General features: G+C 42.5%; 1 protein-coding gene across 1 annotated transcript; it reads left to right on the top strand.

Moving 5' to 3' along the window:
- Positions 1–28764: 28764 nt before the first annotated feature.
- LOC124133380 lies at positions 28765–49750 on the top strand. Its single transcript, XM_046497763.2, has 2 exons — positions 28765–29049; positions 45951–49750. The coding sequence occupies exon 2, from the start codon at positions 46381–46383 to the stop codon at positions 48058–48060; it is 1680 nt and encodes a 559-aa protein (XP_046353719.1). The 5' UTR covers positions 28765–29049; positions 45951–46380; the 3' UTR covers positions 48061–49750.
- Positions 49751–72089: the final 22339 nt, after the last annotated feature.

Below are 72089 nucleotides of genomic sequence, written 5' to 3'. Positions count from 1 at the left end.
ACAAGGATATAACAAGAAGGATATAACAAGATGATATATCAAAACGGAATATAACAAGAAGGATATCCCAAGAAGGGATATAACCAGATGAAAATAATAAGAAGGAAATCCTAGCCATGATATCACAAGAAGGGATTTAACAAGAAGGGATGTCAGAAGAAGGATATAACAAGAAGCGATATTAATAGGATATAACAAGAAGGGATATCACAAGAAAGGCTATGTTATAACTAATGCCGACTTCTTTATTCCTTTTGGAACACGATAGTCGATGAAATCGTTTTTTCAGCCTAAATAAACATGTATTGAGATTACATTGTGGGGTTTGTTTACTTCTGGTTGTAGTTGTTCATATGGGGCGTTGTGTCGTGCTTCTTACAGGGGAGCCTGTATCTGATGTTCTATATTTATCTACGACTTTGTTGAATTGAAAAAAAAATGAGTTAAGAAATACCACTTGTTATATTTTTACAGTATGATAATAACTTCTATTTAGGTTTTTGGTATATTTAATGATCATTAAGTATGAACATTTCCGACTGTAGCGTAAAACAGCATTTTCTCACATATGAACAGATACCATTGCGACTAATAAAGATTTAACGAGAAGTCGATTTCTCAAAATTGTGGTTTTCTTTGGACACGTTCGCAATGTAACGACGACACTATATAAGAGAGCTTCACAACCGGAGCTCTATGTAACAAATGTTATAGTTGGGCTAAAACTTTCTCAGTACAGATTCTAGTACATTTTTGGGTTGAGTCCCATCCGGGATTCGAACCCACATTCTCAGAGTGAGGCACCTAGTCGCCAGCAGCCATTTCCATATTTGCGGAAGCCTCGGTGGCTGAGTATGTTAAACTGCTGACTTTGCTGGCGATAATGTGCTTCACTCTGAGAGTGTGGGTTCGAATCCTGGATGGGACTCGACCCCCAAAAGTACTAGAATTTGTTCTTTAATGAGAATCGTCACGATATGGCTGAAATAGTGCCGATGTGACGTAAAGCACAAACTCACTCACTCTTTACTGAGAAAGTGTTATCCCAAATATAACATTTGTTACATTTAACCACTTTCTAAAAGGCATTGTGTATTTATAACCGTCGCTCTTACGACAATTGAGTGATATACGGTATACACATGATCATTCTACGTCGGCTATTTCCTTAACACAATCCCTCACTCACTCACTCATGAACGAAACCATAATGCTATACTGCGATCATTCAGAGACAACGTCCAAATCACACACAAGATTGAGATCCAAAGTATGCAATTGTGAATTATAATAACTCCCGAAATCTTTTCGATCTTTTAGAAAACCAAATTAGGCATTTATTTTCTAATCACCCCCTGGTAGGTTTTCGGTGAAGACGCCCATGTCATCATCGGTGGCTGTGACACGTGTAAGTAGCATCGCACGTGTTCCTGTGTTGAGAGTATATACGCAACAAGAAACAATGTTAAAACATGTGACGACAGACATTCAACACCATTTGCAGGATCGCGCGAGGATTGGTACTACTTTCCACTCTACTTATCACTAGTCACGACAATTACAACATACCTGTCACGGCCTCTTGAGGATGCCCTTAAATTATTTATGAGTATAGCAGATGGAATTTGATGTTGTTGAAGAGACAGAATTATCTTTCTACTCCATAAACCCGAATAATATTGGCGTATAATTGATGTTGTGGTATGTGAGTGAGGTCGTGTTGATGTTTTATCAATGGTAAGATATTTTATCGTACACATCAGCGTTTTTGTAAGTTGTTTATTTGTTGCATCATGCAGTGCTTGTGTCTTTTTGTCCTTGGGTGCCTTTTGAAGATGAGGGAAAGATTTTAAAAAAATTCTTTACACGCCTGGAACAGGCGGTGCACGTACTGCCCAGTCATCGATGTGCCACAGTTCTATGTGCAGAGTTGCGTCCCTTGGGTATGCAAGGAATCTATGCTTGCGGGTTCGAATCCCGGTTCGTCCCGAATAAGTTTCTAAGTTCGTCATCTCCATACCTGTGCTCGTGGGTTTCACCACAGTAATTAACGTCTGACACCTGATCACTTTCATCTCGCATTAAGCTGAAACGCCGTGATCTAAAACAGACAATTAACTGGAATACTGTTCAAAGCGGCGTTTAATCCAACTCACTCACTCACCAGCAGGTTTACCGTCATATTTAAAACAAAAGAACGGCGCCAGGACTCAATCTCAAGAATGATATGTAGATTATGTTCACATTAATTATAATATTATAAATATATTTGCAAAATGTAGCTTTGCCATATTTCTAATATCATAACATGAATAACGTTATATACGATTAGCGTATAAAGATTCCAAAAACGTACAAACGCACACGTTTCGTCAAATTGTTTGTCTACCGTCAAGGCCACACACACTCATGTATGTTATCAACAACAAAGAGCACAACGAAACTGTCCACCTAAAAACTATTTTCAGCGCAAGGCCAATTGGAGTCAGTGCTCAAACGGACACGACATTGCCCAGGGCGCGACGTAGAAAGGACAACTATAAAACCATAAAATCTTATCACAGGGTCTTACTGTATAAGTCGTGAGGAAAGTGGTAAGGCTCGCGGCGAGGGACAACCTTGAGCGTCCATACCACAATCTTGATACGCGATGCTCACCATTTCGACAGTTCGGCATATAAGTATTACCATACCACAATCTTGATACGCGATGCTCACCATTTCGACAGTTCGGCATATAAGTATTTCCATTCCACAATCTTGATACGCGATGCTCACCATTTCGACAGTTCGGCATATAAGTATTACCATACCACAATCTTGATACGCGATGCTCCCGATTTCGACAGTTCGGCATATAAGTATTTCCATACCACAATCTTGATACGCGATGCTCACCATTTCGACATTTCGGCATATAAGTATTTCCATACCACAATCTTGATACGCGATGCTCCCGATTTCGACAGTTCGCCATATAAGTATTTCCATACCACAATCTTGATACGCGATGCTCACCATTTCGACAGTTCGGCATATAAGTATTTCCATACCACAATCTTGATACGCGATGCTCCCGATTTCGACAGTTCGGCATATAAGTATTACCATACCACAATCTTGATACGCGATGCTCACCATTTTGACAGTTCGGCATATAAGTATTTCCTTACCACAATCTTGATACGCGATGCTCCCGATTTCGACAGTTCGGCATATAAGTATTACCATACCACAATCTTGATACGCGATGCTCACCATTTCGACAGTTCGGCATATAAGTATTTCCATATCACAATCTTGATACGCGATGCTCCCGATTTCGACAGTTCGGCGTATAAGTATTACCATACCACAATCTTGATACGCGATGCTCACCATTTCGACATTTCGGCATATAAGTATTTCCATACCACAATCTTGATACGCGATGCTCACCTTTTCGACAGTTCGGCATATAGGTATTTCCATACCACAATCTTGATACGCGATGCTCACCATTTCGACATTTCGGCATATAAGTATTTCCATACCACAATCTTGATACGCGATGCTCACCATTTCGACAGTTCGGCATATAAGTATTTCCTTACCACAATCTTGATACGCGATGCTCCCGATTTCGACAGTTCGGCATATAAGCCTTTTGTGCATCTCCATTCCATGACAATAAACGCTTATCAACCTGCAATTGTCTTGCAACACCACGTCTTGCAACCGTAACATCTCGTCTTGCAACCATAACACTTCGTCTTTCAACCCTAACACCTACGTCTTGCAAAGGGAACATCTCGTCTTGCAACCGTAACACCTCGTCTTGCAACCGTAACATCTCGTCTTGCAACCGAAACATCACCTCTTGCAACCGTAACACCTCGTCTTGCAACCGTAACATCTCGTCTTGCAACCGTAACATCTCGTCTTGCAACCGTAACACTTCGTCTTGCAACCGTAACACCTCGTCTTTCAACCATAACACCTCGTCTTTCAACCATAACACCTCGTCTTGCAACCGTAACATCTCGTCTTGCAACCGAAACATCACCTATTGCAACCGTAACATCTCGTCTTGCAATGGGAACACCTCGTCTTGCAATGGGAACACCTCGTCTTGCAACCGTAACACCTCGTCTTGCAACCGTAACATCTCCACTTGCAACCGAAACATCACCTATTGCAACCGTAAAATCTCGTCTTTCAACCATAACACCACGTCTTGCAATGGGAACGCCTCGTCTTGCAACCATAACACCCCGTCTTTCAATCCATTGACTATTAACTATATTATCATTCACACTGGTTTTCAGTGAGTACTCAATATATTTTTACTCCCTTGGGTCCATTCCGTTGGGATTTTATAAAACCAATGAGGAGACAAAACAATTCTGCTTATAATTATAACTCGACCAGTAAATACAGATGTGAAAAGATATTCGGGATCGACAGATGAAAAGGCTTCATTGGGTAATTACGCACATTGTTGGTATACTGTTGTGTTTTTTTTAATTTACGGAAGCGTATCTGGAATCAATGTAAACAATGTCACTGGTTAATTTTCGAATAAATTTATGGCATACCAAGAACTAATCTAGAATGTCATCGTAACTTATTATTGAGATATTGATGATAGTGTTAATAGAATATATCATTCAGTGAATTGTTTCTCCCGAGGCAGTAAGGCGTTGCCTGTTTATAGTAGGGAGATTGCTTCGATACATTCCACGATATCAGACAGTTCATAATTGATTCGGCCTTTGGCGAGATTTTCCAGTGTTTGTAAACACACCGTAGAGCCGATTTCAGTCAGCTCGGAAATACTTGTTGGTGTGGATGATAGATTTAGTTTTGTTTATAGTCCCTTGGCGTTATGTAGTCAGGAATTCATCAAGTGATTTGTTCCAGCTCGCAGTGAGGAGGCAGCTTTATAGCCCAACAAACAGATTGAGGGGCCGTGTCAAGATGTTTACAGTCTTATATATTCATTTCCTGAAACAAGATGACAGCACGGAAAGAGTAACTCACATGTGAGTGTGTCTGGTTGATTTGATTGGTGAGCGCGTGAGTAGATGGATGGGTGAGTGAGTGAGTGAGAGTGAAGGAGGGTGGATTTTGGCGAGTTGGTGAGTGAGTGGGAGTGTGGGTGAGTTAGTGAGTGAGTGAGTTGGGGGAGGGAAGGTGGGTGGGGGGATTTTGGTGAGTGGGTGAGTGAGTGAGTGGGAGTGTGGGTGAGTGAGTGAGTGGGAGTGTGGGTGAGTGAGTGAAAGAGTGAGGTACGCTTAACACTGCTGTGAACATTATTTCCGTGATATTACAGCGTCTCAGCTTGATGTGTGAGGAGAAACAGCTCGGCTTATGTCGCAGACGTTGACCACTTTGGTGAAACCCACGAGCGTAGACATGGGACTGCCGCGGATTATAATCGGCGTATCAATCATATTCGAAACCAGGACCAGCGGATCCTGTCAGTTAAGGGAGGCCACTCTGCATGGCGAGTTGCGACTGCTTGATCGACTGACCAACCTACCCCTCTTGCACATTATTGAACCAGATAAATCATTTGTTGTCAAAATTCAAATACTCTAAAAGGCACATTAGCACTATAAAATATACATATTATTTTTACACGTTATATTTTTTGGTTTGGTTTGTTGTTTAACGCCGCACTCAGCAATATTCCAGCTATATGACGGCGGTCTGTAAATAATCGAGTCTGGACCAGACAATCCAGTGATTAATATCATGAGCATCGATCCACGCAATTGGGACCGATGACATGTATCAACCAAGCCAGCGAGTCTGACAACCCGATCCCGTAAGTCGCCTTTTACGACAAGAATATTTACACGTTATAAATATAAAGAACCATTCGTGTTGAATCAATCTTAAATTATTTCTGACTGAATTTGGAACACAACGCCTGTATGCGATGACAAATTGAAATATTTTGGCGGGCAATGATTAATTACAACTCCAACTAATATATAAAAAAACATGGCCGGTTATAATGCTCGGGATAAACTTTGGTTTACGAGCGAGTCAGCTCCGGGGGTGATATCTCACACAACCAGCGACAAAGCAGGGGGCCTTGAACCCTGACCTTGCCGACAACGGTATTTCCCTCGAGGCAAAATAAGGCGGATTTTTAAAAAAAGCCAAAATATGTTAAATGCTCCCTCGATGTTTGGTGGTAAGTGTAATGGCTTATGGCAGCCATATTAAAAATGGTGAACTCAACATGTGGGTACAACCGGTATTCTTGAATAAAGGCAGGATATATTATCGTCTGAATGCACTGTAGGGGATTATTGTTGTTTAAAATAGACATCAGAAGCACGGAGTCGTCACAGGGAAATGTTTGGAGTCGTGTAGCTTTATGAGCTGGGGCAATGTCCTGTGATAGCTCCTGCGTACAATGTACGTACTATTTTCGTAACGACTGTCTCCACTGCCTGATGCTCCGTGTAAGTCTTTGTCTAGCCTGTGTATTTAAAGTAACGGCATGACTGAGTGAGTGAGTTGGGTTTAACGCCGCTTTTAACAGTATTCCAGTCATATTTGCGGCGTGTCAGCTTAAAGTGGGAAGAAAGCCCGAAGTGATGCAGGTCTAAGACGTTTACCACTTCGGTGAAACCCACGAGCATGGGTATGGTGCTGACAAACCTAGAAACATAATCGGGGCGAACCGGGATTCGTACCAACAATCATAGGTTTCTGGCGTGCCCAAGGGACGCAACTCTGCACAGCGAATCGCGGCGCCACCCGTGCCCCCAACGGCATAACTGTGTTTAAAAACGAGAGGGTTTAGTTGTCGTCAGACTGAGCTGGGTTATTAAGTGTTTATGTGAGACATTGTTGTGCGGACAACAGTGTCAAATCAGTCAGCCTGGCCTTTTGATGGAGGTCGTTGTTCTCCCATTTACCAACCCGCGCATCATGCCTTTTCGGGAATGTCAACAAGGGCGGTAACTCTCACATGTCAGAGGTTCAGGACCAATTAGTTTTAAAGTAACGCTTCTGATTCTGGGGGCTATGGGAAACACAAATATACATTGTATGCATGTGTAGACTTCCATCTGGGATAATTCTATGTACTCCCTCGGGGACCAACCATTTGGTATTCGAGGGGGTGGGGGAGGGGTGTATCGGTTCCTTATAGTTTTATAAGTATAATTAGCTTACTCATGTGAATCAAACTGACAGAAGTTTTACAATTCACTTAACATCGTGCGTGAGTGAGTGAGTGAGTGAGTGGGTGGGTGGGTGGGTGAGTGAGTGAGTGGGTGGGTGGGTTGGTGGGTGGGTGAGTGAGTGAGTGAGTGAGTGAGTGAGTGAGAAAATAATCCTTAATACCGCATCAGCAATCTTGAAGCTATTCGAGCGGGCGAGGTAATTCGAAGACCCAGAAAGAATCCTATGCATTGATACTGGGCAAAGCAAAAGGGTCGAGATTACGTCATGATACAATCGTTGCATGATCTAAGTTTGTGAGATTGTGATGTAACAGCTAAATGAGGATACACAACGGAGATGTGCAAGATGGTGTGTTCAGTACTCATGTAACAAAGATACCAAACTATAAAAAAGAAAAGAATCTTTCTCGAAATTGTGACTCGCTGACAGAGATTTTGTCTCGATACCGTATATCCTGTACGAAGGGCTCGAACCTTATTAACCCCTGCATTCTTTTTGACACGGCCCATGTTGGATGGCAAGCCACTATTCCTTTAACGGAAGTGAGGTGGGGTGAGTTGAGGTGAGGTGATCGGGGGTGAGGTGAGGTGATCGGGGGTGAGGTGAGGTGAGGCATCAAATCGGGTTTTCTTCCCACATTAAGCTGACACGCTGTGATATCAATGAATGCTGTTAAAAGCAATTTGAAAAACTCACTCGCTCACTCACTCACTCACTCACTCATCACCATATTTATGTGCTGGTGTCCCGCAGAGTCTATAAACAAAATAGGGTCGAAAAAAGGAGCGTGGCTTAAAACGACGTAAGGGCTTCTGACAGAGTATTACCTCGCTGTGTGATTAAAGTCTACAGCGTATAGTCTTCCTATGAAACTGTCAGCGGGCATCAACATCAGAAATAATCACAGCCGCTGTAACTCATACTGGTATATAACTTGTTGAAAGGGGCCCTTTGTCAACCCTCATCCCCATAACTACATACACGGGAAACATCACGGGGGCCCCGACCTCTGACCCCGACCTCCGACCCCGAGCATTATCATCCCCCACACATGCCACTCCTCAAAGTTGAGGTATTTGTTATGATGACATAAATAGTTGTGGTTTTCTAGGAAGATAGTATGTGGGTCATGTGACGTGAGGCTCTTGGCCTGCCATGTCTTTATCTTTACACTAGGAATGCGCGGCACATGCGACTTACCTGAAAACTTATTACACTTATTAAATGTTTTCTGCATAATACAGCCCATCGTGAACTTGGGACCCACGTGTGCGATTTGACAGAGGTCAGCTTGACGCTGATTGTTTTTTGTCGTATACATTTGTAGACTTGCAACAACGGTGATACAGATTCTTACCCGAGTGTGTTTCGGTAGAGTAAATCTTATGTTAGAAATAGAAATTGTATTATCCGAGCCTAGTATATGATATTTATGAACGAAAACGACAATAATACTCTCGTTATGATATAATGTCATTCTTTAAAATGATCCACGTATAAGACGTTTATTTCATAAACTGGAGTATCTTTGGAGTATGAATATAATACAAGAGTGAACCCCCCCCCCCGGTTCGATTCCCGACATGGGTACAATATGTGGAGCCCATTTCTGGTGTCCCCCGCCGTGATATTGCTGAAATTTTTTTTGATTTTTTTTTTTTGGGGGGGGGGGTTCACCCTTGTATTATATTATATATAATATTCATACTCAAAGATACTCCAGTTTATGAAATAAACGTCTTATACATGGACGTGGGGGGTGCATGTCATCATATCACAAATTGTAGATCGATGCGTTTGAAGTCAATCACTGAATTGTCTGGACAATACTCGAGTATTTACAGCCCGCCAACATATAGCTGGAATATTGGTGAGTGCGGCGTTAAACAACAAACAACAAACAAGCTTATACTCTGTGTAGTGATGTATACTACGTGTATTTCGCGCCTACATAAAACCATCTACCCATCTACTTCGCATTCTATACCCGGGTAGCATGTGCAGTGTTTGAATCTGGCCGATTATTAACATAATATTGGAGTGAAAGTTCATCTTATCTCACAACAAAGGCCAACCATTGATGTACCAGGGACTGGGACATCACAGCCCGCGCGCCACACAAACCACTGCATTAACGCCATTTAGAACACAAAGAGACAGTTCTTCGCAATATCATAAAATATTTCACACATCTACCAGATATTCTTTATAAATAAGATGCAAGTAGGTCACCTGATGAGGAGAAAAGCATCAAAGAGCACCGTCCACTTGATGAAGATACACGATCTCGCAAGATACTTTGAAAGACGGTCGCCTCGGGCTGAGGTGGTTAAGCGAGGAAATGCGTTCCCGAAAATTGAATGCAAATGAAATCATCTGTTTACGAGTTAATAACGTGGTAGCGTAACTCTGGTTTCTTCAGTGGGCGGTTTAGAGCGTACGCACCCGTGAGTCTAGCATCGCGATATTAATGGTACAGAGCGGTCACAGGAGCTCTTTGACATCAAGTTGTGCAAAAGACCGGGCCTTGGTGAAATGTTTGTATTCAGGCTGTTTACTGCTTTTGTTTGTTTGTTTGTTGTTTAACAACACGTTTAGCAATATTCCAGCTATATGACGGCGGTCTGTAAATGAGTCTTGACCTGACAGTCCAGTGATTGATATCATGAGCATCGACCCACTCAAATGGGATACGATGACATGCATCGGCCAAGTCAGCGAGCCTGACCACCCGATCCCGTTAGTCGCCTCTTGGGACAAGCATGGGTTGCTGAAGACCTATTCTAACCAAGATCTTCACGGGTCGGGTGTTTCAAGCAGTGGACTGGCGATGGAGTGACAAGGACTGTTATTTTTCATACACTTAAACTTACTTTGGATATAAAGAACTCATTTAAAGTGAGTGAGTGAGTGAGTAAGTGGTTTTACGCCGCTTGTAGCAATATTCCAGCAATATTTCGGCGGGGGACACCAGAAATGGGCTTCACACATTGTACCCATGTCGGGAATCGAACCCGGGTCTTCGGCGTGACGTGCGAACGCTTTAACCACTTGGCTACCCGACCGCCCCTCTGATTTAAAGACGCCCTTGGAGTTGGACATAGTTGATTGGTTGGTTTCCACTATCACGTGAAATACTTCAACTTTCTGGCTGTTGATTGGTTGAGCGTAAAGCATGTGACGTCACAACAACAACGCAGGAGCAACCAGGTCTTCCATTTATTGCGCGGAATCAGGACAGGATCTTGTTGCCTCCAAAAACATTGAATGGCTATATGTTTGTGTAAGATACACTGACAATTTATTCAAAAGAAGGATCTTTTTCTCATGAATAGCTTTCCATGAATTTCTTACATATTTGTTACATGTTATCTTTCCGCGAATGCGCCCAGCCTTTATTAAGGAGGAAACAGAAAGAAAACATGGTCAGATCGAATGATAAATACACGGCAAGGATTCACATGTACAGAGCCCCCTATATCATAATGAACTAGTCTACATCAGAGACAAGCACGTCCTATTTTGAAATCGGGGGGAGAGTGGTTTAACGTATATTAAGCTAAATACGACAAACGTGAGCTCGTCCTCAACGGGGGTAGGGGTGGGGGTGGGGGTGGGGGTGGGGGAGGGTATTAGTGTGTGTGTGTCGTGGGGGTGGGGGTGGTGGTTGGGGGAGTGTATGTCCCCTTAAAGGCGTCTATGAATATGCAATTTTCTCTCCTTTTGATCACATAAATGTCAAACTTTCTCCGCTTGATGAAACACACATACAGGCCAGAATTGATAGAATCTCACGTAGATGCAACAGGTGTTGCCAATCTCTGTATTTACACGCAAAATAATAATTATGATTTCGACCACTTTAATGTCACGCGCTGTGGTTTAGGATGGTGGGATGTAAGGACTGTTTCTTGAGCCAGGGAACCCCGCTAATCCGTTTCTTGTGTGAGTCTGGATTAACAGGACGCAATTTGTTTGTTTGATGTTTACGCCACAGTCAGCAATATTCCAGTATATTCGACGCATGTTGTAGATAGTCGAGTCTGGACAAGAAAAAAACAGTGATTGGTATTATGACAACGACCAATGCCATCTCGATACAAACACACAAGGATCTATTAGGGCGCCTCTTGCGACAAGCATAGGTAGCATCGGGAACCAATTCTGACCCGGAATTCTCAAGGGTTCGCAACATTTAAACGTTTATTGTAGCGCATGAATAATTCACGTTTTAATTCATATATTTGGGTCAACAGACACTGCACACCACATATTTATTTATTTTTCTATAAACAGTGGACCCCGTGAAGATCCTGGGTAGAACAGGTCTACAGCAACCCATGCTTGCCGTAAAAGGTGACTATACTTGTCGTAAGAGGCGACTAACGGGATCGGGTGGTCAGGCTCACTGACTTGGTTGATGCATGTCATCGTATCCCAATTTGGTGGATCGATGCTCATGATGTCAATCACTGGAATGTCTGGTCTAGACTTGATTATTTACAGACCGTCGTCATATAGCTGGAATATTGCTGAGTGCGGCAACAAACAAACAAACAAACAAACAAACAAACAAAATTATAAACAGTGGAAATTCCTTTATCAACATTCCTTTAAAAGAACAAAGATGAAATATATTTCGTTCGTCATTTTAGTTTTAAGAAACTTGATAAACCCTCTCTATATACTAACTATCAATAGAGGTGTGCGTTTTATTGATAATGAATTATAATCTCACATTTCAATCTCACGCCTTATTGTCATGTGAGATAAAAGCGTGGGAATAGGATTCACAACTCTCGGTATCAGCCGGGCGAATCTCAGCAGGAACTCTCCTTGATCGGAGGTACACATTGTACCGTGCGCCATTAATCACGTGACAGCCGGCAGATGGCGCTGAAACCGGACCGGACCTACCCATATACACCTGTACAATACTGGGGTTAATCTCGCCTGGATGCATCCATTGTCTCCGACACGCGAACCCGGCTGATGTTTTGTCAACTGATATGTTGTAGTTTCTTATCCGAGGCTTGAATCATGATAACGAAACATTCTTTCCGGATTTTATACGTTGAAACATGTTGGTCTAAAACATGGGGGGTTAACAGGTCAGATGAAGGAGATGTGTGTATCCTTGATGGATATGTTTGTGTGCTGGTTTTGGGCCTCGCCGCATTTAGCAATATTCCAGCTACAGCACGGCGGGGACAGCAGAAATGGGCTTCACATTTTTACCCATGTGGGGAATCGAACCCGGGTCTTCGGCGTGACGAGCGAAGGCTTTAACCACTAGGCTACCACCCCTTACTCGATATGTGTTGTCGGCTTAGTCATATGTTATGTGCTGTCACATGATGTGCGGATCCTGGTCGCGCAGCATAAGAGCGCAATTTTGCGACGCTTCAGGGAAATGAATACCACCGCTGATGCAGCATCTAGCATACCTGTGCTTTCAGACGTTGCGAAATCAAAACTCCGCGAAAACAGTCGCGTAAAAGGTGGTAGAGCATGACACGAATGCGAGATCATATCAGTTGTGCGTCCTTACTTTCTAATATATATGAAATATAGTCGCTTAGCTCACAGAATAGTATCGACATGTAATGCTTTTAGCAATAGGTCAGCCTCCGTGGTATAATTGGTCGAGCGTCTGCCCGGAGAGCGGAAGGTCGGTGGTTCGATCCCCGGCCGCATCATAAAAACGCGTCAATAGATGGTACTTGTTGTTACCCTGCCTTGCGCTCGGCATCAAGAGGTTGAAACAAGGACTGTTCGGTTCGGAGGGGGACACGCGTGGGTTGCTGAAGACCAATTCTAATCTTGATCTTCACGGGGAGCAAGCATGTGTTCCTGAAGACCAATTCTAACCCGGATCATCACGGGGGACAAGCATGGGTTGCTGAAGACCAATTCTAACCCGGATGTTCATGAGGAACAAGCATGGGTTCCTGAAGACCAATTCTAACCCGGATGTTCATGAGGAACAAGCATGGGTTCCTGATGACCAATTCTAACCCGGATGTTCATGAGGAACTAGCATGTGTTCCTGAAGACCAATTCTAACCCGGATGTTCATGAGGAACTAGCATGGGTTCCTGAAGACCAATTCTAACCCGGATGTTCATGAGGAACAAGCATGGGTTCCTGAAGACCAATTCTAACCCGGATGTTCATGAGGAACTAGCATGGGTTCCTGAAGACCAATTCTAACCGGATCTTCAGAGGGTAATCCTGAACGCGACATGTCCGCGTACACATGGTTCTTTAATCGGAAAATCCGGACAATTTCAGATGAATGAGTCACTCCGGGCTTGCACTATATCACCATGTCATAATTCTAAATCGCAGTGGGACAAGAGTAGTCTAAAGCATCACTGCAGGCTTTCATTCTTCATGAAACTGACACCCAATGGTACATGTAGCGGCGTTAAACCAAACTCACTAACTCACTTAATCATACCCTGCAAAGTCAAGTGGCTGCGTACATATGTACCCCCTCCCTGTCCGGCCATTGTCCACTGTGACTCTCCACACACCCACCGCCTGCTGGCGGCAGGGGTCACCACGCACGGACACACTCGATGACCAGTCACGGTCACTGTCCCAATACACTGGGCGTTGTGAGGGTCGCTCGACCCGTGGGGAGAGTTCAGGTTACCGGCCACAGACAAATAGACAGTGAAGATAGTACACCGGACTCCTAATTGGCTTTGTGGCTTTGTGGGGGAATTAATTTGACCATATGCACCAGATGACCTGGTGGGAATGCCCGATCTAAAGGGTTCTGTTTCGGTGACTGTTCGGTGACCGCTATGAATGACCTAATACCAACAGTTACGAGGTCATCGTTATTGATATTGCCCAGTTTAACATCCGTTATACAGCGTTTGGTTTAACAATCCTATGAAGAGTATTTCGATGAAATCACAGCCTATGAGCTTGAGGTGGAAAATCCTAAGTCATGAAATTTAACTTTCAAGGAGACCTGTAAACACGGTATTGGACTGATTAGGACGAATCAGGGGTTCGAAACCACGATCATAAGATACTGGCACGCCCAAGGGACGTAACTCCGTAGAACGTATTGCGGCGCCTAACATGCCTGTGTAACGCGTTCAACCTATATGTCACTTTATGTTTATGATGTTTTGGGGGCACGGGTGGCCCAGTCGTCTAAAGCGCCGCGATTCGCTGTGCAGAGTTGCCTCCCTTGGCCACGCGAGAAACCTATGATTGTGTGTTCGACACCCGGTTCGCCCTGATTATGTTTCTAGGTTTGTCAGCACCATGCCCGTAATCGTTGGTGTCACCGAAGTGGTAAACGTCTTAGACTAGCATCACGTCGGGCTTTCCTTCCACATTAAGCTGACACGCCGTGATGCAACTGTAATACTGTTAAAAGCGGCGTTAAACACAGCTCACTCACTTACTTATAATGAGTTAGAGATAGCCCTGCCACGTCACGGTCGGGGCAGCTGGAAACCGGACGCTTATGAGCCAACCCATCACTTGTATATTTAAAAAAAATGTGACCCCATTGCCAAGATCTGAAATAGAAGACCTCGGTTGCCCAAAGACGCAGCAGAAGACCTCGGTTGCCCAAAGACGCAGCAGAAGACCTCGGTTGCCCAAAGACGCAGTAGAAGACCTCGGTTGCCCAAAGACGCAGTAGAAGACCTCGGTTGCCCAAAGACGCAGTAGAAGACCTCGGTTGCCCAAAGACGCAGTAGAAGACCTCGGTTGCCCAAAGACGCAGCAGAAGACCTCGGTTGCCCAAAGACGCAGCAGAAGACTTCGGTTGCTCAAAGACGCAGCAGAAGACCTCGGTTGCCCAAGGACGCAGCAGAAGACCTCGGTTGCCCAAAGACGCAGCAGAAGACCTCGGTTGCCCAAAGACGCAGCAGAAGACCTCGGTTGCCCAAGGACGCAGCAGAAGACCTCAGTTGCCCAAAGACGCAGCAGCAGACTTCGGTTGCCCAAAGGGGCAAGTTCCATGGCCGGGATGTTTGCTTATGTATTTATTGTCTGTGTTGGCTTCAACTCTGTACGGGAGCCCATATGGGCCATATCACTTTTTATTTTTTCCCTCTCGAAACTTGAAGATAACATGTTAAAAATTCCAGATATCAATTGTGAAATTTGAAAAGCAATATCAAGCATTCATTTATTATCGTGAAATTTCAACAAGGTTGCTTGAATTTTCGACCTTGTATCTTGAACTTGCAAGAAAGAAAGCAAAATGATTTGGCGCTAATGGGTTTTCGTAACACTGCCACAACACGTGCGGATAGAGTTTTTTAAAAAGGAGAGGTGCATTTTCTGATCACAAGTTGATGAGGTGTGGTGATGAATGAATGCAAATGAACCACGAAGCAGTTCGTGCCAGGCGTGTCAATTCAGTTGCAAACCCAGGAGTTAGTTTTGTAATACGTCTACTCCAATCATTACTTTTTACCCAAGGGGCAGTCGGGTAGCCCAGTGGTTAAAGCGTTCGCTCGTCACGCCGAAGACCCGGGTTCAATTCTCAACATGGGTCCAATTGTGAAGCCAATTTCTGGTGTCCCCCGCCGTGATATTGCTGGAATATTGCTACAAGCGGCGTAAAACCATACTCACTCACTCACTCACACTTTTTACCCAAAACACTACTGAAAATAATAATAGACCATCATTTTCATGGGAATATATTATGTTATTTGCAGTTATAAGATCTCCACGTGTAGATGGCAATTGAATACCGTACGATTCATAAACGAGTATAATGTTGCTACAGAAGTCTGTTGGAAACATACCCGTGAAGATCCGGGGTAGAATAGGTCTTCAACTACCCGTGCTTGCCGTAAAAGGCGACTATGCTTGTCGTTAGAGGCGACTGACGGGATCGGGTGGTCAGGCTCGTTGACTTTGTTGATGGTAGCACAATTACTTAGATCGATGCTCATGATGTCAATCACTGGATTATCTGGCCTAGACTCTATTATTTTCATACCGCCGTCATATAACTGGAATATTGCTAAGTGCGGCTTTAAACAACAAACAAACAAACATAAGGGTGATTCTACCCCTCTAACAATACCAGTTGTTCTTGAAATTTTGTGGAATTATTTACTTTGAATAATGGAATGTTGTACCGAAATGAGACGTAAATATTAAATGACCGTCCGTCTTTCTCCAGAGAAAACAAACAAACAAACAAACTGAGAACAGAGCTCTCTCTCACTTCGTGACAAAACGAATACCTTCGGAGATATACCATTCTGCCGCTAAACGTGCATGTTTGTAATTTAATATTAGCAAATAAGTGCGTCTCCAAAGTATAGCTGTTTAACGTGAACCTTTCAACAAGGATTTCTATGTAAAAATAGAAGCAAAATAATTATTTTTGCAAATTCATGATAAAGAAACGGACAAGATAATCCCAAAAAGTTGAAATGATTGAAACTGGAGATATTTAGTTCTGCCCTAGGCTGTCTGTGTATCAGCATACTTGTAACGCTGTATGCTGTTGTGTAAGTGTTGGTTGTTTATAATAAAATAAAGATTGATTGATTGAAGCGGCAGAATTTCTGCCGAACATGAGATTATCGAAAGAGAAGGTTGCATCAATCAAGTCAAAGATATTACCATACTGACAAGAACGCTTTTAATTATGAAAACACATATTCGGATGACTAAACTATATGATACGATCCAGAGTTTTGATTCCCAAACACAATGACCTGTGTATACCCCTATAAAGTAGGTCAACACAACTTTACACCTCCTCACGCGCTAATACGAGAGTGACGTCATGCTGCGCAGGCGCAATTACACGGTCTGCACGTTCTGTCCGTGCAAGTGGTGGGCTGGCAGACTGCCAATCAATGGCCGGTGCTGACAATGTCGGGGGGCCCTTTAGGTCGTGTATGGGGGTTGGGGGGTTGAGGGGTTGAGGGAAGGGGTTGGGGGGTTGAGGGAAGGGGTGGGGTGGCTTTGTCACCAGATCCTGTGTGGGTAGGGACAGTTGATGGGGTCACCCGCTCACCTGGAAACAGGGTTAGGCACATTGTTTTTCCTCCCTAAACAGAAATTACTGCGGGGTGTCTTGTTTGACAATTTTTGCCTATTGGGAAAGACAGTGTGTTCAAATGAGTTTCTTTGGAGGAGAGACGTCTGTTGGTGTCACAGGAGACGCCATGGCTTTTCCGGTCATAGAAATTATAATATGTTGGGGGGCGATACATATCTAAAAACAAAATAAATGAGGTGATTGAGTACAGGAAAACTCACAAAAAAACTAATTGTTCTTACATTTCAGATACAGCCGGTTCAATAGCTTACAAAGAACACGTGAATAACACTCAGTGCAAAGTTTAATATATCTTAATACATTTTAAGGTCTGTTAAAGGTGATTTTTGAAATAATCTAACAACAGTTTAACTCTTCAAGCAATATCTCGACGGGGGGCACGATGATATCCTCGCAAAAATTGTACCACGTGAAGAATTGAACCTTGTCTAATGCGATACGAGCGAACGCGTTAATCACAAGGCTACCCGCAACTCTCAATCACAGACTATAATCGGCACTCCGATCAAGAGATTTATAGTTTCAAGTTAAAAACATACACATTCCCCCCTCAACATATCCCCTAAACATACCCTCCATGTGCAGCACGATAAATTTCACTGTCTAAGGTTTCAAAAAGTAATAAAACAACTACGTGACGATCTACACGATATTTTTCTGCGTGTTCCGACAAGGTGACCCAACCCCCTTTGATCTCCTTGGGGGAGGACCCGAGACCACCTGGGGGTGGGGACGGGGAGCTCTGGGTGCGTATCATTTGACTTGCGCCGCAATTAGAGGCACATTCAGTTACCGCACTTAGATTTAGATTACATGGTTTTTGTAATCCCACCCTGAGAATGACGGCATCAAGACCACACAGAATTGTTTGTCGAAAACGAAATAAAGCAGGTTGTTGTGGAGGCTGACCCTTGATCTTAATAGTGAGTGAGTGAGTGAGTATGGTTTTACGCCGCTTTTAGCAATATTCCAGCAATATCACGGCGCGGGACTCCAGAAATGGGCGGGATTCGAACCCGGGTCTTCGGCGTGACGAGCGAACGCTTTAACCACTAGGCTACCCGACCGCCCCTTGATATTAATAAATAATACAGAAACTTTGTAATTACTGTGAAGGGACTTCATTCCTTTATAGTGTTAAAGTGTGCATTAACATTTTAGACATCTTCTTAAATATTCCCCATGTTTATTTTTGTTTGATTGAGGCCTTAAATATCGAAAAAATCATCGAAAACAAATTTAGAATTATGTTTATTTTATTCCGCAGGTAAATACAATGACAATGCAAATATTCCAGGAATTTTATTTGACAAAACGTATTTTTCCAATGATGTAAATCGACATTACAAGTCCAATAAAAATGTTAACCCTTATCAGCTGTCAGACCAACCAATCCATAAAACTGAAATCCCGCTGTCATGACCTTAGATTTATAATATTTTTAATGACCCAAAGCAGAGCAAGGTTGTATTTTTTATCATCTCCCTGTTCAAATAAAACTTTAAGATGATTAAAATAAACCAGGCAATACATTTTATTCATGAAAAAGTCGACCTAACGACAACAGATTTTCACTGTCAACATCCTTAAACAAAATAAATAATTTCTTTTGTCTACAGTAGGCTAGGTTTGAAGTCGATTGTAACCTGTTAAGATTCTTTGATTTCTTTTGCCCGGCTCCCCTTGAAAATCCCGATACAGAGAATTGGTCTTCAGCAACCCATGCTTGTCGTAAGAGGCGACAAACGGGATCGGGTGGTCAGGCTCGCTGACTTGGTTGAATCATGTCATCGTAGCCCAGTCTCGTATATCGATTCTCATGATGTCAATCACTGGATTGTCTGGTCCAGATTATTTACAGACCGCCGTCATGTAGCTGGAATATTGCTGAGTGCGGCGTAAAACAATAAATAAACAAACAATCCCCGGCTGTTTATGTGTTTTTGTTGCTTCAGACTTTTTTCATCACCGTATGATCCACATATTTACAACAAAAACAGATTTTGAAAAATCCTCCTATTCAGCCTGTTGGAGTGAGGGGCAGTGAGTTAGTCTTGTGGGTAAGCGCTCGTCATACTGAACATCTCGGTTCAAATCCCCCATGGGATGACTATGTGTAGACATTTCTTGGCGTCCATCAACACGATGTCTGTAATATTGATAAAATCTGCTTCCAACTTCACTAACTCACTAACTGACTCACCAACTCACCCAATCACCAAAACACACTCACTGATTCAATCTGATTCATTGACTCACTCGCTCACTAGCTCACTCGCTCACTAGCTCACTCGCTCTCAACTCACTCACTCTCGACTCACTAACTCACTCACTCACTCTGTAACATTCCGTGTAAGCAACGTCACGACAGGGACCTAAATACCAATGGGGAATCGAATCCGGGTCTTCGGCGTGACGTCTTCGCTCCGGGACCGACACGGAAACTGAAACAGTTGTGTAACAGTATCAGGATTTGGATCTACAACTTGAGAGAAGTGACCCAGTCATACTACTGATAATACCACCATCCACCCGAGTCCTTTATACTGTGTCGAGTGTTTGTATTGTGTCTATCAGAAACAATATACGTGTCGAAGGTTGTATTGTATAGAGAGGTGTGTAGCATTACCGCCCGTGTGTTAGATATCAATCAGCGGTTGTTATTGTGTATAAGGGGACATTGGTGGCGAGGGGTGGGGGATACCCCTGTGATCGTCCCGGGGGGTGGGGTGGTGGAGCAGGACTCCCCGCCCCATGCCGGGTCTACGGGATATGCATTCATCACCAGGGGATCCGTGACTTGATGACAGACCAGATTATGCATGATGCATGAACACTGGACACGCACGGGCAGATAGGGTGGGCCAACGTCTGGGGGAAAGATAAAGACGGGATGAAACAAACCAGCAAAGAGGGGGGGGGGGGGGGGGGGGATATGTGTGTCCAAAATATCAAGATCCTCTCTCAGATGATTTTACCGCCAACAACACACCACATTCGGTTTTCAAGAGGTAGACACCCCACCCCTTCTGATTTGAGGTACTAACAGTTCAAAGACTTTGTATTTGTAAGCAACAACTATGAAATACTGTAAGGGACATTCTCGCGATCTCGACCCTTGGAAACGAGCTAAATATGCCCAAAACACGAGAATGCGAAATCGCGAGAATGTCCCTTACAGTATTCCATAAACAACAGACGCATCGTTGACTAAACCAGATCTACGTACATCTAACTGTTTGTGTGTTCTCTGGAGAAAGACGGACGGTCTTTTACGTATTTACGTCTCACTTCGGTACAACATTCCATTATTCATAATAAATAATTCCACACAATTTCATGAACAACTGGTATTGTTAGAGGGGTAGACTCACCGTTATGTTTGTTTGTTTGTTTGTTGTTTAAAGCCGCACTCAGCAATATTCCAGTTATATGACGGCAGTATGTAAATAAAAGAGTCTAGACCAGATAATCCAGTGATTGACATCATGAGCATCGATCTCCGCAATTGGGATACGATGACATGCATCAACTAAGTCAGCGAGCCTGACCACTAGATCCCGTCAGTCGCCTCTTACGACAAGCATGGGTCGCTGAAGACCTGTTCTACCCCGGATCTTCACGGGTATCACCCTTATGAATGCTAGTGACAAGGGAAACGGTAGAACATGCTGCCCCTTAAGTGAGTGAGTGAGTGAGTGAGTGAGTATGGTTTTACGCCGCTTTTAGCCATATTCCAGGAATATCACGACGTGGTACACCAGAAATTGGCTTCACACAGTTGGGGAATCGAACCAGAGCTTTCGGCGTGACGAGCAAATGTTTTAACCACTAGGCTACCCGACGGCCTACCCTTGTCAAGAACATCTGGTGGTATCAGAGGGTAGACTCACCCTTGTAAACATTAGTGACGTCATTGTCAAGAAATAGAATATGGACGGTAGAGTGAGTGAGTGGGTGAGTTGGGTTTAACGCGGCTTTTAACAGTATTCCAGTTATATCGCGGCGTGAAACCCACGAGCACGGGTATGAAACATAATCGGTGCGAACCGGGATTCGAACCCACAATCATAGGGTCCTGGCGTGCCCAAGGGACGCAACTCTACACAGCGAATCGCGGCGCCTTAGACGACTGGGCCACTCGTGCCCCCCGACGGTAGGGAGAGCTGACAGATCACCAACACACTAATTCACTACCACTGATTTTCATTGACGTCCTAGTTCCCATAATGTCGAGCTATTTACGTGTGATCGCGATATAATTCAGAACTGTGTATGGTGGTGACATGAACATTCCTATAAAACAATATTTAAGTTCTACGTATTATTTATATTACGATTCATGGCGCGTCTCCAACATGGGCCGCTATCAACTTCTGTACAACATAACAGCTCATTGAAGAGAACGTGTTCTTGAGATCATGATGAAAGTCCATACCAAATAATATAATAAAGCGTACGATTTAGTGTTCTGAACTGCTACCAACACACTTGTATGTCTCGAGTGGATCTAAACAGTGGCCGCGCGGGCCGTGCCTTCATACCAGGTCGGGAAACAGTGGCTGCGTGAGCCTGGTCTTCATACCAGGTCGGGGAAGCAGTTGCCGTGATTTGAGAACGCATGGGAAAGATATTCCAGAAACGTTAAGAGATATACATGTATACATGTGGACATTCATAGTGAGTGAGTGAGTGAGTATGGTTTTACGCCGCTTTTAGCAATATTCCAGCAATATCACGGCGGGGGACACCAGAAATGGGCTTCACACATTGTACCCATGTCGGGAATCGAACCCGGGTCTTCGGCGTGACGAGCGAACGCTTTAAAAACTAGGCTACCCGACCGCCCCTGGACATTCATAGCAACAAACAACCTGTGTGTGTGTGTGTGTGTGTGTGTGTGTGTGTGTGTGTGTGTGTGTGTGGAGGGGATTTTATAAATATACGTTGTCCCCAAATATTCCGGAAAAATATAATTATGCTTCAGAAGATAGAAAACAAATGAAATTGTCTGCCACAAGAATTACTTTGTTGCAAACTTGGAATGATGTAACTCTCAGATGCTGGTGAAAATCCAAACATCATGATGATGGCGAATCTAAAAATCGAACCCAGGACTAGCGTGCCCCTGCAACTAAGGGACATGTAACTCTACACCAGTCTCGGCGCCCTTGATCACGAGGCCATTCATATTCCCGAGGGCATCAGAGTGAGTGAGTTGGGTTTAACGCCGCTTTTAACAGTATTCCTGTTATATCACGGCGTGTCAGCTAAATGTGGGAGGAAAGCCCGAAGTGATGCAGGTTACCACTTCGGTCAAACCCACGAGCACTGATATATGGTGCTGACAAACCTAGAAACATAATCAGGGCGAACCGGGATTCGAACCCACAATCATAGGTTTCTGGCGTGCCCAAGGGACGCAACTCTGCACAGCGAATCGCGGCGCCTTAGACGACTGGGCCCCCCGTGCCCCCCGAGGGCATCAAAAATCGGTACTATCTCATTCAGACTGGAACCCGTCCTGATGACGCGTAATGTACCCCGACCGCGCGCATCGTTGCTCACAATATCAATCACCGGGCTGTCAGGTGCAGACTCTATTATTTACCGCCATAAAATACCGTCATATGACCGGAGTGCGGCATAAAACAATGAACACACACACACACGCACGCACGCACGCACGCACGCACACATCAGCAAAGGTTGACTAAGATCACGATCTTGAAGTCGTTTGAATTCCAACTGCTCTTCAAAATATGTCCCGTCACATCCGCTGATCACTTACACTCTATACCCACATACCTTCAGGCAGAATCGTGTCTGGCTATTAAGTCATCACATTTGTCTTGCAAGCTGCTCGACAGAAGCTGTGGAATGTCATCCAAATTTATGCTACTAAATTAGGTCTGAAAATGTAAACAAGAAGAGCGGCTAGAGTTTCTGGCAATGGCCTACACACGTCTAATATATCATGTTAACAGTGTAACACCTTACCGTAAGGTCCCCAGTAAGTCAATGGAAAATAGATAATGCGACGCCCTTTATATATTAGATTGAAGTGGATGTCGTTTATATTTGCTTGTTTGTTGTTTAGCAATATTCCAGCTTTATTGGTGCGGTCTGTAAATAATCGAATCAGGACTAGACAATCCATTGATTGACATCATGAGCATCGAACAGGTAATTGGGATACGATGACTTGCATCAAACAAGTCCGCGGGCCTGACCACCTGATCCCATTAGTCGCCTCCTACGACAAGCAGGAATATATCATAATACATTGTAAATAACACCTTACCGAACGTTAATAGCAGTAGATAAAAAAACTGTAAATGTATATATACTTCGTTATCATAGTCTAGGTTTACAGTGGATGAGCGATACTGCAACAGAAAACATGCAATTATGCCATTGTTAAGATGCGGAACTGAAAACTGTTGCATCATGGGAAGGGCGGCGTGAAATGCCGCCATTTGTAAATAGTTGCGATTTGATGGTCGTTTCGAGAGAATGTCAGATTACAGGTGAACAAAATGAATCAATATGATGAGGAATGTTCTTATTGTGAATGTTGTGAAATTTGGATATTACATACTTATTTCAATGTATAATTTATGGCTATTCATGTATTCTGCCATTATCTATCCTATTGTTTTTACAATATTCTCTATCAAAACTAGCACCGTAATATTTGACTGAGCGATATTTACGGTATTGCCATGGCAACCATTCTGTCAGTTGGTTCCTGTAACTTAGTAACTGGTTGACATCACATACCAGGGTGCCGTTGTACAAAACAACCTAAACGCTACAACTGTCGTAAGTCGATGTTAGGTCTGGGTGTTACGTTCATCTTAGCGCTAAGATCGCTTTGTACAGCGGCACTGAGGACAATAGATCGCCCTGCCGTATACATCAAGGTATATCCTTTGAAATCGCGCCTTATTGATTTTTACTGTATATTTGTAGTTTAATACGGTATATTTTCTATATGTAAGAGTTTATGTTTTTCAATGTAAGAGTTTAGCGCGCAGAGATAACTTGGTGTAAATTTAAGCTGAGAGGTTAACATCACATACCAGAGCAAGACCGCATTACAGTAAACATCAAAGTGAATGTATATCCTTTAAAATTTGTACAGCGGCACTGAGGACAATAGATCGCCCTGCCGTATACATCAAGGTATGTCCTTTGAAATCGCGCCTTATTGATTTTTACTGTATATTTGTAGTTTAATACGGTATATTTTCTATATGTAAGAGTTTATGTTTTTCAATGTAAGAGTTTAGCGCGCAGAGATAACTTGGTGTAAATTTAAGCTGAGAGGTTAACATCACATACCAGAGCAAGACCGCATTACAGTAAACATCAAAGTGAATGTATATCCTTTAAAATCGCGCCTTATTGTTATTTACTGTTTATATAAGTTTTTTCTGTTTATTTTTATATATGTTAATCAGTTTCAATGTTAATAGTTTCATGTGACCGCCTCTACGGTCCGGTGGATAGAGCGTCTGCAGAAGGTTGGTGGTTCGATCCCCGGCCACGTCATGCAAAATTCCATGAGTTACGTCCCTTAGCCATGCCAGGATCGGTCGTTGGTTTCGAATACCAGATTCATCCTAATTGCGACCCTGACTTGTCAGGACCATACCCCTGCTCGAGGGTCCTATAAGAGTGCTGCCGCCTTCGTGGTCTTGTGGTAGAGCGCCCGACCGGAGACTGGAAGGTCCACGGTTCGATCCCCGGTCGCGTCATACCAAAAACATTAAAAGATGGTTCTTGTTGTTACCATGCCTGGCGCTCGGCATTAAGGGGAGGACTGGTCGGTTCGGAGTATACTGTGTCTTAGTGACTGTGGTTTTCGTGTTAAACTGCGGCATGGTATCTCAGTGGGCTAGCACTACAGAACTAGTCCGGACTAGTACACACACACACACACACACACACACACACACACACACCTGGATCTTCTCGGGGGACAAGCATGGGTTGCTGAAGACCAATTATAATCTGGATTTCACGGGGGACAAGCATCGGTTGCTGAAGTCCAATCGTGATAGAGCGTCTGCCCGGAGAGTGGAAGGTCCTGGGTTCGATCCCGGCCGCGTCATGCCAAAAAACATTAAAAGATGGTACTTGTTGCTACCCTGCCTGACTCTCGGCATTAAAGGGATAATACAGAGCTAGTGTACTGTGTGGGGTACCCATGTTAAACTGCGGCATGGTCTCTCATTGCCTACCGCTATAAAACCAAACAGACTTTATCTTGCAGGCCTAGTTTTCATTTTTTTCAAAATAAAATACCAGCGTTTTATCTCTTGCTTGCAACGCCTCAAGTCGAACATTAAAACGTTTCTCTGATGTAGACAGGCTTAATTTCAAGGAGCATGGATAATATATTTTTTTTCATCGCCAAAACATTCTATCTTTCAAATCCGTCTTTCACAAATGTTCACCGATTTAATAACTAAGAAATCTTTCATCTAAGACATAAAAGCCGAGAAAACTGTACAACAGTTCGCTGTGATATTTACATCACATATCCTCGGGGATTTCCGTGTCGTGCACCCTGTAGCGACAGGATGTTCGTGCGCCAGTGCAGCTGGTCACGTGACCGCCTCGGGTTGTGATGGTTGATTACGGGTGTGATCTTCACAACATTGTCTGTCAAGAGCGTTCGAACATCTGATAAATGCGTCCTAACACGGCCCCCGCTCGCCCCCGGGCAATTTGGCTAAGCACTGGGTTAAGACGATTTGTGTCCTTTCAGGGTTACGCGTTGTGACGTAATCACATTATGTGTACACGTCATCGCTTTTCTTGACAAATCTCTCTCGTATATTTGCTACAAGGGTTTTTATCGGCCTAACTAATTATATAGAGGCTCTTAAGTCACCAAGATAGACTCGCTAGTTGACATTGTGGAACCTACTATAAATGTAGGGTAATCTGTCGTTTCACAATTTCTGTGTGTGTGTGCGCTCAGATACCATGAAATGTAACAAAAATGTTATGAATAGCAGTGTTTTTTAAAGAATAATGTTGAAAAACAAATTTATTTACATCCCCTATAAATATATAATATGAAAATTCAATTAAAACCTGAAAAACTCACTCCTCCACCTTTTCCCTTCCAACCTAACGTTTTGAGGAAACATATATTTGAAATTGGAATTGGTATTTTTATGATTTATTTGATCACACCGCTACGACTGTCGTAAGTCAATATTAAAGTATGGGAGTTACGATCGTCTTAGCGCTACGGTCGCTTCGTGGAATGGGGCCCTTACTTCTTGGGCCCCAAATTCGTAAACCGAAAATGCCCAGAAATCTGGCCTAAATCCGGGCATTTATGAATACGAAGATTTCCCTCAGAAAAGTACTGTTCGTTTTACGGGTGTCAATTTAGTTTCCTTGTATCACTTACAGTAAACTACGGTTATAACGAATTCAAAGGGACCACTAATTTTAGCTCGTTGTAGCCGTAGTTCGTTATATGCATATATACAGCATAACTACAGCAAATAGTCGGGACAAAAAAGTAAGTTCGTTATATCCGTCAGTTCGTTATAAGCGTGTTCGTTATAAACGTAGTTTACTGTATATACTGAACAAAACAAGTTAGGGATCATGAATATTTTTGGGATATGTTTGTTCTGAAGACTGAGCAAAATAATTCATAATCCTTTACATTTTTTGTTCAGTATACAACAAATTGTCGTGGCTCCTGGTCAAGCGTTCAAAACACGCAGGAAGAACCAGTCCAATCTTAATACGGTCGCTCAGTTTGGTCCTTGATATTTGCTTCAGCCGTTTCATTTTAAGGCAATATTTGGTTGGCGTACAGAATATGGTTCAACGCTGACCCCTTTGCACGGACAATGAATCTATAATCCACATACGTGATTGGTTGTGGGTAGTTTGTATTTTCACATGGACAATGTCCAAACAATAAATCTTAGAATGTTTTTCCTTAATAATAACAAACACAGAGTTTGCCAGCTTTTAATCGAAATACCTTTAACAAACAGTCGGTAATAGCATATACTCGGCCGCTGAGAGGGAATGTGTTTTCAGAGGGTGTCTCATGATCGGGGTATGTTGACATTCCACAGTGTTTTCCTTCTTCACCCTCATTGTATTGTATTATAGTGGATCAAATAGCCCGAATTCCTTGTGTGAAGTGGTCAGTATCGTACACCCCGACCAATCCTAGATGGCAAATAATGCGCGATCAGCCCCTCACTTCGTTTTTTTTCATGCCAACCAATTCCAGTCACAGGACGCTTAATGACAATCGGCTTTCACGTTGTGACGATATGAAGACTCGAACCCAGCGTGACGAACCAACGTTTTAACTAGTTTGTTTGTTGTTTAACGCCGAAATCAGAAATAGTCCACTCTATGAAGGTGGGCTGTAAATAATCGAGTCTGGGCAATCCAGTGATTGACATCACGAGCACCGACCTACACTATTGGGATACAATGACATGCATCAACCAAGTCAGCGAGCCTGACCACCCGATCCCGTTAGTTGCCTCTTACAACAAGCATAGTCGCCTCGAACGGCAAGCATGGATTGCTGAATTCTACCCCGCATCTACACGGTCTCTTTAGCTAGTGGACTAACTTTACTAATATTCCGACCCGTGAAGATCCGGGGTAGAATAGCTCTTCAGCAACCCATGCCTGCCGAAAAAGGCGACTATGCTTGTCGTAAGAGGCGACTACCGGAACCGGGTGGTCAGCGAGCGACAGTAATTTAAGTAATTTAACAGTATTCAAGTTATATCGCGGCGTGTCAGCTTAATGTTGGAGGAAAGCTCGAAGTGATGCAGGTCTCAGACGTTTACTACTTCGGTGAAACCCACGAGCACGGGTATGGTGCTGACAAACCTAGAAACATAATCGGGGCGAAACCGGGATTCGAACCCACAATCATAGGTTTCTGGCGTGCCCAAGGGACGCAACTCTGCACAGCGAATCGCGGCGCCTAAGACGACCGCAACACATCACTTGCTTAATAACGGTGTTAGAACCTACACCGAAACGCCCTCCTAATTGTAATAAAGCAGTTGTTCATCCATATATATTATTCTTACTTACTGCAATTTAACACAAACTGCGCCAAAACCGCATTGTTCAAGAACTGAATTCGACTAGACATACAATTTGGAAGCACCGCAAAAATAGAAAATGATTAAATCATTATTTAACAATATATATAATAAATTCAGCTATATCGTATTACTGAAATATACGAACTCACATATGCAGAAGACTCATATTAACTCAACCGTATGAATGCTTGTGAAATGAAATGTGGCTATTGTTTAGACCAACCGAAACATGACGGCACAAACTGCATGCAGTAACCACTTATCGGCCTTCCTGCACGGGTGAGACTGTACTATTACAGGTGTTGTGGAGATTGGTAAGCTCACAAAAAACCCAATTGTCCCCACGCCGAGATCCACCATTCAGAACACACCGCGCGCCAGGACGATGCGTGTGGCAGACAACCTCGGGCGTTTGGTCGTATAGATTGAAGCAGTTGTATCTCGACTTCACTGTTGCCCACACCTGAGAGAGCCAACGCTGTGTTTAGGGGTACCCTCGGGCTGAAACAGGCGCTTACACCTGTAGAAGAATAGATTTGACATCGTGATCGCACGCTGGAGACAATTAGTTGAGTTCAAAAGGACACATTGTGTTGTCATTCTGACCGGACGAACGAGGTATACTGACCGAGGAGAGCCGCTTTCATTGCATTACAGGTAGGTTAGGAATTGTTTGTAATTTCTTGTGGTTTTAAGTTGTAGATCAGTTTTATAGTTTTTTAATAAGTCTAAGATTTGATCTTTTTGGAGGATATGTCTTCGGGAGCATACACGTACAACTCCATTATTTCCGCGACAATGGCAACGATCTCCCGAAGCGGTACAGAAATTCTGACGAGAAGTATCACTCGATGCGACAATATTCAGATTCAAACAGACTTATGCTCTTAAACAAGCGGTATTCTACCTTCTTCACGCAGTTTTATTGTTTATGTTTGTAATATTATCCAAACTGTATCATCCTTCGAGAAATCAGGCGTAGAGATAATATGCTCTGACTTCATTCAATAGATCGGTTTTCCACGTTCACAAATAATTCTTAAAACTTAATATGAATTAATACCCTTTATAGTTCACTGCAGTACACGCTCTATTAGGAAACCAGATACTATGTACGTAGAGAATATACCCGTTGTTATATTGTTATTGTTACCCATGCGACTACGTGTAGTTGAAGTGTTAATGATAATAATACCATGTACAGACAAGTAAGATCATGTTATAAATGGATTTGCCTTATTTAGTATATTTTTTCAAGGATGGTAATGACGTTAGAAGCTGACAATAGAAGTCATGGCTGGTTACTCTTTTAGCAGAATATACCAAGGGATTTACATAATTGTAGACTACCTAAAGTCCAGAAATAAAAAAATCATTTAAAACTATATATACAAAATACAACATAGAATCCAAATGGACCCCTGAACAATAGAACAATAGAAATAGAAACATGTCTGTGGGAGTGGATAGGTTTATGAGTCTGTATAGTACATCAATGACAGACGGACAGATCTTTTATGTTTTTGATGTCGGGGAGTCTGAACGCTAATTGTTCACCACATCTTTTGTTCCCTATAAACACAGTAACGGTTCATTTCCCTTGTGTCTTGATAACATGTGGTCACACAGAACTCAAATCGAAATAAATAGATACCATTATGCAATACCTCTGCAATATCCAGTAAAGGAGGAACCCGGTAACTAAACGAGCGTAGTGTAACATGACTACCGGGATACCAACATACCAGGATACGAAATGACACGGAACGAGAAATAACGAACACGGATCTTACACAATAAACAAGATAGCTCTGACAATTCCTATACGTGCAAACCGATTGTCTTTAGTTATCAAACTGGAAGAAAAAATATGAAGACGTTTGTAAACTTAAAATGTGAGGACGGGAGCTTTCTTTCACATCTTGTTTTGTCCTCACGAGGTGAGACGATGAAGACAATGATAAGACAATTTATGCACGACTTTAACGTATTTTATTCTTGCTCTCTTGCAAGTTGAAACGCGACATCACAAGGTTTACGCTGTGCTGATGCAATTCATCATAAATAATGGTTATAAATTATTTAATTTTAAACCAGCCTTACCAGGACGTTTGATATTATTTATATGTATAAGATTGGAATTACCCCATGCTGTTGTGTGACCTCTCAAACTACCCTTTCTATTCTACTCCCCCCCCCCCCCCCCCCACACACACACATACACCCTCACACTCCCTTCTCTCAGGTCATCGCGCACCCTCTCTCCGACCTATTGCCATACAGTGAGATAGTGACTTCCCGTATATACGAGTGATGGAGATAGTTTGGTTGGTTGGGGAGAGATAATACGACTGTGTACGAGTTTTCCCTCACAACCCCTCGTCAGACTCAAGTAGGTTTATCTGCTGGGATATATCGAGACCAAAGGAAATAGGAGAGGGGGGATACCGGATAATTAATTACCCCCTCCTCCCCAGTGACGAATGCTTGTGTTGATGTGCTGAGGGGATGGAAGTGTCACCTCACCCTGGTCACCTTCTCCTCCCCTTTCTCCGACCTTGACCCCATGACCACGCCTCCCCCGATATACAGCTGGGCCAGACGTGTCTTGGACAGTGTCCTTTGTAGTGTCTTGTACAGTGTATTTTATAGTGTCTTGTACAGTGTCGTTTGTAGTGGCTTAGGCAGTGTAGTTTGTAGTGTATTGGACAGTGCCTTTTGTAGTGTCTTGTACAGTGTCATTTGTAGTCGCTTGGGCATTGTCTTTTGTATTGTCTTGGACAGTGTCTTTTGTAGTGTCTTGGACAGTGTCTTTTGTAATGACTTGGACAGTGCATTTTGTAGTGACTTGGACTGTGTCTTTTGAGTGTCTTGGACAGTGTCTTTTGTAGTGTCTTGTACAGTGTCATTTGTAGTGGCTTGGGCAGTGTCTTTTGTAGTGACTTGAACAGTGTCTTTTGTAATGTATTGGACTGTGTCTTTTGTAGTGTCTTGGACAGTGCCTTTTGTAGTGTCTTGGACAGTGTCATTTGTAGTGTCTTGGATAGTGTATTTTGTAGTGTCTTAGAAGTGCCTTTTGTAGTTTCTTGGACAGTGTCTTTTGTAGTGACTTGGACAGTGTCTTGTATAGTGTTTTGGACTGTGTCTTTTGTAGTGTCTTGGACAGTGTCATTTGTAGTGTCTTGGATAGTGTTTTTTGTAGTGTCTTGAGAAGTGTCCTTCGTAGTGTCTTGGGCAATGTATTTTGTAGTCTCTTGGACAGATTCTTGAGCAATGTCGTGTACAGATTAACGAGCAACGTCTTGCACGTATTCTCTAGCACTGCCTTTTGCAGTGTCTAATGAGTGAATGGGTCTTATGGGTGAATGTATATGCTTGACGCCGCTTTTGGCAATAATCCAGTCATATCACTGCAAGGGACACCAGAAATGGACTGCACGTGTTGTATCCAAGTAGGGAAGGGAACCGGGTCTTCGGCGTGACGAGCGAACACTTTAACCGCAACGCTACCCCACCGCCCCGTGGCTTAAGCTGTCTTGGGGAGAGTAAGGCGAATTGTCATGGGGAGAGATAGACAGTGTCTTTCATACCCCTTCCCATCGTTCAATATAGGTTTTAGTTCAAATGAATACCTAATCGATATGTCGAGCAATATTTCAAAACAGACAGTGACGTTTCTACATTCCACGACCACCAGCAAGTCACGGAAGAGGGGACATTGAACATAAAACGTTATTGGATCCCGCAATACCGTTCCTAGTCAATAGATATGCATGTATTGTATTGGGTCGGTGAAATAAATTCGTCAGCTGTTGTAGATTGAGATTCAGACCAGGCAACACCTGTGCGTTCTGCCAGACTACACATGACCCATGTACTGTGATACTAGGGATGTATTGATGTAGTGCTAGTTTACTGTTATGCCTGTACATGTCGCCTGCACAGCGCATAATGTAGGTCAGATTAGCCAATAATATACTCCGCTATTCATAAATTTATCAAATCGGAATATGGGATCTACAGACACCCTAGTAATAGCTTCACATCGTATTCCAACGATGTTTTAAGTTGCATTTGGTTTGTTTGTTGTTTAATGCTGCAATATTCCAGCTATATGACGGCGGTCTGTAAAGTATCGAATCTGGACCAGACAATCCAGTGATTGACATCATGTGGATCGGTGATTAGATCAAACAGTGAATTTTGTTGTTCAGACTCGCGTTGAACAAGAAAAACAAAATGCAACTATACACATTTACTATACAGTGAACTACGTTTATAACGAACACACTTATAACGAACTGGTCTTTTGGTCCCGGCCATTTGCTGTATATACGCTGTATGTTTGCCTATAACGAACTGCGATTATGACAAACTAAAACTAGTAGTCCCTTTGAGTTCGCTATAGCCGTAGTTTACTGTATTAGTCCGGGCACTATCGGTTTAAATCGATCGGATTATCAAATTTCCCGATAAACGAATTATTGTTACAAAACAATGTTACTTATGATTATGACAACGTTATTAACAGTAATCGTCCGTAATAGGGGGGTCCTGATTAACGGGGTCCGGACTGAAGGCATTTCACTGTAGACAGAAATACGTCAGAAAGTTTGATAAGTGACTTTGATCCAACTTCTACAAATATAGTATTTGCACAAGGAGAAACTACTGTCAGATTAACCAGATATACACTTTAAAAATTTCGCGTAAGAGTGCATTCTTTGGATACCTGAGTGAGTGAGTGAGTATGGTTTTACGCCCCTTTTAACAATATTCCAGCACTATCACGGCGGGGGACACCAGAAATGGGCTTCACACATTGTACCCATGTCGGGAATCGAACCCGGGTCTTCGGCGTGACGAGCGAACGCTTTAACCACTAGGCTACCCGACCGCCCATTTGGATACCTGAGTACCTGGGTACTACTACTGATAATTCTATTATGATAGACCCATCGCCACTACAGCTTCCTTTTGAGCAATTCGAATGAAACGACGCTAAAAATAGCCATCCAATCAAATAACTCTCACAAGCGAGAGAAAGTATTAGGATAAGTTAGTGACAGGGGGGCTGGAGATACTGACGTCACTTCCGCAAAACTAACATGGCGAATGAGTCCAGGGTGATTATAGTCATAGAAAGGACAGATAACAAATCGAGGATGAGATTAGGACTATTTCTTATAAAGATAAACATGCATTTTTGAGCAAATGAGTCGGTAACAGATGTTTTGGTGTCACCTTAAAACTTCCTCAACAGGACTTAAAGTGGCTTTCATTAAAATAGTTATAGGGACGGTCTCAAAATAGTTATGGGGACGGTCTCAAAATAGTTATGGGGACAGTCTCAAGCATATATCTTTATTTATCCGAAAGTACGAAAAATGAACGTGGGCGAAAACTGGTATATTCTAGTTTGTAAGTAGACGCTGTGTTTGGTTGTAATCGTATTTGTTGAAATTCCGTCGGTTGACGCATACCTCGAACGCGTTCATGTGTATACGGTGGGAAGCCTGACGCACGTTACTGATGTATTAAATGCTACTTAATAGAAGAAGAAGAAGAAGAAGAAGAAGATTTTATTAACGTCTCACTTGTATACCACATTTTTGTTAAAACAAATTAAAAATATAGTTACATTAAAGTTGTATACAACCAATCGCACAGAGAGAGACGGTACATTTTAAACAGGCACATAGTAAAAAAAATTAGCAAAAGCTAAATATTAAAATATACATACATTAATATACAATACAATGTTTAAGACTCAATGATATAAAAAATTCCTCCGGGTATATAAAATGCCATGGCAGGTTCTGGCACAGTAAAAGGTAAGGTCATCAGTTGATAGAATCCTAATATATTTATCTTGCTCTGTCAAAGAAGCAAAATCTATCCATAAACTATTGCACTTGTTGATGAGGCTAAAACGTATTTCGTCGTAAAGGGGACAGAATAAAATGTGTAAACACTGCTGTTTGTGTTTGCAGGGCACTTCACCACAGCAAGCCCTCGTGAGATAAGATTGCTGCCACTCTTAGATAAATTATAACAGACATTTGGTACCTGTATCTGGCTTTTGTCTGCCAAGACCATCTCGCTGTACGAGCACGATGTACAATTATTTATTTGTATAACAGGACATCTGTACTTGCATGCAATCAGCAGTGGTGTAGTGTTGATGTTAGGTATGATGGCAGCTTTGCATGGCATGTCATTTCTGAATTAAATAACACAGGTTGAGTGAGTATCGTTTTATGCCGCTTCTTGCAATATGATAACCGTTACACAGCGGAGGACATCAGAGTGGGTCTGTTCACAATGTGTCAATTTATGAATCGAACCCATGGTTGTAGGTGTGACGAGCAAACACTTTAACATGATGACTAGCGAGGTTTTGCTGTATCACACTTACAATAACACACACGCACTTAAAAAAGCCCCCCCCCAAAAAAAAAAAATATAAAAAAAATAAAAAAAATAAATAAAAAAAATAAAAAAAATAAATGAAATCAATAAATTAAACCTGTCCATAATCATAAGACGTTTCTGATAAAAGCAATCCATTGTACGATGAAAAGGTGAGCGTATCCTGCCCCGCGGGTGGCACCCGTCTAAACACATGCAAAGGCACGTCAATTGTTACAACAAACAAAACCTGTTATGTGGAAATACTACAATATTTGACTTGAGTATCATAACGGCCTATGTGCACTATAATACAGACCCATACCTCGACCTTGACTCGTAAGAAAGGCACACCGATATGCATCAACATGTATGTCGATTAGCTTTAAACATTCTCAAACATACTTCACTCTTATTGATAGGGTAGGGAGAAAATATCAATACGGATAACAGCTGTTATATTCATGTACAATCTTGTCACAACACCTGCAGGGAGGTGTCAGGTAAGTCCGTATCATGCCATGTGGCATTAATGCCCCCGTGCGTCTCACGTAGGTTACGTCATCGAGAGTCACTAACAACTTAGTAATACTCCATTCAGACCTTGCATTGTCTCGTTACGTGTGAGGATTTAGGGGACATCGTGACAATCAAATAATTAGGTTATATTATATGCTGGCGTTGTCCTAAACAGTTATTTAACATACAGATGTTCATGAGTGGTGGGGGGCACGGGTGGCCCAGTCGTCTAAGGCGCCACGATTCGCTGTGCAGAGTTGCGTCCCTTGGGCACGCCAGAAACCTATGATTGTGGGTTCGAATCCCGGTTCGCTCCCATTATGTTTCTAGGTTTGTCAGCACCATACCCGTGCTCCTGGGTTTCACCGAAGTGGTAAACGTCTGAGACCTGCATCACTTCGTGCTTTCCTCCCACATTAAGCTGACACGCCGCGATATAACTGGAATAAGGTTAAAAGCGGCGTTGAACCCAACTCACTCACTCATGAGTGGTGTCAGAATCAATGTTTTGATACAATAAGATCGGGTTTACAAATGAAACGGTTATCACCAGGTTCGAATTTCACGATGGTTAAGAAGGTCGTTAAATTGAAGAATCTCCCAACAGTAAAACTATAGTAAATTAATAATGATGCTCTTTGCGCAATCTAGATGTCTTAAAAACAACAACAGTTAATGAGAAGGATAAGTGAATAGTACTTTGCCGCCCGTCTAGATTTGATTGAATATTATTAACTCCGATTTGTACATATTTCAGCAGTATAACCGCGGGGGATTTACACATTAAACCCATGTTGGGAATCGAACTCGAGCCTTCAGCGTGATGGGCGAACGCTTTGACAGTAGGCTACCCCACCTTCGCTTCTTCGGTTGTAAATAATTATCAACCATTTTGTTATAAATCATAGCCGTGCTTCTTTGCAAATCAGTCAGGTTGTCTGTTTGTTTTAATAAAATATTAACCCTTCTTATTCTCTAAGGATAGTCCACTCTTTTGTAATCGAAAATTGATTTAAATAAGAAAGTGACTTATTCTACAACAATACACCAAACTGGGTCATTGGACTGGATGTTCCGTCTCTAGAGATAGCGCACTGTAAAGGAGAGAATAGGTCGTTCAGGACAATCGTTAACATCTGCACAAATCAATACCAAGAGAACAAAATCGATGTTGATCAATATAGATAAACCTCCTACAACTCGTTTGTGAAGTCGGCAAAGGATTCTGAGTGCAAACAATTAGGTTAAGTACAGTTAACCACTGAAGCATAGCGGGTGAGTTTGGTTTAACGCCGCTTTTAACATTATTCAAGTTATATCACGGCGTGTCAGCTTAATGAGGGAGGAAAGCCCGAAGTGATGCAGGTCTCAGACGTTTACCACTTCGGTGAAACCCAGGAGCACGGGTATGGTGCTGACTTAACCTAGAAACATGATCAGCGAGCCGTCATTTGAACCTAGGATCATAGGTTCCTGGTGTGCCTAAGGGACGCAACTCTGTACAGTTAATTGCGGCGCCTATGGCAACTGGGCCACCCCTGCCCCCTGAAGCATAGCAAACTGGATACTATGACCCAGAACGGTAGGGTAGGGTAGGAAAGTAACTAAAGCGTTGACCCGGTTCGATTCCCCAAAGTTTGACGTCTACACTCATTGACCTTGTATAATTATCAAGACATTCATGTTTACATGTGTAATGTCACGGTTATAGAATAAGAACTAATGTACTTGTCGCGGGGTCATGCTTGACATCGACCAGTTCACTTCATACTGCAGTGATGAATCACCGAATTATCGTATACGATGTTACATGTACCGTCTGGGTGGGTAGGTTGTCGCTGCTACAATCATGTTCCCACACACTGTACATACTTCGTACCATAAACATATAATTACCGTGGCATTTAGGACTCTAAGAACCTACCCAATTCGTTTAAGTAATTATGAGCGACAAAACCCTTGCCGTGGTCATAATTTATAACGTCAATGACAGAAAATAACCAATCTCGATTATCTGCCGAAACAGATTCACTGCGAGCAAACGGCAAAAGAGTGATGGAAATTATAGGTGGTTCACAGACAGTGATGGCACTAGGTGTTCACAGAAAGGGTAACCATGACATTCTCGCTCTTCCAGTAGCACCCGCCACTGACTTCGCCCCAAAAATATGTTTTTTGCTCTGAAGCGCCGCCCCCAGCTAAATGTACAGTCCATTTTACGATTCCGACTATATTACAAGTATGTGTTAATGAACTCATGAACACACCAGGTGTTCATGATATCAGATGTTAGGAAGGTTTATTAACGACACACAGTTTTTTTTATAATTAAGACATCAAACAGATGCAAAAGCATCACCAAATTTGCATCATTTAATTCCAAAGTATTTATATCAACGCACATCAGAATACATTTATACTGTCAATACAAAGTAATGATATCCATTCAAAAGTTTTTTATTGATAATACAAAGTAATGATATCCATCGAAAAGTTTTTTTAATTGATAATTAAATCAATAAATGAAACGAATTAGCTTTAACGATGACATCACTTGGAGGCTACTAGCCAGAGTTCCGCATCCCAGGGGCTCATTAGTTAGGTTAACCAAAGTATGACGTAAATCAGTTAACCTTGGCTGACCAATGTTAGCTCATGCTAACTTGTTATACCTTGGTCCACACAGGTTCATCTGGGTCGTCCAGCGTTTTGAAGTAGAACGCAAGCTCTAACTTTTACACAAAATGTCTGTCGCTCGTGGGAGTAATTTGATTGGAAGGCTAATTTTAGCCTCGTACTATTCGAATCGGTTCAAACAGGTATATGGAGGGAAATGGATCAGGGAATCTTCATAATAGAATGTAGAGTTAGTACACGAGATAATCGAGGATGGCGTTGACTGTTGTTAATGTTATGTAATACACCCATGTTTGACGGAGGCTAACAATGAAACAAACAGGAAATGGTTATTCGATGGTGATGTATTTCATACGGGTATCACAGTAAGGATATAGTATTTCAGCGACTGTTAACAGTCGGGTAGCGTTTTGATAGGTTTGTAATATTTTGGCCAAATCAAATTTTCAAGTATATATTTTTTAGCCCGGCAGTTTATACTGTGTCGAACAAAAACAGTCATTTCTAAGTCGAATCGATATCATGAACGCGTACGTTACCATAGGTACATAGTGACGTCTGGAAAATTCGAAATGACCACTTCAGAACATAGTTCAACCTTAAGCTCGACCTTGCCCACGTAATATACGGACGGTGCTTGGCACAAGGCTGCGCTATTATTTTGGTTACAGGTTCAGGTACCTATAGACGAGGCTGTGATTATGTCTTTGTGAACACTTCCAAGCGATATAAACAATTGATTCTAATCCACCACAACCGCCCGACTCCAGCCTCTTATTCCCGAATATATCCGATTATATCCTAACTCCATCTTGATTCATGTCTCTGGTCATCCATGCAAAACTGATCGCCGAGTTCTTTGAAACGTAAACCGGTTATACAACCATTCTATTTCAGAAAGCTCTTTCGTTCTAAGGAAACATCAACTGTTTTGTTTGAGAAGTGGTCTTACGGGTTACCTTGCTTTCACGCCAGATCATATATTAATCAGAAGGTTCCATTAAGGTGGACACGTTTCTCCAGATGTCACTTCTGAAAGCTAATGATAACAATAATTGTGGCTACCCTGTTCTGTTAACGTACGTTTGTTTAAGAATAATTGTTTGTGGACGTCTTGGCACCTGTGCCATGTACCCTCACTCCTGTCAACAAGCGTTAATTAACCGACCGTGCACTGGGTCGCTCTGCAAAACCAGTCGTATTGAGTATCGATCGAGATCGATACCAAGGCTGTGTCTGCACGAAGGGTAGGATATATAACTGTTATGATCCCCTTTGCGTCCCCGTGAGAAGAAAATATAAGGCTTTAACCATATGTTGCTGATAAGAGAAAAGACTTAAAGGCATATTCACACCCATTCCATGGGGATTTCGAGCAAGAATGGGTTAATGCTAGAATAGGTTCACGAACACCTGGGCCCACTTGCACAAAGCGACCTTAGCGCTAAGATGATCGTAACTCGCATACTTAAGCACAGGCTTACAATAGTCTTAGCGCTAAGATCGCTCTGTGCAAGTGGGCCCTGGTGTCATCCCCGATATTTTTATGATTCTATCGTAGAATTTTCACCGCTGTTTTGCCCTTTACGACCAATGGATTTCCGCGGATAATCGAGACTGGTTTGTCTCTTGCGTTTGCGTTATGGAGAGGGAGTCCTAAGTTGGATAACTTGTTCCCAATCCATTTCAATCTGAATAAAATATGTTTAAATCAACAGAAGTCACCGCCAATGCAATCACCCCCGACAGCTTATCCTCTCTGTGCATTTGACCATAAGGTCTACTCACATACCAAGCACCGCGCCAGGAAAAGTACCAGACGCCTCAATCGCTTACCCGTCAATATCATTGCAAGGAGAGTATCTACTCCCGCTAACAGTGTGGAGTACTAATTATACATTCCAGTAATGTTACACGCAACTATATCAGTTTTTTGTTACTTGCTGATACTATTTTCCACATACAAAACAATTATAGAACAATACATAGCAATTATCCTCCTTTACCAACATATACAAAGAAACACAGTGCTCAACTTAAAAAATTTCAATTTGCACATACATAATAAACTTACACAAATACATAACAATTATCTCCCTTTACCAATATATACAAAGAAAACAAATTTGGAAACACCATATATACAAATTTGTATATTTTTGTATATATCGTATATACAAACTTGTATGTTTTTGTATATATCATCATTCGAATCTTGTATATCCTTTGGAAATATCATCATTCCAAAGTATATAAAAGCTTGTATAGATGGATTTTTTTTGCAGTGTATATATATTTAAATACTTGCCAGAACTGTTGAAAAATGTGAATCCGATGGTTAAAATGTCCGCTTGACTGATTGTCATCAGGCCATTGAATCAACAATTGGTATTCGCGCAGAATAGATTATTGATTATTCGCGCAGAAGGCTGTTGTGATATAGTTTGTGTGTATATTGCGGTGTAAAATTACATGCAACCATTCACTTGTTTATTCACGTGCGCGTTATTACAAGTGAAGAATAGTTATTTGGAGAACCGAGAACTTTAAGAGTTAAAAATTGGACGGTGTTACAGAGAGTTATGTCATAGTGTTATGATAGAACGTTCTCATACGATCAGTTTGCGATTGCTTGCTAAATGTATCAAAAGTATTAGAATTGGCTATTTGGGGTTTACTGATTTTGACGCGAGGTGACATATTGCTACATAGCTCCGTGTCGAGGTGTCTGAAAGTTATCGACCCTGGGTGACATAAAATGTCCCTCTGGTGATCTATTGGCACAAAGTAGATAATTAATTACCTATGTATATTTGTAGTCTCGCCGATAAAACCAATAAAAGATAAGCATATACGCAAGTCCATGGGGGCCAATCTTATCTGGTCCTTACAACCATAGCATACGTCTTTCTGTGTGTCAGAACAACCAGTTATACAGTTCTCCATTCAAGACGCTGGCTATGTAAGGGCAATAATCTTGACGCGACATTAACCCAATTTTATCTCACCTCCCTTCCAAATTGGATACTGCATAGTCCACATTATTGCTTGTTATACTACTAAAAACTGTCAAGAACCACCCAATTTCTTTCATATCACTATACAGTGAAGTACGGTTATAACGAACTCAAAGGAACTACTAATTTTAGTTCGTTATAACCGTAGTTCGTTATAAGCATATATACAGCATAACTACAGCAAATAGTCGGGACCAGAAAAGTAAGTTCGTTATATCCCTAAGTTCGTTATATCCGTAAGTTCGTTTTCAGCGTGTTCGTTATAACCGTAGATTACTGTAGTTAATCTGTGATGCCATGACAGATTAATTACAGTAATATGACAGAATCGGATGGTCCTTTACTTTTTTGAGAAGCATATTCTTTGAAAATTGTTTTATGAAACTGAAATTCATGGCTAGCATTCTCAATTCTCACATTTTCAAAACTTAATTGCGTTTTGTAAACTATAATTCATTGTCTGTTTTATAATCAGCTGTCAAAAATAACACTGTGTTAATATGTCGATGTATTGAATAGTACTAATGAAACGAAGAAAGGAAATATTGATATTATGTAGTACTATGAGTGTGGTGAATATTATTTTACGCCGCAAGATATATCCTCGTTATAACGTGACGATATGTAAACAGTCTGGGCGGAAAACCAGTGGTGGATAGCATGAACACCGCACCCTCAATCAGCAGACCACACTGTTTTACGACAAGCATAGTCCACTGACCTGAAATACCCTTTGTACTATGGAATCATTGTCCACGAATCATGGTTTTGGCTACAAACGAATAAAACCTCCCGGGATGAAGACTTTTAATATCTGTACGTTGTGTCCCACACTGGGACGTACTGGGACGTACTGGGACATTACTATACACGCTAGTCAGGACGGCCCGTCAATGGCTCCACCCATGCATCGCGTGTCCTTACACCTATATAGGTCTGGTTTATTGAAAACTACAAAAGCCGTGCTTATCTGCCTTGGAACATTTGCTATACGTTGTACAATATCCCCGAGAGAATACCCTTGGTCATCGACGGTCTGAAATTATGTCGTTTAGAAAATATGAATGAGCATGGTTGAAAGATACGCATGTATTAATAATAAGAAGTTAATGAAGCACCGGGGATATTCATTGATGATTTCCAAAACTGAATGCTTACGTCCCCCGTGCGTGTCCCCCCGTCCGCTCAGAGTGAGTGGGCGATGAATGGATCACACTGGAATATGCCTGTTATGATATGATGATATTAATTATTAGCGTCACGGTGCTGTGGTGACCAGTGAGGATATTAGTCCATTCATACGTCCAGTCACGTACGCCCACTTTGCTCAGATCTTTTTTAGTACTTATTTTAAGAAAAGGTTGATAATAAACGCCTCCTAAAACATTACTTTATTATTTATAACGTAAATTGATTTTACAACTGGGATGGGCTCACCAGTCCCGTCAGTGTGTATGAGATTTTCATGGCGGCGGGGTAGCCTAGTGGTTCGCTCGTCGCTCGTCACTCCAAACATTTGGGTTCGATTCCTACATGGGTACAATGTGTGACGCCCGCTCTTGGTGTACCGACCGGAATTGTTTTGGAATATACTAAAAAATAGTGCAAAACCACTTTCCCTTACCCGTTTATATTCTCAAAAAAAATACTATGAAGGACAATTATCAATTATTTTTATATGACAATAATGATAATGATGATGATGATGATGATGATGATGATGATGATGATGACATTGAACTTAATGTGATCAAAGCACACAACATTCGACGGTCAACCTAAACTTTTTAAGTTGCAAAATGACGTACATTTATTGCCAAAGCATTTATTTCACAACCGCAAACATTCCTCTCTAATTTTAGTACAAAGAGTACCGAAACGCAATTTTCCTTTGTAGGAGACCCATGTGAGAATGCGAACACGTGACTTCAGTAGGTGGCGATGTTGACTTAAGGTTTAATATTGTCCGACCATAGTTCGTACATTGTGAGCGCTTCGAAAATCAACCCTGGTGTTATTCACTGTCAAGACGTTTCAAGTTTCTTGAATGTATAAATTGAAACGTCCCATTGAATTCTATAAATATCTCTTTCTCCGAACACGTGTCTTTCAACCAGCATTAGCTTTACTTACTAACTTAGGGTACACAGTTCATTGACTGATGTGGAATAGTAAATGTACTGCTTGTCGATCTCTCTGACATCTGTTTCCGTCAACTCTCGGTGCTAGTGGACAATAACTAATTAACACTTAGGGGCGATTAGTGTGAAGTGTTGACACGTGACAGTTTCAAAACAGCTGACTCGGCTACTTCATTCGTGACCAACTCGTGTTATTCCGGGACAAGCCGAATAGCGACTCGTGCCCCTCTCATTTTTGCGACCGGGTTCGGTCTTAGCGCAAACGGGCATACCTAAAACAATTGTCAACTCGTTGCGTAATGGTTCAAATTTATTTCCCCATATATTATATATATTTCAGATGCAATTTAAAGCACATCGGGACATTAGACAGTATGATTGAACACATTTAACTGTGTCTTGGGTATATGTTTAGATGCAAGACATATGTAAAATCAATAATTACTTCTGAGGGATTCTTTGACGAAGAACTTGAAATCATACGCGCATTCTGATTGGTTTGTCGTATTTCCGCACATAACATTCATCGATAGGGGTCCGAGTCTTCCTACAGGTTACGGAAAGGGGCGGAAAGGTGCGAGTGGTGACGAATGTCAGCTACTTATGTTCAGCTTCTTGTATCGCGTCTGTAGATCAAAATGTGACACGATTTTCTTTGAAATATTTAAGATATAAACAACATTCTGTGCAAACTTCCGCGTTCGTGGCATCCTCGCCCCTTTAACAAACTGTCACCACGCTTAGTTATTCACCTGGCTTTTCATACATTTCTTTAAGGGTGTTAAAATAATATATTCATGATAACTACGAGTGTTGTTTGTTCAACCAGGTTTCCAAGGCTGTGGGCTACCTGCTGGTATCTCAGTCAACAGCCTGCTGGTAGCGATCCATTCACCTTTGAAGATAAATATTTGATATGCCAGTCTATTGTGAATATGCAAATACATGCTAAGGTGGCCTACTGCGATTGTGCCCGCGTATGTTTATATATGTGTATATAGCTATATCGCCTGTAGACGTCGAGGGACCATGCCATCCTGTTTGTTTATACATTAACCTTATTATTGACAAAAGCTAACTTGGTCAGTTATGTCTTGTCAGTTTTACGGATGTCTTATAAACAATGCATAAAGAAGTACTTTGTTCGAATTTACAATCCTCATTACAATGTTTATTGCGACTCGCACAGGCGGATCGAGAGGGGTGTGGGGTGTGGGTGTGGGGTGTGGGGTGTGGGGTGTGGGGTAGGGAGTGTGGGGTGTGGGGTGTGGGGTGTGGGGTGTGGGAGTGCTCCAGGAAGTCCTCCCCCTCCTTTTGAAAACAAAATGTAGTATGTTGTAGACAACCCCCCCCACACACACACACCACCACCACACACACACACACCTTCCGAGAAAGGATTTTGATATTTTGGTATTTTGGACCCCTCCCTTTTAAAAATACTGGATCCGCCCTTGACTCGTACGTGGTAAATAAATTAATTAGCCATCCAGGCTAAGTTAATGGACAGACATTTCCAAATATAATAATAATAAAATAACCATTTGTATGTTCCCTCCAACCCATCATGGTCATATTATCCTTATGTAACCTGGAATTTGACCTAATTTATTATAACCTTAAAATATAAGTAATATCTATTAATTTGTTGAGTAATAATTCAGCTGGCTCTATCACTTCTATGTTACGTAAAACTCCCATATTGATGTCATTAGCAAAGATAATGTCACGAACAAATATAAATATTTGAATATGATGAAGTCAAAGATAGTTTAAACATATTTTTATTTCATATATGAAATTAATTGAAAAAAAGCAAAACATAAGGGAAGAGAATTTATGGATGTCAACTTCTTTATTCTGAGGAACACAACTTACAGAGTAATGCTTACTCCTTCATCATCTGATAAAGAAGTAAACATATACTCTCGAAACGTTGTGTTTCTCATGATAAAGAAGTTGACTTCCATAAATTCTCTTCCTTGTGTGTACCACTTCTAAATGCCTCTCAAAGACTTTAGCAAAACATTGCTTAATTAAATACTGCTCCAGGAAAAACAAATTTCAGTTGGTGAATTAATATTAACACGTGCGTGTTAAATACAAATTACAATTACTAGTATACATACAGTCTGTTACCCTAAGCTGGAACTAGTGGTGGCCGAGCTAAAGGAATACAGTGTCACAGTTTCAATATTTAATGCACATTTAATATATATTATCATAAATACTTGTCGAATATTTTGCTTTTAACAATAACATTGTGGACTGATTTGAGAACTCTATGTTGAGTCCCTAAATGTAGAGCTGTCGATTACATCTGTTTCAGGTTATACCCTTCAGTGCCAAAAATCATATTCTTTCCACTATTTGCATAGTTTCTGCATGTAAAAAGAAACTACCTGAAAGATATATCTGCCTTGAACCTTGATAACGTTCCCGTTATATATACCATTCCAACTACATATTACGTGTTCGAACCTGATTAAACATCAACGCTTCACTTTTATGAATACAACCCGGTCCACATTGTTGTCTATTCAGGCTTGGAAATATTTCAAAACGTTACGAAATTCCCCATTTACAAAATTCTCCATTTACAAAATGCCCCTATTCATTACTTTATCCAGCGATGACGAATAATACTGTTAACATCTTTCGATGAAGTCCCCGATTGTCACGTGACTTGATCGGTAACATATTAACTCTCTTCGCCCATTTAGTTTTCATACAGAAGCAATGTCGATCCCTTTTAACATTTCTGAGAAATGCAAGTGAGATGTTCTGAGAATTCAATATCGGGTACTCAACTATTTGTATATCTTTTCAACAGGTGGGAGCGTCTAGGGACAGGCAGATTGCGACATCGTGAGGCTACCTGGCCCAGGTTTGTCAGCGACACCTAACCTGAAAGTGAAAGGGAACATTCCTCCCTGCGCTACAGAACAGGGGGAGCGTCTCAATGAACCTGGCAGAGCGTGGCTGAAACGAACAAGCTTAGCAACTGGGCAGACAGATCCGCCCGCCGCAGCTGAACGGCTGACTATTGAAGTCCTCTACAGTCTTTGAACAGGCACAGAGGTAGCTGGGAGCCCTCGCTTGGCTAGGTCGGCAGTATATCTTCAGTGTTGTTAACGCTCGAGTGACGGTTGGCAACTCGCCCCGCCAGGTTGGATGAGAGGAGGTAGTTGACTACCGAAGGCCACAGCGAAAGGCCGGACTAGTTACAGTGTGAACTTTGATTGTGCTGATTGGATTTAATCATGTCATTATTCTCAGGAAACAGGACAAAAGACTTGTTGTCTAAAAAGGCCAACTTCTATGTTGAGTTTCTGGGGTGGATGGAGACGAATGGTGTCCGTGGTGAAAGGTACACGGAGCCGGTGGTGAAAGTACTCCGCCAGAGACAACAAAATGTGGAAAGACCTCCCAAACTGACCATCCAGGTCAGTAAGAAGGAGGTCAAGATCAGTCAGGATGTGGAGGAGAAGAAGAAGAGGAGTATTAAGAAGATAAAGTTCCCGACTATTCCTTCCCGGGATGTGACGTTCGCTGTTCAGTCAATCCAACCGGACGGACGGCCAGATGACACAGTGGCCATCATCTACCTCGGGTATATGCCGCGGACCCAGCGCTACGTCCATGCCCACGTGTACAGATTCGACGAAGCTGCAACGGCTGCAACCTTTGTGGATATGATTAACCAAATCACGGACGTGAACGCCGTGAGGATCAGACAGGTTGAGAAGGACTTAGCCGAGAAGGGGCAGATTGAGGACCCACGCCGTCAAATGGTAGGTTTGAATAACTCTGATGGGATGAGCGACCCTCAACATTCTGTTGAGTCCCCCGCTGACTCCGCCGCCAGTAACAGCTCCTTCAGCGACGACTCTCCCCATTTCGGTAGCGATGAAATTGACCCTGACCTTCAGAGCTTGTCAGACGTGCAACATTTTGATTCTGTGACAGATGAACTTCAATTCAGGTTAAAAATCGGGGATGCTCCGCTCTTGCTTCCGCCTAAAGACTATGATACCGTGCACAGACAGCATGGGAATTTGGCTGGGACGAAGGAACGACGGTGTTTGAATATGGATATTATTGGTGGTCGGGAGCGCAACGGGTCAGGTGAGAGTGGAATAGACTTGAACTCACCCACTAGTGACACTGGTAGCAAGCTACCTGAATATACAGATGGATTTGATAAAAATATGCCTGTTAACCCTATTGCTCCTGAATTAAGACAAGAGTTCACCTACCCCTTTCCATCGCCAACCAGTCCCCTTAACAACAGAAGGAGTGTCAGCTCAAGAGACCTGGATAGCCCTAGGAGTTCTCGGGAGTTCAACGGCTACGGCCCTAACAGTCCTTCTCTCCGTCGCAATGACGTCTTTCATCGTCAACACAGTACCGAGAACTACAGCGACATGGGAAGCCCTGGACTGCGACGACATGAGGGGTTGAAGAAGTCGTCAAGCTATAACCACTACGCGTCCGAGAGCAACGTTCATGGTCGGCTTAACCCAACCCACAACGGCGACAGCGGCCCAAACAGTCCCCGCATGGTCGCGCACGGTCGTCAGACGTCCCAGTCGTCCATGTACAGCAGCAACAGCTACAAGAGCGACGGCTCCAGAGGAAGCCGAGGGAGCAACGAACGAGAGGAGGTAATCTACCCGTCAGTCGAGGACACCCCCCCAGCTGATTATGACAAAACCATGGGCCCAGAAATGAGGAGGAAGGTTTTAGCCGCTAATTCAGAATACATGACACGGGAGGAGTTGACTAAAAGTTATCCTCAGACGGAGTTGAGACGGGAGCTCCTCGCCGTGTCAGCAGGGGGACAAAGGGATCTAAGGAGATCCCAGAATATGGGGAATGACGTTCAATATATGGATGCATACGACCCCAGAGTAAAGAGGGGGAATTCCATGTACAGGTGAAGTGTAGAAAGCTACTAATGTATTTTTAACGAACACGTACACGTATTGGTCTCACCGTTTATTAACCCTGACCTAAGAAGAAATCTCGTGTGTGACTATTGTGTGGAGCGTGTACACAATGATGACGAAACTGTACAGTTGTGTACGAACAAGTTACATTCTCAGGATATATGGCAGTGTGGGAAGTGTTCTGTAAATAATTGAAGTGCAGCTTGTAAAATCACTTACAAAGACGTATTTATATATTCACAGAACATAATGTGTATATAGTTACATATTCTGCTAAAATCAAAACATCCTACACAGGGAATTCCATATTATATAAAAGTGACTTGAGAAACGTTTGAAAAGAATGTGTGTGATTGGGTAACGTATTCGCGCGGACGTCAGAGAAGACAATGTGTAAAAATGAACACAGCAGCGGTTCACCTGGACCATTTGTAGGACATTGTTCGACCCTAGCTGGTTGAAGGACCATTAGGCGTCATGCACAGGACCAGAAGGGTTAACAATCCCACCAGTGAAGGGGTTAATCAACTTGAAGACGCCATTCTCAACCAAGCTGAACAGACCAGACTGTTTATGTAATGTGTTTTGTCCGTACTGCAATTTGACTTCTTTATGACGATAGCACGGGACTAAGTTGGACAGGCTGAGATTTAGCCTCGAGTTGAAACCTCCACTAATCTCAGATCAAACTAATCTAACAAGTGAATCATTCCCGGCTCCTTGTACTCAAAGGGATAATCGTCATATTAAATCACGAGATTTGGAAGCCGTCAGCGTGTAAGATCACGAGGCGTGCAAACACCCGGCAAACAGATGCGTCGAGGCAGAGTTGCTTTAAGACAGACTATAACTAGAACGTCCCGTGAAGGACTTGGAAGATTTGAATGGTTCATTAGCAACCTGGGACAGTGTCTGAGACTGACTCTGAACTCAAATTTATTTATTACTCAACGAAATCGTTGACGTGCCGTTGAGAAATGGCAACTATTATTTATGTGTGTTAAAGACTTAACCTATGTACATATACACAGACTGATTACATATACACATATACCGTCTTTCAGTAACGCGTTGCACTGTATAATACTCTGAACAACCTAGATCGTCTAACTATGTATAGTCTCATAAATCGAAAAGGAATGCTTTAACTATCATGAAGTGAAACAATACATTGTGAAAAGCTATTTACCTTTAGAGGGGGACAACTGTCCTGTTACCTGTTAATCCTATCAACTTTGTTGGCCGTTTTAGCTCAGATTTTATAAGGTACATCAAGTGATATGAACAAAACAATTAACGATTACACGGTGACAGCTATTGTCCCAATCTCGATCAAGTAGCCTAGTGGTTAAAGCGTTCGCTCGTCACGCCGAGGACCCGGGTTCCATTCCCGACATGGGTGCAGCGTGAAGCCCATTTCTGGTGTGCCCCGCCGTGATATTGCTGGAATATTGCTAAAAGCGGCGTAAAACCATACTCACTCATCTTTTGACCTGAACTAGAACACGGCGCCAACAGTCCTTCTAGAAGGTTAGTTTTATAAATGTTTGATTTATCGATCTTTCTGTTATTGATTATTTGTTAGATATCTGAAACAGTCCAGAGGCATTGCAATATGCGAGTTTTGCATTGGCAAACTAACCTGTTACACTGTGACATTGTATAAACATCATTGATCACAGTCTGTCGTTGTGTCGTTATTGACTATTATACACGCATAGCTATCATGTCGTTCATAATCATTGATTAATCGTTATTTATGTTATGCAACACGAGGAACACAATGGCACAATCTTCTAGATTGGGTTATAAATGATTCGGTTTTGGACGATTCCTGGAAACTCAATACTCATGGTATTTATATGATGGAAGTTTCGGATGAGGAACTACTGTTTTGGAAAATCTCAGTGTCAGCGCTAGAGAAAAATCAGTCTCAATTATCTGCCGAAAATCAATTATGACACCAGGTGTTAAGGTAAAACATGACAGCCATAGAACATCCAGATGACCGACATTGATAAGAAGTTGGAGTTGCTTCCCTTAGTTGTGCCAGGATCCACCGAGTATGATTCGAACAGTTGATTGGCCTTGTTAGGCCCTTGGTTTGGTAGCTTGTGGTCTGAAATAGCATTACGTCATAATTTAGTCATAGATTTACGTCAGTTCGGACTTTCTTCTCACATTTAGCTGATAGCTGCAATGCAGGTTATTAAGGACAAACTCTTTCTATATTAGCGACGATATATTTCCGACGATATGTTGATGAATCACTATTAAATGGTGATGTTTGTAAATGATAAATCAAGAGTGTTGTTACCAAGACAGGCAGTGTGAATTTACTTCTAATACGTCAATGGAAATTTGGAATTATTTGAAACTCATGTTTCAGCCTTTAGCATTTAAGAAGCAACTGCCTTGTATCACGTTCCACCGATCTACACAAATTAACCATTTGTAGGCAAATGAGCGGTAAACTTTGAAACAGTTGTGTGAATAGGCAATTCACCTTCACCTCTCTCCATTGTGTGAAGACGAACACGACCATTACTGTGTGTAATGCAGATATGCCTGTGTGAACGTGACGTCACGTACACGCTACTGAAATGTAGACGGGAGAGGAAGAGGAGGAGGAACACTGGAGAAGAAGTTGTATCTATGGCTTAAGGGGCACTTGAATACAATCTTCTTTTCTCATTAATGACACAATCGGGCTCCTTGACATTGAAGAGCAACCCTTGTTCTTTATTACTAGGCTAGGAGTTAATTGAAAAATATTTTCCTTATATTACGGCGTGTCAGGTGATTAAGGATGTATTGGTGTCAAACCCAGGATATTGATCAGTGCGCATGTAGCAGACCTATTCTCTTCTTGATAAGGGTTTTTATTGTATTGAGTGAGTTTTTTTAACTCCGCTTTGAACAGTATTTCTGGATTCTTACGTGTCAGCATGATGTAGGGGGAAAGCCCGAAATGATGCAGGTCTTTGACATTTACCACTTTGATGAAACCTACGAGCACGGGTATGGTGCTGACAAACCTAGAAACATAATCAGAGGCAACCTTGATTCGAACCCATGATCATAGGTTTCTGGCTCGCCTAAGGGACGCAACTCTGCACAGCGAAATTGAGAGCCAATGACAACTGGACCACCCGTGCCTCTCTATTTTGTTAACAGCACACTCATTATATAATCTTTTTTCATTCGATTTAGTTTGTTTGTTGTTTAACGCCTCAGTCAGCAATATTCCAGCTGTATGACGGCGGTCTGTAAATAATCGAGTCTGGACCAGACAACAGTGATTGACATCACGAGCATCAATTTCCCCAATTGGGATACGATGACATGCATCAACCAAGTCAGTGAGACTGACCACCCGATCCCGTTAGTCGCCACTTACGACAAGCATAGTCGCTTTGTACGGCAAGCATGGGTTGCTGAAGACCTATTCTACCCCGGATCTTCACGGGTCTTTTCTCATTCGAGTCGCATCCGGTGACGCCCGTACCAAAATCCGTGAGACTTCACGAGATTCCAAGAGATTCTTACAGACATACGTCTTGGCATCCTCATATAATAAATACTACATGTATTAAACTGTACATATATATATATCTGAGTTGGTGTTGTCCGAGCAGGTCACCTGACCTCTCCGTACCTACTCCATATACAGAAATATAATATATATCCCCTCCTAAATACCTCTACCTCGGGGTGTGTGATGACGCAGCAGGTGGTTTGTACTGTTCTCCCTACTCTCACCAGTAAATCCCTCCCTTGTGGGGTGGGTCACGTTTATCAAAGCCCACACGTAGGGGGAGAAAGGCGAAATTTGACAATTTGTATACTCAACTTACTTATGTTGAGAGCGAGTTGGGTTGGACGCCGTATTGAAATATTTACTTACACAAAGGATTGTCAACTTCACGCAGGAAAGTGACGAAGGTCGTGGACTTTTATCATATGGGATTCGAAGCAACGAACTGCGGATCCTCGTCTACTAGGGGAGACAACTCACCCATATTGATGAAGGGTGTGAGTTGGATGGCATATTGATTTGTGTTTGCAGATTTGTATCAATGATTAAGAGAGGTATCCGCATTGCCTGTTTTGTTCAAATATACATGTATACTGACATACTTGAAATGTCAGGAACAAAGTAATGGACACAAAGCACACCTGATACTAAGTTAGACTGTAGGTATGGGTGACGAAGAAAGGGGATACACGACACCAGGCATCTGCCACGTGAGATTAGTTTCACGGGGGATCCTGCACGTCATCGTGGCTGTTGTAAAATATGATCCTTTAGTGGGGGGATGGGGTTTGGGGATGGGGAGGTGTGGCTGTGCTTACATTATGATGTGTACGTGTGAGTGTGAGTGTGTGTGTGTTCGTGTGTGTGTTCGTGTGTTCGTGTGTTCGTGTGTGTGTCCGTGTTCGTGTGTTCGTGTTCGTGTTCGTGTTCGTGTGTGTGTGTGTGTGTGTGTGTGTGTGTGTGTGTGTGTGTGTGTGTGTGTGTGTGTGTGTGTGTGTGTGTGTGTGTGCGTGCGTGCGAGTGTGTGTATCATGGTGTGGTGGTCATGTGTGTATGGTGTGTGTAAAGATGGGAGTCTTTGGTTGTGTGTGTAATAGTAGGATGGCCATGTGTGTGATTGTGTGTGTATGTTTTGTGTGTTGGTGTATGTGTGTGTGTTTATGTGTGTGTGATGATGTGTATGTTTTGTGTGATGATGTTTATGTTGTTTGTGACGGTTTGTGTGTTTGCGATGATGTGTATGTTTTTAGTGATGGTGCGTGTGTGTATGTGTGTGTGATGATGTGTATCTTTTGTGATGATGCGTGTATCATGTGTGTGTGTTTATGTGTGTGCGATGATGTGTATGTTGTGTGTGTGTGTGATGTGTATGTTTTGAGTGATGGTGCATGTGTGTATTTGTGTGAGGATGTGTATCTTTTGTGATGATGAGTGTATTTTGTGTGTCCTGAGTGTGTGTTTGTAATGCCGGTGTATATGACATTCGGTGTGTGTGTGTGTGTGTGTGTGTGTGTGTGTGTGTGTGTGTGTGTGTGTGTGTGTGTGTGTGTGTGTGTGTGTGTGTGTGTGTGTGTGTGTGTGTGTGTCTGTGTGTGTGATTTTGTGTGTTGGTGTATGTGTGTGTGTGTTTATGTGTGTGTGTGTTTATGTGTGTGTGATGATGTGTATGTTTTGTGTGATGATGTTTATGTTGTGTGTGACGGTTTGTGTGTTTGCGATGATGTGTATGTTTTGTGTGATGGTGCGTGTGTGTATGTGTGTGTGATGATGTGTATCTTTTGTGATGATGAGTGTATCATGTGTGTGTGTTTATGTGTGTGCGATGATGTGTATGTTGTGTGTGTGTGTGATGTGTATGTTTTGAGTGACGGTGCATGTGTGTATTTGTGTGAGGATGTGTATCTTTTGTGATGATGAGTGTATTTTGTGTGTCCTGAGTGTGTGTTTGTAATGCCGGTGTATATGACGTGCGGTGTGTGTGTGTGTGTGTGTGTGTGTGTGTGTGTGTGTGTGTGTGTGTGTGTGTGTGTGTGTGTGTGTGTGTGTGTGTGTGTGTGTGTGTGTGTGTGTGTGTGTGTGTGTGATGCTATGTAATGGTGTGTGTATTGTGGGTGGTGATGGTGTGTGTTTATATAATAACGGGAAGGTCATGTATGTAATGTGTGTGTATTCTGCGTCATGACGTGTGATGGTGATGATGTATGTGTGTGTGGTGTGTAATGATGTGTAATGCTGATGTATGTGTGTATATGTGTGTGATATGCTGTCTGTATTTGTGTGACATGATGTGTGTATGTGTTTGATACGCTGTGTGTGTGTGTCTGTGTGATATATGGTGTGTGTCTGAGTGCGATGTCGAACTATGGAGTGATACCCGACTTACTTCCGACGCTAATGTTTCACGTCCCCACACAAATACCTACAGGCTACCAGGTGAAACAAAGGTGTATTGTTCTAGCGTAGCACTGTTTACACCCCTCCCCCTCCTGCCGCGTGACACAGCATCATCAACGTCAGGGTTAATGGCCAGTTTACAGCCCTCTAAGTCGCTTTCTACCTACACTCTACAACTGATACTTTCACTCAGAGGCTCGACTTGACACTGGATCTCTCATCTCATGGATGCCTCGATTCGCCTCCTGTCTCATTACCAGTTTCATCTAATTGGTATTTTCATTGGAAACCCTCGGTTTCACATGTTGGTCTTTTTAATCCACACCCGAGTAGTTTCATGGCATTGTCTTTTCGATTACTATCAAACACTATCGCATGCCTAAACTAAAAGAAAGTATGAATGTAATGTCTTGCCTACCTACCGATAACTAACTTTGAAAATGAAATGTCTTTTCGATTACTATCAAACAATGAGTTATTTCGCGTGCCTAAACTAAAAGATAGTATAAATATGATGTCTTGCTTACCTACCGATAACTAACTTTGAAAATGAAATGTCTTTTTGATTACTATCAAACAATTAGTAATTTCGCATGCCTCAACTCAAGAAAGTATGAATATAATGTCTTGCCTACCTACCGACAACTAAATTCGAAAATGAAATGTCTTTTCGATTACTATCAAACAATTAGTAATTTCGCATACCTAACCTAAAATAAATATAAATATATATTGTCTTGCATACTTACCGACAAGTAACTTCAAAAAAGACTTCACAGACCCAGGACTTTATTTTCTAAAATCGTGATCGTTATTATAAACATAGACATGTGCCCGTTCTAGCGGTAAAGTCGCTTTGTGAAATTAGGCTTGAATGGCGATAATTTCAGCCTATAGTTAGTTGTTTACGTACTTGTGTACGGGTGACAGAGGGAAAACACGCAACATGCAAGATAGTTGCAGGAGTTCACTATTGGCTTTCGATTATTGCATTGTGCTTTAGAAAATTGTATACCTTTCTTTCGGGTGCCACAGTGGCAGGATACGCTCACCTTTTCGCGAACACCTGGTAACGCCACTATTTGATAATGATTCATAAACAAATGCTCATGATATAGTCGGAATCGTCAAATCCACTCCGTTGTCAGAGTGTTATGCTAATAGAAAGGTTTGTGTCGCTTTTAGTGTCATTGTTTTGCTCTACCGATCAGTTGGTACATGTTGATTGACCCCTGGGGTTTTCCATCTTCCCGAGGCAAGAGAGTTAACTGACTTTAAAAGTCCAGTTTCCACCCTTGCCGAACTAGGCTGGAATTACTGGGCTCGATCGTACCGCCACCAGTGGCTATTACCAGTTATGTCCCTTCTAAGCCTCTCCTATGGACCAATCAGATTCCACCTCTCGTATCACTTGCATTTGCTCCAAACAAAATGGCGGCGCCCAGTCAAGAAGATCTGATCGATAATCAAGATATATATTGTGATAAAACGGGTCTTTCATCGCGAAATGCATCAAATCACGTGAGCACCTTGATTAAAAACAATAAAAAGATTGGAAAATATCTGCTGACAACGAGCTGGCTTTGCAAATCCTGCAATCGACCGAAATCTGCACGACAGTTTACGAACCGGATTTCGATTTCGTTGCGCGATTTTGATTGGACTATGCATAGACTCGTTAGTCCAGCCAAAATGTAACTCCATAATACCAGCCTAGTTCGGCTAGGGTGGAAACTGGACTTTTATGCCTCGAGAAGATTGGGAGGGGGTTCCAGGGTTGAATTGAACTTGAGGAACCTATGCTGGTTGTTTGAGGCGACGAAATGGACTGGGTGGTGAGGCTCGGTAACTTGGTTGATTGCGTGTCATCGTACCCGACGATGTGGATCGTTGCTCACAATATCAATCACTGGGTCGTCTAGTCGAAACTCGTTTTGTACAGCCCACGGCCACTTAGCTGGACTATTTTTGAGTGTGGCGTTAAACAAAGAAAGAAAGAAACAAACAAACAAACAAACAAACAAACAATCAAAAGCAAAATGTTTTCTGTGTTAATTGTATATGACAATAGCGCTGCATCCCTCTTTTGCAAACAGGTGTATTCGCTCCTGTGATCACTATGCTGATGCTCCGTCGAGTTCCTGGGGTTGAGCAGGTCACGGCGGAGGAACACTAGAAATGAGCTTCACACATTGTACCCATGGGGAATCGAACTCGGGGTTTCGGCGTGACGATGTGAGGCATTCGTCACAACTCGCACCTTTCCGTAACCTGTGAGAAGACTCGTCCCCCTATCGATGAATGTTATGTGCGAAAATACGACAAACCAATCAGAATGCCCGTTTGATTTCAAGTTGATCATCAAATAATCCCTCAGAAATATTTTTTGATTTTACATATGTCTTGCATCTATAAATATACCCAAGACATAGTAAAATGTATTCAATCATACTGTATAATTCCGCATGTCCAGATGTGCTTTAAATTGCATCTGAAATATATATAATATATGGGGAAATAAATGTGAACCATTACGCAACGAGTTGACAATTGTTTTAGGTATGCCCGTTTGCGCTAAGACGGAACCCGGTCGCAAAAATGGCCATGAGAGGGGCACGAGTCGCTATTCGGCTTGTCCCGGAATAACACGAGTTGGTCACGAATGGATGTGAGGCTTTAACTATCTGGTTACACCACCGACCCTTCAATGTGTGAGAGAGCTGATTGTGTGTCATCGTAACCTATATATGAACAAAAAATCTGAACATTTTTACAATAATTATCAACGTTTTAACGTAGAGAAGTCACGATTTGATAATCGTCGCTCTGTTGCAGAATATTTTCGGTGTACGTCACGTAGTGTAAGGATGGCGTAGCATAGCTGTATATCGAGGTATATTCTGTTATTTCAAACGATGGGGTGTGAGTATATAGCACCCAGTAGAAGTGTTGACACGGGGGAGTTTGTGTTCATGTCTGTGTCAAGGAGATACGTATGTACATAGAAGAGGTCATACTAGAAATACACGTACAAAAAACTAGAAACACACGTCTGATGAGAACTCCCTTTACCGCGATCTCTTTTCTTCTGCTTTGATAGCGATATCATTGCCTTGTATTCATACGCCAAAGTTTGCTATTCACAACACAAGCGTTGTTGGGTTTGTCAACCGTAACACGACAAAAAGTCTTTTTCAGATCAATAAAGGTATATCTATATATACACATTTTCAACTATTTTTAGTCTTGTCGTAGCATGTTTATATCTGCAACTTAACGGGATGGGTAAAGATCTAAATCTGGTTATGAAATATGAAATGCACGTCGCACAAGGCTAATAAACACGTTCACACCCAGGCATTTGAAAAGATATTTATGTTTGAACTGACTGTACCTACCAAGTCTTAACAAATGTATTGTAACCAACGTATCTATGTATCTGTGTGTAACCAAAACGTATTATGTCAATGGAGTGGAATCAAACACATGCACCTTTTAATTCATAGCGACACCATCGCACAAAGGAGACAACAGGACAATGTGTGGTTCCAGAACCGCCAATAGCGGTAGGTTGACGGGGGTTTTGGTATTCGCGATTTGAATAACACGTTAGGGGTTTAACCACACCTAAATGTATGTTTTATTACGTAATTAAAAACGTTGTGGTGAGATTAACATTATGATATCTTTTCAAACCGAGACCCCTCACATGCTATGTTGCCCTATCGTGACTGGCACACAGTGTGAAAAGAGCCCGGGGTTTTATATATTTTGATAGAAAGGTCGCGAGACGATACACGAAAAACTCGCCGTTTTCACGTTAGGATATATGTCAAAGGGAAATGTACGTATTGAAGCCCAACGGAAACATATTAAGTATAATTGAGTCAAAACAAAAACCTTTCACATTCATTACAATTCTCTGCTTAAAGCTAAGACATCCTGCGTTTGAGACCCACATAACTGAAATATTGTGCGGCGTAAAACAACACGAGTTGTTCATTTACTAATTTCCGAACTGTGAGCGCCATTGCTACATCGTACTGTCTCTTCCCCACAGTTCGAGGATCAAACAAATTTAAAAATGGCATTTAATAACAAATTTATTAATATTTTTCGCCTGATTTCTTTGTCTGAAAGGAGGGTTGGAGGACGATTTGCGATTGAGCAATGACAACAAATTCCTTGGTGGGATTCTAGTGTATGACACTACCTACCTATTAAAAATGAGAAACTCGACGTTTTAATGCGGCTGAATCGTGGAATTTTGGGGTGGGGGGTGGGGTGGGTGGGTGTTGGGGGGTATCATTATTTGTATTTATATTATTTCTTAAAAGCAAAGAACGAGATTACTGAATTTACATAATTTCACGCTTGTCCCGAAAACAAAAAAACAAGTCTGGAAGTAGTAGTTTAGGCCACAACAATCTACACCAGTAATGTTACATCCGTTGTGGACAGCCTCCGTGGTCTAGTGGTAGAGCGTCCGCCCGGAGAGCGGAAGGTCCAGGGTTCGATCCCGGGCCGCGTCATACAAAAAGACGTTAAAAGATTGTACTTGTTGTTACCCTGTCTGGCGCTCGGCATTAAGGGGCTAAAAAACAAGGACTGGTCGGCTTGGAGTCAGTATACTGTGTCTGAGTGGGGTATTCATGTTAAACTGCGGCATGGTATCTCAGTGAGCTAGCACTATAAATCGGCTTCAGTCCGGACTAGTACAAGCAGCCACACACACACATACACGTGCATGCACGTCGCTATATAAGTGCAATAATCTTGGACGCGACGTTAAACCCAATTTCACCTCACCTCACCTCACATCCGTTGTGTTTCTTCTATGACTAAGTACCTTTGACAGTAGGGCGGTGAACTTACGAGAAATCCCACCGAAAAAAAAGTTCTTTAGTTAAAAGAGAATGATGAACAAACAGCCCTGTTTTGTGGCTTTAAACATGATTTGATGCATGGCAGCTTTGACATGAGTTGTTCCGGGAATAGAAGCGCATGCCTTGTACACCTGAAACACCAGATCTGAACACTGGGCTCAGTCTCTGAACCTGGTGAATCAACCGTTCCAAACAAGAAGAGCCAGTCTAACGGCATTCTCAGCGAGTTCCAAGTCTCTTCCGGTAATAAATGTGTGTGTCCCAGTGAATGCCATGCTATAGAGATCGTGATGAGGAAACAGGTTGTGGGATTGGCTGAGTTTCCACGAATTACTTCCAATAACCTGAAGACATGACCACTGACTGAAGGTGAGGTGAAATGGGGTTTAACCCTGTTAACATCGCGTCGAAGATTATTGCATTTATATAGCGACCTACATGCACGTGTATCTGTGTGTAGCTGGTTGTACTAGTCCGGACTGATGCCGATATATAGTGCTACCCCACTGAGATACCATGCCGCAGTTTAGCATGAATACCCCACTCAGACACAGTATACTAACTCCAAGCCCACCAGTCCTTGTAATGCCGAGCACCTGGCAGGGTGGTTATAACAAGTTCGTTTGTTGATTTGTTGTTTAACGCCACCCTCAGCTAATCCAGCTATATGACGTCGGTCTGTAAATAATTGAGTCCACCCCGGATCTTCACTGGTCTACAAGTACCATCTTTTAGCGTCTTTTGGTATGACACGGCCGGGGATCGAACCCCGGAACTTCCGCTCTCCGGGCGGACGCTCTACCACTAGACCACGGAGGCGGTACTAAAGACTGGAAGGTGCAGACATGAAGACGGATTCTGTCCTATCGAGGAGTGAATCTGGCGATCTAAATCTTCTCTGGAAACGCGACCTAGAAAGATATGACCCACGGAAATTTGATCTCTGTCCACAGTGCAATATTTGACCAAAAGAAAGTAATCGAACATTATCGGTCAGCGTCTCAACTCATCCTCGATTATCCAGTGTATTATATCCTACTTAAAAGAAGTTAAAGAACACCCGATATTTTTATGTGACTATTGTTTTTCTGTCATGACTGGTAGGTATTGCAACACACAGCCTTCCAATTTTATATATACTGACGTGCATGCACGTCTAAGGCGAGGTGTTCCACGAGGACAATACCCCTGTGTACAAGCATGTCGCCCTGGCTGAAATGCATGACTGTGACTTTGAAGTCCTTGAACACCATTCATATTCACCAGATCTGGCACCGTCAGATTTCAACCTCTTCCGAAACTTGAAGAAATAACTGTCTGGCAAATGATGTTGGCGTCATTTCTCCTGTGGATTTTTTTACACCACGAGGGGGCCTTCAGCACCAGTGGGATCCAGACACTCCAGCATCGTTGGCATAAGTGGGGTTATACAGAAAAATAGCAACCATCTCCATCAACGCCGTTCATCACAGTTAGGCCCGGAACCTTTCAACCACCCCTCATAAATCTACTCACACCTGTCCTAGAGTATCTACTTTTACTATAGTATCATAAAACGGTAGTACAACACTTTATCACTTTATGAATCAACCTGCTACATATTTCATCCCCATCTCTGTGTAGATTCAACCATTACTCGGGCCGTGTAATTCCGCGGGTGGCATTACGTCACGTGACCTGTCAAAAAGTTGACATCCTCATCTATCAGACTGACACACTATGCTAATGAGCGGCGACAAAGGGTGGCGTTATTGGCCTGAGGTTGTGTCACGCCTGGTCATCGGGGTGAAATAGGACCATTGCTCGTCTTTGGACTGGTCATCTGGTGCGCTAAAATGATTGTCACAAGCATTAACCAGTCCTTGCTTAATGGCACTCCTTCTGGCTCTCAAGACTTGAATGTAAGATTAGATAATGAATAAAACATTTGCAACCATTCCCACATATATGACATTTTTGGGGAATATTTTACCGATTCCTAAATCTCTGTCGAGAGACGGGTGATAAACTATTTACGTTACTTAATTCTGACGTTATTGTCACCGCTATACATCTATTTATGTAACCATTATAGGCAATGAAAGTTCTGCTCTATGGAATACCAACATTATTCACCGTTTTCGTAATCTCGACATTATGACCCTTGCCACATTCCGTACAATTTTCCCCACGCATGTTTACAATTTCAAGTACTTAGAGACCAGAATCCCGTTCCATAAAGCTGTCTTAGCGCTACGCTTACCGTAAGCCTATGTGAAAGTATGGGATCATCTTAGCGCTAAGATCGCTCTGTGGAGCCGGACACTGTCATTTTGTGAGCTGGGAGTTCTTTGAAAATCTTAATTATTTTGTTCAAGAATTTCCCCCATAAGACTTTGCCTCGTGTTTTAACCCCAAACTTACATTGTTCACTACTGGTCTTTTTTAGGGGGATGGCTGTTGTGGGTCCTGAGAGTTTTGTGGTTTTCGCTTATCCTTTCCGATCCCAAATAAATGAAAGGTGATATATATATTTTGTGTTCGGCTTATGGGTGTCTGAAGCATTCGTGGCACTGAAATTCACTTTGAGCGTCTTCCTCCCTCATTCAACAATGCACCCATAAAAATATGTCAAATATTCGTGATGCCAAGTTCCGTATGACTCGAACTGAACTCACTATTTTATAGAAACCCCACACATTATCAAAATGTGTACATGTTTTTCACGTTTTGTTATTATATCCTGGTATTATTGAGTGAGTGAGTGAGTTAGGTTTTACGCCACTTTGAACAGTATTCAAGTTCTATCACGGTGTGTCAGCTTGATGTCGGAGGAAAGCCATAAGTGATGCAAGAAGTTAAAGAACACCCGATAACTACAGCAATATGAAAGTGAGTGAGTTGGGGTTAACGTCGCTTTTAACAGTATTCCGGTTATATCGCGGCGTGTCAGCTTAATGTGGGAGGAAAGCCCGAAGTGATGCAGGTCTCAGACGTGTACCACTTCGGTGAAACCCACGAGCTCGGGTATGATGCTGACAAACCTAGAAACATAATCGGGGCCAACCGGGATTCGAACCCACAATCATAGGTTTCTGGCGTGCCCAAGGGACGCAACTCTAAGTCTGCTCGGAGAATTACGGCGCCTTAGACGACGGGGGTACCCGTGCCCCCAGCAATATGAAGGAAACTTTATGAACTTTATTTTGAGTACTAGTATAATAAGCCAACTACGTGTATTTACTTTCAGCTCTCTTTTCGATCCAAATGTAAAGCTCTTCCCAACACATAGAATAGACCACAACACCTCCCTTGTTGAAATGGTTATATAACAACTTGGCCATTTTTCAGCGTAATTCGTGAGCCAGTGAGTATGGTTTTACACCGCTTTCAGCAATATTCCAGCAATATGGCGGCGGGGGACACCAGAAATGGCCCTCGCACATTGTGCCATATGGGGAATCGAACCCGGGTCTTCAGCGTGACGAGCGAACGCTTTAACCATTAGGCTACCCCACCGCCCCAGGGTAATACGTGTGAGATGCTTATTGTCGCCACTTACTAACGAATCGGAAACAAATAAAGGACAATTAATTGACCTGACAATTAATGTGTCATGGCATCGGATGTTCTTTAACTTCTTTTGAGTAGTATATACACTCCTGACAAGATAACAACTGACTTAGGATCACATGATGTAAAGAGTCGTTGTGATGGCAACACGTTTGTGACAGCGTGACTGATGACAAACAGGTGCGCGGTGTGTATAGCATGATAGAACAAAAGCCACAGGAAAGTCTGACACAAAAACATGTAGATATACATAGCAGTGTCGGATACATGAAGCGATCGGTCAATCAAAACAGTAGCCGACAGCAATAAAACGCCCAGATGCCGCAAACAGCATTAACTACATGAGCTGTCGACAACTTCGACACTCGTAGGTTACGGCGAAGGTCGTGTGAGTGGGCGAATTAAGTTTTACGCCGCTTTGAGCTATATTCCGGAAATATGACGGCTGGGTAAGGTTAAGGGCCTTCATACGTTGTACCTATGTGGGCAATTGAACCCGGGTCCTCTGGCAACGAGCTAACGCTTTAACTTTTAGGCTACCGACCGCTTCTGTTTGGGGTCTGAAGACAATGACAACATCTCAAAGCTGTGAATATTCCGCGGAGAAGGAGCGAATAATACGCGGAAGCGTTGCGAATAATTCGCTAATAGAACACGGAGACGTTGCGAATAATTCGCGAATAATACGCGCAGACGTTGAGAATAATTCGCTAATAGAACGCGCAGACGTTGCGAATAATTCGCTAATAGAACGCGGAGACGTTACGAATAATTCGCTAATAGAACGCGGAGACGTTACGAATAATTCGCTAATAGAACGCGGAGACGTTGCGAATAATTCGCGAAAAATACGCGGAGACGGTGGGATTTCTGCGAAAACTAATTTATTGTCTTATGGCTCTAATTAGGAGATTTATGGGCCGCTCACGCCGTCAACGCGTGGTCCTAGCTCTATGCTATTAGTCAGACTAAAACAAACTTTCTAAAATATGTGCTTGCATCTAAAAGTTGTACTTCATATACAGAATGTAATGCCAATATAGTCACTACTTTCTGTAATACACAAACTATTCCCCAGTGCTCAGACCTGTTTGCATAGAGGTAGATATAGGCTTGTATAAATTTCATCAATGTCGGTACTGAAACAATGCATTGTGGTCCAAAAAATATTGTTTGGCTTCTTCTTCATGATTAGAAGCATTGACATAAAAATATTCTGTACCCCAGTGCATATTGAAACGTAAACTGAACAGATTGCTTGACTACAAACTACCGGTGCTGAATTAACTTGCCCACCTTGTACATATTACTGGACTCAGGCGTCGGGCAATCGGAATTTCTAACCTATGATGCATATTCGACGCCTATGATCCAATTGTGTGAAGCCAATTTCTGGTATCCCCCGCCGTGATATTGCGCGGATATTGCGCGGATATTGCTAATAGTGGCGTAAGACCTTCTCACAACATTATTATCCAATGTTTCTTTATTAGACATAGCCGTCATGTAACTGGAAAGTTATTGAGTGCTGCGTTAAACAAAGAAACAAAATCATTTTTTTAATTAAATACACCAACATCAATGTACAAAATACAACTAGCTGTATACAGAGCCACACGCTTGACGCTTCAGGTAGAATTGGAGGTAAAGGCTAGTGGAAGAAGTCGCCATGTTTGACAGAGTTGTATACTCTCGTGTTTATGTCAGTGAGTCTCCCTCCTATGTATCAGGGGTAATCAGTGGGTTTGCCCTTCTGTGACACTTTAGCAGTAAACGCCGTGTAGACATCGCCCTTGACAACACACTGACTGCTGTAGTCAAATTTTTAACGCCCGGCACAACCGGTTGGACCTACAAGCTGGTGGCCAGAAAATCTTTTATACGTTTCCCGTACTCTTTTATTGGAGAGGGGGAGAAGGGAGGAGAGAGAGAGAGAGAGAGAGAGAGAGAGAGAGAGAGAGAGAGAGAGAGAGAGAGAGAGAGAGTTAAAGAGAAAAACATCGACTATGTGGCATTTTTAATGTAAAGGAAAGATCTTAATGGAGGTCTAAATGTCACTGTCGTACACGAACAGGGGAAGGTTTCTACCGTGATGTACCTCGTGATGGTTACATCAAATCATCCTCCATCTCCCGCCTCCCCATCTGTCTGTCTTTCTTTGTCTCTCTCCTTCTCTGTCTCTCTCCTCTGTCTCTCTGTCTTTCTCTATCTTTTTCTCGCTTTCTCTTTGTCTTTCTCTATCTGTTTCGCTCTTTCTGTCTCTCTTTTTGTCTTTCTCTGTCTCTGTGTGTGTCTCTCTCTGTCTCTATCTCTCTCTGCCTGTCTCTGTGTCTCTGTCTCTCTCTGTCTCTGTGTGTATGTGTCTGTCTGTCTTTGTGTCCCTCTTTGTGATTCTATCTCTCTGTGTGTGTCTTTGTGTGTCTCTTTCCGTGTCTCTCTATCTGTGTCTGTCTCTCTCTGTGTGTGTCTCTATCTCTGTGTGTGTCTCCCTGTGTCTCTATCTCTGTGTGTCTCTCTGTGTCGCTTTCTGTTTCTCGCTATGTCTCTCTCTCTGTGCCTCTGTGTGTGTCTGCCTCTCTGTGTGTGTCTGTCTCTGTCTGTCTCCGTGTCTCTTTCCGTCTCTCGCTATGTCTCTTTCTCTCTCTGCCTCTCTGTCTGTCTCTCTCTCAAACCACCACCATATGACTGAAAGCACGCGTCCCCTACTTCCATAACCAGTCCAAGATGACCTGGAAGACTGACAACCCATGACCCCGGAAACGAACCTCGAACTCCCTCTATCAGTGGACCACTTCCAATACAACAGTTAATTAGGCTTGAACACCGTACGTGTTTACAGGATTAACCTACATCCACGTGATAAATGTACCAAGACACATCGTAAGTTAAACACTGTCAACCAAACGCAATGGCCACCTATTTCAAGTAAAGACATGCGCAATGGCATGTGTGATTAATACGCCAATGTATTGCCTAATCACTCAGAACCAGTGTTGCAAACTCCTGTCAAAATCTGTGAGTGGATTATGAAGCAAGGTACGGACATATTGTGTGATAGTCAGGGTTATGCAGCCTCCTGTACACGGTGAACCGCATGCTCAAGTTGTCGCGACGAACGTGGCCAGACAATGGAGGGCCTCTGAGACGTCATCCATGTCTAACAATCGCCCCGACACAAAGGAATTATGTTTTCATAGGTTTCAATAGTTAAACATTTTCTTTGAATTTTATTATTTGAATATGGTTTTGATCGGTTTACGATGCACCTAGGCGGTAAAGAGTTCAGAGTCAATGTGAGGTGAAATGGGGTTTAACGTCGCGTTTCAGAATCAAGGTTGATTACGTGTTTAAATGCTGATTTGGAAAAGAAGACATCAGCTAACTGTATTGTGGTTTCAGTGTGACGGGGGAGCCTAGTGGTTAAAGCGTTCGCACTTTACGCCGAAGACCCGGGTTTGATTCCGTACATGGGCACGAAATGTGTGAAGCCCATTTCTGATCGGGTGATGTTGTTGGAATATTGGCGGCGTAAAACGATAATCACTCACTTGTTACGCCGTGTAGGATTCCCCCACAAATGTGTATTTGTGAGGCAGCTGGAGTAATGCATCGTGAAACTAATGCAGCTCATATAAAAAGAACTCGGCTCAAAACACAAAGTCTTTACTTTATAAGTTTGTGAAATGGGAGTTGGTGGGGCTGCTCACCTGTTTGGAGCACCCGTGAAAATATGGGCTAGAATAAGTCTTTAGCAAGCGACTATGGCGACTATGATTGTCGTAAGAGGCGACTAACAGGATTGGTTGATGCATGTCATCGTATCCCAATTGCGTGGATCGATTCTCATGATGTCAATCACTGGATTGTCCTAACCGGATTCGATTATTTACAGACCGCCGTCAAAAAGCTGGAGATACGGTGGGTGCGGCGTTAAAGAACAAACAAACAAATAAACAATCAAACAAACAAAATGGAGCCTACAAAGCATGTTAACATAATTATATCGGGCGATATGATTTCAACAAAATAAATAGCAATTATTTCATTACATTCATTGTAATTTTCACACCCAGGTCTGCACACGTTCCGTCTACGTGGAATCCATCCATGAATCTAACAACAGCTGATGGTAGAGGGGGCACGGGTGGCCCAGTCGTCTAACGCGCCGCGATTCGCTGTGCAGAGTTACGTCCCTTGGGCACGCCAGAAACCTATGATTGTGGGTTCGAATCCCGGTTCGCCCCGATTATGTTTCTAGGTTTGTCAGCACCATACCCGTGCTCGTGGGTTTCACCGAATAGGTAAACGTCTGAGACCTGCATCACTTCGGATTTTCCTCCCACATTAAGCTGACACGCCGTGATATATCTGGAATACTGTTAAAAGCGGCGTTAAACCCGACTCACTCAATCGTACCCCAACGGCATGAAATAATATCATCCACTGGTTTGTCTGCTCCAGACTCGATCATTTACAGGCCGACGTCATATAGCGTAGTGCATCACTTCGGGCTTTCCTCCCACATTAAGCTGACACGCCGTGATATAACTGGAATACTTTTAAAAAAGACGTTAAACCCAACTCAGTCACTCACTAACTGATGGCAGAAGCTCGCATGATGACGTAAATAGGGTATAACCTTCCCTTTGCATCCTTTTAAATCCCACCAGAATACGATTCTATGATCTTCAGCGCCAGTGGAGAGTTCGCAACAGCAACCTTTAAGTGAAAACTGGGATCCGTATCATTATGACAAAAGAGGACATTGCTCCATTGATTATTGCTAATAAAACATAACATGAGAATGCAAATCGAGTATAACTGTCAGAATGTCTTTTTCTAAATCTACTCACAAATATAATAAATTCTGTTTATTATTAACAATAACGGCACATTTAACAAGCAAGTACAGGGACCCGAGTATCGCAGTATTTGTTCAACAATGAGATTACACGAATGACAGAGTGGTGAATCCTCCTGGACTGGTTATCTAGTTTCAAGACGACGGACCACCAACCGACAGCAATGTCGTGATATGTAATAATAACGATTGTATTGCAAGGAAAGGGGTAACCACGATGAATGAACAGATCGACCAACAAAGAAATGAAGAAAAAGCATTCACTCGTTAAGTAAATAGGAGACAAGGTCACACTTGGAATGCTATTTTGGAAGGTTCTGCAAGTCCAAGCAATTGTTGATGTCACGCACAATATCCTGTCACGTGACTGGGTTGCGGTCTTCTTTGAGCAGCGTTCCGTTACGTCTCGGGTCGGCCTGCTACGGGGTATATCAGTGTCACAACCCTGTCTCGTAAAGTAAAGAAATGCACTTGGTAGATGCCACGGCTGTCTCACCTGGTCATTGTCATGCTGTCGTAGATTTACGGCGAGTTCTTGATGACCAACAGATACTGTTATGTCTAATTGCGTCAGTGTTTGAGGGAAAGGTGACGTAGTGCAACGCCATCGCGTGCGGCAATGTCAACTCCTACGTCGGCCTCTGTATAACATGGACACCTCTTGTACCGAAATGGACCTGAAGCTTAAGTAGTCAATGTTTCAGTTAAATCCCGGCGTATCAGCTTGTCACGCTCAATACTGATCAGGTGTATATAAGATAAGGATCGGGTGTATGCAAGATGAAGATCGGGTGTATGCAAGATGAAGATCGGGTGTATGCAAGATTAAGATCGGGTGTATGCAAGATGAAGATCGGGTGTATGCAAGATGAAGATCGGGTGTATGCAAGATAAAAATCGACTGTATGCAAGATGAAGATCGGGTGCACGCAAGATGAAGATCGGGTGTATGCTAGATAAAGATCGGGTGTTCGCAAGATAAAGATCGAGTGTACGCAAGATGAAGATCGGGTGTATGCAAGATGAAGATCGGGTGTATGCAAGATGAAGATCGGGTGTATGCAAGATGAAGATCGGGTGTATGCTAGATAAAAATCGACTGTACGCAAGATAAAGATCGAGTGTACACAAGATAGATATCGGGTGTATGCTAGATAAAGATGGGGTGTACGGTACATAAAGATCGGGTGTATGCTTGATAAAGATCGCGTGTACGCAAGATAAAAATCGACTGTACGCAAGATAAAGATCGAGTGTACACAAGATGAAGATCTGGTGTATGCAAGATGAAGATCGGGTGTATGCTAGATAAAAACCGACTGTACGCAAGATAAAGATCGAGTGTACACAAGATAGATATCGGGTGTATGCTAGATAAAGATGGGGTGTACAGTACATAAAGATCGGGTGTATGCAAGATGAAGATCGGGTGTATGCTAGATAAAGATCGCGTGTACGCAAGATAAAAATCGACTGTACGCAAGATAAAGATCGAGTGCACACAAGATGAAGATCGGGTGTATGCAAGATGAAGGTCGGGTGTACGCAAGATAAAAATCGACTGTATGCAAGATAAAAATCGAGTGTACACAAGATGAAGATCGGGTGTATGCAAGATGAAGATCGGGTGTATGCAAGATGAAGATCGGGTGTATGCAAGATAAAGATCGGGTATATGCAAGATGAAGATCTTGTGTATGCAAGATGAAGATCGGGTGTATGCAAGATGAAGATCGGGTGTACGCAAGATATAGATCGACTGTACGCAAGATAGAGATCGAGTGTAGGCAAGATGAAGATCGGGTGTATGCAAGATGAAGATCAGGTGTATGCAAGATAAAGATCGGGTGTATGCAAGATGAAGATCGGGTGTATGCAAGATGAAGATCGGGTGTACGCATGATGACTCAAGATGTACGCAAGATAAAGATCGGGTGTATGCAAGATAAAGATCGGGTGTATGCAAGATGAAGATCGGGTGTACGCATGATGACTCAAGATGTACGCAAGATAAAGATCGGGTGTATGCAAGATAAAGATCGGGTGTATGCAAGATGACGATCGGGTGAGACAAAAGGTGATTTTACCGATTGTGTGCCACCTTGCCCCAACGACGTGGATTGCTGCTCATGCTATTAACCACTAGTTTGCTTGGTAGGGACTCTGTTTTTTACATTTTTCAGTGAATAAATTACACAGCTGTAATATTGCTAACAGAAGTGTAACACATAATTTACTCACTCACCCATGCACATAGCATAATCACTCTACGAGTGGCCTAGACTGAGGGTATTTAACATGACGTCGCTGCCTCATGCGTGAAGGCCCGTAGGGAATCGGGGTTAGAATTGATCCCCACAACCTATAAGCTTGTCTTACGTGGCAACTTAATTTCTCGGTCGTCAGGCTCTGTGATATTGTTAATTGCATGGCATCGTACCCAACAGCGTGAAAGGCGCTCATAATATCAGCCACTGGTTTGTCTGGTCCAGACTCGATTATTTACAGGCCGACGTCATATAGCGTAGTGCGGCGTTAAACAAGAAAAGAACAAAGAAAAGCGGGTGTGATTTATAGTGTATGTTAGCCTACACATGACGTCATTGCTATGACATAACAATATTACAATACTGACTTAGTGACACAGGACAAATACCTGGTGAGGAATGTGTCACATCTTCCCCCCACCCCCCCTCCCACCCCCCACTACAAGTGCTGCCTGCCCTGTGAAGGTGTGCCTGGGGTCATGTCCATCGTGTTCCAGCCCCGGATGGTGTAGTGAGCACGTGGATGGGATGTTAAGCTCCTGTTAGTGACATGACAGCCACATTAACTAGTGAGTTATGGAGTTAATGACCTAAGGCCAGAATAATATTCTCGGTAGGACATTTAAGAATTGACTTTTGCGCGCTACTATGTAAGTCGGAGATTAGCGCAAAGTGTGCACTTCCGTTTTCACGTTTAAACTCCTCAGTGCTTATAATTGAGTAGGTCAACAATGCTGTTACAAACTTAGTGACATCGCTCATCACTATTATGCAACTGAAGGTTTCATTTTTTTAGTTTGTTTGTTTGTTTGTTTGTTGTTTAAAGCCGCACTCAGCAATATTCAAGCTATATGACGGCGGTCTGTAAAATAGTCGAGTCTGGACCAGACAATCCAGTGACTGACATCATGAGCATCGATCCACTCAATTGGGATCGATGACAGTATCAACCACGTCAGCTAGCCTGACCACCCGATCCCGTTAGTCACCTTTTACTAACCTTTTACGGCAAGCATGGGTTGCTGAAGTTAATTTTTTTAACGTTTATTGAAACATAAAAGCGAACAATGTGTTTAGTTAGCCAGTCATGTGTCATGAAATCACTTGCAGTTTGTTTATTTTCTTTCGCAGTGAACACAAGATAACGAAAATAAAAAATATAGACACAAAACAACATAATCAGATTTGTGTGTGTGGCGAATGGTTTTGTGGTTTAATGGTGCCGAATGGTTTAAACAGAGCGGATGCGAACTTATTCAGTGTCGACAACACATAATACTGTGTGTTTGTGTTTGTGTTTGTGATTATATATATATAAATATATATATATCTCCACCCAGCGTGAAGATCACGTTTAGAATTGTTCTTCAAAAACCCGTGTAAGAGGAGAGGCGGTCGGGTACAGCGTCTGGTGTCCCCCGCCGTGATATTGCTGGAATATTGCTTAAAAACGGCGTAACAACATACTCACTCACTCACTCACTCGTAAGAGGCGACTTACAAGATCGGGTGAGATTGGTTGATGCATGCCACCGTATCTAATTTACGTAGATCGATGCTCATGATATCAGTCACTTGATTGTCTGGTCCAGACTCGATTATTTACATATGAACATGTTATGTTAACATGCCAGCGTTTGTTATCAGACACAGATACCTAGGGCTAACCGACGCCTACCCTCCTTGAATAAAAACCGTACGTGCGATATCGTTTCTTCACCGTAGTTACTTAACTATTACAAAATGATAAGACTGTGTGCTTTGGATTTGACGTGTTTTAAAGTGAAAGATTTGTGGAATGCCCTGGCTGTCCCCGGCTGTAAATCTGCCCTGAGTAGCTTTGTGTCTGGCACCGTGTCCTCATGGAAAGCCGGGCGTGAAGGGCAGACATGGATTTGTTGGCGTTTGAGGCTGGTTTTGATTGATTTGAGTGACTGTCTCAGATTATAGTGAGGTTAGTTTGAGGCTGTTTTGAGTTTGGTTTGAGTTTGGTTTTGAGGTCTGTTTAAGTTTGAGGTTAGTTTGGGGTTGGTTTGAAGTTGATTTGATGTTGGTTTGAGGTTGGTTTGAAAGTTGTCTGAGGTTAATTTGAGGATGGTTTGATGTTGTTTGAGGTTGTTTGAGGTTAGGTTGAGGTTGGTGAGAGGTTGGTTTGATGAAGTTTGATTTTGGTTTGAGGTTGGCGTGAGGAGGTTTGGGGGTGGTTTGAAGTTGGATTGAGGAGGTTTGTAGGTTGGTTTGAATTTGGTTAGTGGTTGGTGTGAGGTTGTTTTAGGTTGATTGAGGTTGGTTTGGTTTTAGGTTAGTAGTGGGTGGTTTGAGGTTGGTTAGAGGTTGATTTGAGGGGATTTGATTTTGGTTTGAGGTTGGCGTGAGGAGGTTTGAGGTTGGCGTGAGGAGGTTTGGGGTGGTTTGAGGTTGGTATGAGGTTGATTGAGGTTGTTTGAGGTTGGTTTGGTTTGAGTTTGGTTTGGGGTGGTTTGATGTTGGTTTGAGGTTGTTTTGAGGTTGTTTTGAGATTT

The sequence above is a fragment of the Haliotis rufescens genome, unplaced genomic scaffold (genome assembly GCF_023055435.1).
Source record: "Haliotis rufescens isolate VD_foot unplaced genomic scaffold, xgHalRufe1.0.p SCAF_21, whole genome shotgun sequence".
In the NCBI taxonomy this organism is placed as follows: domain Eukaryota; kingdom Metazoa; phylum Mollusca; class Gastropoda; order Lepetellida; family Haliotidae; genus Haliotis; species Haliotis rufescens.
Note: the sequence above shows the minus strand (reverse complement) of the source record. Positions and strands in the feature narration are given on the sequence as shown.

Excerpts from the sequence above, each read along its gene's own strand:
- LOC124133380 (XM_046497763.2), top strand. The coding sequence starts at position 46,381 with ATGTCATTATTCTCAGGAAACAGGACAAAAGACTTGTTGTCTAAAAAG.